At 39.3% G+C, this 72,089-nt stretch overlaps 3 protein-coding genes and 1 long non-coding RNA gene across 6 annotated transcripts in view; 1 reads left to right on the forward strand and 3 right to left on the reverse strand.

Moving 5' to 3' along the window:
- Positions 1-10,903, reverse strand: part of vstm4b (V-set and transmembrane domain containing 4b) — a 19,319-nt gene extending 8,416 nt beyond the window's left edge. The window contains exons 1-2 of the mRNA XM_044178810.1: positions 10,731-10,903; positions 7,301-7,708 (exon numbers count right to left, since the gene is read on the reverse strand). Coding sequence (XP_044034745.1) covers positions 7,301-7,708; positions 10,731-10,782 — 460 coding nt within the window. The 5' untranslated portion in view covers positions 10,783-10,903. The remainder of the gene's footprint in view (positions 1-7,300; positions 7,709-10,730) is intronic.
- A 12,071-nt stretch (positions 10,904-22,974) lies between these two features.
- On the forward strand, positions 22,975-32,518 carry LOC122867690. Of its 3 annotated transcripts, none has more exons than XM_044178807.1 (3): positions 22,975-23,144; positions 23,228-23,332; positions 24,745-32,518. In XM_044178807.1, the coding sequence occupies exon 3, from the start codon at positions 24,878-24,880 to the stop codon at positions 31,238-31,240; it is 6,363 nt and encodes a 2,120-aa protein (XP_044034742.1). In that variant the 5' UTR covers positions 22,975-23,144; positions 23,228-23,332; positions 24,745-24,877; the 3' UTR covers positions 31,241-32,518. The 3 variants fall into 3 exon arrangements, with proteins under 3 accessions (XP_044034742.1, XP_044034743.1, XP_044034744.1); XM_044178808.1 differs by having other exon boundaries at positions 23,231-23,332; XM_044178809.1 differs by lacking the exon at positions 23,228-23,332.
- A 1,407-nt stretch (positions 32,519-33,925) lies between these two features.
- LOC122867609 (bone morphogenetic protein 2-like) lies at positions 33,926-37,388 on the reverse strand. The gene is made up of 5 exons (XM_044178602.1): positions 37,024-37,388; positions 36,609-36,748; positions 36,200-36,316; positions 35,749-35,938; positions 33,926-34,484 (listed from the first exon to the last, which is right to left on the reverse strand). Exons 1-5 carry the CDS (start codon positions 37,334-37,336, stop codon positions 34,069-34,071), a joined length of 1,176 nt encoding a protein of 391 aa, XP_044034537.1. The 5' UTR covers positions 37,337-37,388; the 3' UTR covers positions 33,926-34,068.
- An 8,854-nt stretch (positions 37,389-46,242) lies between these two features.
- LOC122868038 lies at positions 46,243-48,980 on the reverse strand. The gene is made up of 4 exons (XR_006376036.1): positions 48,831-48,980; positions 48,128-48,250; positions 47,953-48,025; positions 46,243-47,748 (listed from the first exon to the last, which is right to left on the reverse strand). It is a non-coding gene; the product is annotated as an uncharacterized LOC122868038 (long non-coding RNA).
- Positions 48,981-72,089: the final 23,109 nt, after the last annotated feature.

Below are 72,089 nucleotides of genomic sequence, written 5' to 3' on the forward strand. Positions count from 1 at the left end.
TCTGCTGCGAGCTGACTGACTGACAAACTTACTATAAGCATGCTCCAGATGATTCCAAAATGTATCTACACACAGGAGCTATTACGTGGAGTGCATTGAACCTGCATTAGTACTCTAGACAATACAACTAGAGTATCGAAACCTAAAACTCTAAAATCTAAATCAAAAATCTACTGTCTTTCAACCATGTAGTAACCAAAACCTTCCTTCTGATAGCTGAAAAAAGTGTGAGACTTAATTTTTCAAATCAATTCCTTTTGATACAGAATTCCTGCAGCACCACAGAAGCAAGTGTGTACTAAAACAAATAAGACATTTTCAATCCCTCCATCTACAGGTGAATAGAAGGCGAAGAAGGTATTTTCTGCTGGTTATGGGGAAATAGATATATAAAGAAGTGGATGCACTCTGAAAGATAACGATTTCATTGAACACCCAGGACCTCCCACTCACAACTTTCATTAGAGAAAAAATTAAATTAGATTTACTGCTAGTGCTAAAGCTGTGTAGAGCAGCCTGAGCATGACTTAAACTATCAGACATCACATAAAGCAGTGGGATATTTATTGCTAAGCCTGCAGTTCTGAGAAAGCTAAGATTAAATCCTAGCAAATACTTTCTTCAAAATGCTGGATCTACAGTCAAAGTGCTCATTTTGTTATAGGATAACATTTATTAAAACTATGTTTATTTTTTGCCAAATATGTATTTTGTAAATATGAATAGGTTTGCAGTTTAAATGGCAAATGACATGGACAAAAGAAGATGAAGTGCCTTTCATTCCTTTTGAATCAGTTTTACTAGCTGGGCTATAGTTTTGTCAAATAGCTTGGTTTGTTGTAGGAGTTGACAGCAAATGTAAGCTGTATGCTTTATCAGCACAAAAAGTCTCAGATTTGTTTACATTGTTGCTGATCAAGCTACCTAGCCTAGCTAACAAGGTTGGACATTAGCATGACTATGCTGATTTGCTGGAGTTTAACTACAAAGTAACTAAAAAACTATTTACTGTATGTAAGCTTTTTTTTCTTAACACAAATCAGAAATTTTGCAAAGAATATCAAAGGCAAACTGAAACTCAGTGAACACAGTAAAGTTTATCTTATGTGTTAGCTTCCAGCAGGTGTCCATAACAATGAACTTGTGGTGTTATATAGACTCATCAGTGGTCTACATCGTGTAGTTTGGCTGTTATGTTATTTGCAAAGCTTGTTTGAAAGCCATATTTTATATGATAACAGCAATGTTGTAATGTCTTTTCTTAAAACCACCAGTGTATGTTATAGACAATAGTATCGGTGGTAAAACTACAGTAAATACATTGGTGTATGGCACAAACACTATTAGTGTAGGGTGCACAGTTTCTGGGTGAAATATCATTTAAAACAGACTTCCTTTAACTTGTTTAAAATGGCAGATGATTTAAATTTAAGACCCGTCCCTCCTTCACCGTAAATTATTCACAGCGTAAATCTCGATAACATTTATGACGTTTATGGTGTGTGTTTGCCTTGGGTTCTGTGTAGCTCTGTCGGTGCAGCAGCTGTACACGTTGGAATAATCAGAAATGGGATAAATGTGGTGTACTGTATGCCATAAAACTGGCTTCTGTCCTCAACTAGAAAAAGTCTTCTTTTTACAGCAACTTTTGAATGGCTGAAGACTGCATCGGACTACAATGGAAAAACATTGAAACAAACTACTTTTTGTTCATCAGAGCCACAGAGTTGCTTTCATTTGCTGACTGTATTTCAGATTTGTGGCTCTTTTTTGTGCCCCAACAAACCCAATACTGTAAACATCAATACACAGACATGGACTGGAGTGAATAATGATCAGTCACTGCTGTAATTTACTGTATTACAAATGACTGGAGATGAATGAAAGTACACAGCTGCATTGTGTGTCTTAACAAAGCTTTGAATAATCCACCCTTTAACTTCCTGTTGTCTCTTTGCATCTTTTCTTCTAAGAATTAGCATCTTTTTGTACATTTGCTCACTGTGTCCCTATTATGGCAATAAACATAGGCCTATATTGTTGGTTTCTTATTCATTTGTCACTTTTTATGCCACTTTTAGCTTTTTCTTAAAAGAAACAAACAAACCCAGAACTGCAGTATTTTGGATTTTCATTTTTTCTTGAAGCACCCAGTAGAATACCCAGAGTTCCGTGTTCTTATGAACCACATCCGTGTACCTCTTAGAAAACCCTTGTTAACTCGCAGTCACCCACATGTGTTATAGAAATAATAAGAGTTCAGCTTGTTTGTGCCAAGAGGAGGCTGTGTCCACACTGTGATCTGCCCTCTGTTTTTCTACCAAACCCTCTGACCTCTCTGGATGTATTTACTATAGCAGTAGTAAGTACAGTAATGAGAGTTTTCTGTGTGAGACAGACTGTGGAAACACCTGGTCACCTAATGTTATCTGAACACAGGAATTCCATCAGTTTGACGTCACAAACGCACACATTTGTGCACATAAAGTCTCAGTCATCTGCTGCTTCTCATGTGAAGTGGGGACCAGGAGTAATGGTCCCAGAGGGGTTTAAACCCCCAGATGTGTAGCTGTTGTTTATCATAGCTGTCAACCGATGGTGTGGATACTGGGCAGAAATACCACTGCCTGCTGGACCACTGGGAAGAAATAGTGCACTTTTCCAGTGTTGTTGTCCATTTCAATTACCCAACTTAGACCCTGGTGCATTTCAAAGTGTTTGGTATTAAGAACTCATAATTCAAATGGTGACAAAATTGAATAATTTAACTTTTTAGTTCATTTTTGTGTCCTTGAACTTTGTGTAGGTGTAAAGGGGCAAGTTTATAACCGCCTGCATGACAAACTGGGGGCATGTAGTTTAAAAGATGTTGGCATTTACCAGGCAGGAAGGTTCTAATAAAGGATGCTATTTAGTTATATCATGGGAAATGTAGGATCCAGATCCACACTAAGAACTTAAAGTCAGAATATCTCGGGCTGTGCTTTCATAAATCTGTCTCTCAGAAGACACCTTTAAACTGACCAAAAAGTGATTGTCCTCCCTGCTCCAACAAGACGCCATTCACCAAAGTTTATTCTTCTTAATAATTATACCCGTACAGTTTAACAGAGTCACACAGAATTCGTTTTTAAACCTTTTATGAGTGGATTTCAATGAATAGGTTGGATTAAATGTGGAAATTTTCAGAAGCAGATTCTGATGAGTCAGACTGGGATTTGGATTAAGAAATTCAGACCTGACTTTTATCAATCTCAAATATTTGTTTATTCATTTAATTGCAAAGGGATTCACATACATTAAGGGGAGTCATATGTAGCAGAAAGTATAAGCAGCAAAGTGGGGCTTGAAATAGAAAATAAACCAAAATCCATTTATAACATAATATAATATATCCAAATTACACAAGGCTGCAAAGCTGTGTTTGGAGGTAGTCTTAAGGCTGCTAAACAAGGGAGGTGTTCTGGGCCTCCTTTCATTCCTGTTGTGTAATGAAAAATAAATAGTAGTTTTATTTTCTACATGTACTGCCTTTCATGTCATAATTGCAGTATTCACCCAAAAATGCCGCTGTAGGCTTTTGTTATTAATATCTCTGAAACCACAATGGACTGGCGCTTCCTTGGATGAAAATAGCTCTCCACATCCTTGACCACGAAAGGTTAAGAGCCAGACACGAGCCAGCTGCCCACTCGACTGTCACTGCAGACAAACATTTGAACTTTACCTTCCTCAGCACAACTATCTCTTGTTCCATTTCTGCTGAATGTCTCTGGACTCTCTGTTCTACTTTTGGGAGGGAAACTCCATGTCAGGGCCAATGTCAACAGCTCTCGGTAGGGACTGCGTGTCTACCCGGGCCCAGACTTGGCTGTGGACACCCCAAAAGTCATAGCCTGTAGGAGCGCTTCCATGGAAAATGTGGTGAGCAAGGTCTAGTGTTGTTGAATACTGACAGTACTACAGCAATGTGCTTGAAAAAGATGAATTGTCTTTCGATTTTTGCAAGGATGAAACTTTGTGATGCACTCATTCTTTAGATAAACCACTCTCAAAGCAATAATTTCACATAAATGCCTCTCCAACTGCTTTCTGCTGATCTTTGATGAAACACAATACAGCCATGAAAAAAAGCACACATAAAGTGACACATTTCCAGTCTGTTACAAGTAAATAAAAGAAAATCTGGATAGTTAGCATTAGCATCACCATTAACAAAAACCCAAACTTCATTAACAAAAGCAAACACAGAAGAGGACATCTCAGTACTACCAACTCCGGTTGACTGACAAATGTAGACACAAGACAAAGCAATTGACCCTAATCCTCTCTCCTGAATTGTGATTGTTCAATCATAGTTTAGCAACCGTAACTAGGCATGGCAGGTCTGTCAAGCTCTGGATTTGTCTGCATGGGGCTTTGGCAAGAGCGATTCTTAGCATATAAAGAGCTTGGAGTGTGGTGCATTTTTGTCTGGCCTATCCAACGCCAAAAACACAAGAGCAGAAGTGTGAAGGATGGATTAAACAGTGTGTTTATCTGCTTTAACATAAGCTGCAAATGTTAGCATGTCTGGATTACTAGCCTCTACTTACAGTAGTAACTGAGCTATCATTAGTTCGTACGGTTACAGGCTACGTAAAAAAAAAAAAATACATTTTTACTTCACCACTGAGTGGAAACCAGTCCTGGATGCTATCAGAGATTAGGCTAAGGTTAGAAGTATGTAAGCTAAGAAACCAAACAGCGATATGTCAGAATTATATATCAGTCTGATCTTATTTTTATCCTTATCATACTGGCGGCTCTGACTGAGTAGATGGTTAGTCCTAGTGTCATTATACTAGGACTAAGTAGCTCTACACTGTGAGACAAGAACAATGCTGACTTTTTGCCTAGGACACATAGCTTTACCTCAATCTTTTAGCACAATATTATTTATGTGGCCATTAAGTGTTATTATCGTCTTATTATCATTGTAAATTGCATATTTTGCAAGGACAGAATGCTTGATCGGCGTAGTAACAGTAACTGGGGGGGGAGCTTAGTGAACAATCAATTAACTGAAGTTGGAGAAAAAAATCCTCTCCTCATGTCTGTTGGTGAACATGAGAATTACATTCAAAATCTGACACAAATGAAAAGTTTGGAGGAAAAAATTACAAAGCTTTGAAAAAGTGTGGTTAATGAAAGTGAAGGGATTTCTGGGCAGTATCTGGTACCAGTGGATTTGTCATCCATTCCGTTGTGTGAACGTCTCATGTGCCAGCGGTGGCACCGAAACCTCGCACTCTCTCTGCTCTTTCTCCAAGATCATCTACTCAGTCAAAGCCGCAGCTTAATGCGATGGAGAATCCTTTTATCTCCAGACTTGCTCCTAACCAATGACATTTCCCCTCCCCAAATCAAAAGCAGGAAAGTGCTTTTACTCAGTGAACCCACTTCACTGCCTCTTCAGCCAGATGAATTACATCATCCAGTTGTGGTCAGAGAAAATGCTACTACTGGAGACACAAAACTGCTCCACTAGGACAAATACTTTTTCTGCTATCTTCAGTGTACTGTTATCACAATTTAAATTTACTTGGGGCTCCTCTTTAGCTCTGTAAGCCTATGAACGTATGAACATCCACATGCCCCATTTGGAGGCATTTGACAGAATTACTGACAAAAATGTGGTGGCACAAAGAGTTGTTACACCCCTTCCCTCTCCTGCAGATCCAGTCATATTTTTGAGGCCTAAATTACTGAGAGAGAGTTAACAGGGCATTCATGCTCTTTTTCAAAAACATCCAGCGAAAGCCTCAGACAGTTTCATGTGTTCCCAGCTGGGCAATAGCAGTAACAGTTCTCTGCTGCTGGCCATGAGAGATCTCTGCAGACAAACCTGGCATCTGTGTTTTTGCGGTCTTACTATTATCAAAACAGCATTTGTCATTGCTTCTGTTGTGGTTGCAGAATTAGCTGTCAAGTCTCCGCCCTGCACCATTAAAAGCAATGATGTCATTGTGAAACTGGGCTACAGCTACTGGTTTCTCCCACCAAGAATTGGAGCAGACATTGTCAGACAGGAATGAAAGGCAGGATATTGAATGAAGAGTTATGAAAGAACATTTTAGACTACAATCACGGCTATGCTGCTTAAAAGTCTTTAAGCACAATAGGCTGACACTGACATTCATTTGAACTCACCATGTCTAAAAGGTACGGGGTGTAGACGAGAGTACGCATTGCAGCTCATCTGTCACGTCTAGCCCAGACCAGAACGTCAATTTTGTCTGTTAAATCCAGCTTCACGCAAGTGCTTGCAAAGGTGGCATTCGATTGGATGACAGGTTGGTCAGCTGTTCGACGGCAATCCGCAGAGAACCTATGACAATTGAATGGGTCAATCACCCAAACTTTTTCCTAATATGCTAGCTTAACGCGCATCGAAGAAAGAGATTTGCTTCCTTTGCTTTTTATTAACTTGAGACCCTGTTTGCATACTGAGCAACCCTATGTGGCGTTTCAACTCAAAGTTTTTGTCAAAAGTTATGTAAATGAACCAGTATCTAATGACTAGTTCAGAGATTTCTGTGAATCTGTACAAACTGATTTTCTAATGAATCATTCCTGATTAACTCTGGAGCAGCTGCTTAATGGCACATACCAATAACCAATCATAATCATTATTTATATGTATTATTTACTATTTTTGTGTTTCCTCAAGTAAAGTGGTACATCATACTGAGTTGTTAATGGCCATTTTTGTTTGACTTAGCTTAGTATTGAGTCATATTTTTCCTAAATTTGGCTAGATACACCATCGAACTGGTGAAAAGCTGTGGTTGCACCCATGTCCTGTTCTTCCATTGGTCTGAACAACTCTATCCTGGCTTAGTCATTTGGCAAAATACTGTATGAGTGTTTGGAACATACTAAGCATATATGTGAACAGTGGAAAACTGGGTTTCTTTAAAAGATTTTGTCTCACATAAAAACTTGTCGCTGTTGGAATCCATTCTAACTTTACATGAATCCAAGCTGACCATGCCCTCTGCTCTCTGTGAAGGCGCAAACTACACCAGCTTTCATGTCTAAGTGTTTCACTAAAATGACTCCATAAACACTATTTTTACATTTACAAAGGTGTGTTCGCTGTTTCCTGCATGGCTTCAGTGTTGACTCCACTAAGGTGGTCTTGGCCTAAACGGCTTCTCTGCAACTTGGTGATGCTCACAGAGCGCTTGCTTGGCAAATCTTCCAGTGATAAGGAAAGGACAGGGTAAGAAAAAAAAACAATAAGTCCAGCCCTCACCTCTGAGCTCAGTAGCGGCGGTGCAGTTTGTTGAGGCCTTCCAGCGGTCCTGGTGCTTTTTAAACTCCTGCACCCGGCACATGTAGAGCCCCCTGTCCCCTTCGGACACATTCAAGATTAGCAGGTCAAAGATCTTCCCCTGCTTTACCACCGTCAGCTTCAGTTTGGGCCACGGGAAACTCTTTGTGTAGTTGCCATAGAAACGGGCCTTCCTCATGTTGACGCGGGCGATAAGGAGTTCGTCCTCTGTCCGGTCTGTGCCTGCTGGCAGGAAGGTCCATTTCACCACTGGTAGAGCAGCGTTGCGGCGCCGCTGGGACACAACACAGGTGAGTGTGATATTTTGACCCTCCTGGGCCACCGTGAATGGGGAAGGGGTGATGGTGACGTTGATGGCCGAACACAAATCTGGAGAAGCAAGATTTATACGTTATTATCTCCGCCAGACGTAAGCGTTTGGTTGTGTGTGTGTGTGTATCTGTCCGCGGCTAATCTCTCATACTACTGGACTTTTTTGTGCACATTTATAACTGTACGCTCAAGGACCTCTCATGGTTGCGGTGATTCACAATTTTTGAAAAACCTATTTTATTGACTGCTCTGTTTTATACCGCCATTGACTGTTGACTAGTCACTCCTCTTAACCGGCCGGTAGGTAAGTATGTTAGTTACGTCAGTTAAGTTACGTACGTAAGTTAAAATAAGTCAACACTGACTTTTGGTTTCACACAATGGATGCAATATTAGAACTGGATACCGGCCCCAAAAATGGCGCCTATTCAGTCCAATAAGAATTGCTCGCCTGGCGCATACTCCAAAAAAGTTTCTCTTACTAGTTTCTTACTTCCCGGCGTATACGCACAATAGTGTTTCTCCCACTGGCCCCGCCCACGAGTTCCCGCTCAGCCCATGGACTTTACATTGTGATGATGTCACAGATTTTTAAATCGCTTTTCTCGGCTCGAGGAAAGTTTTACAGATATAAAACCTCAGAGTCATAATTCACCATGTTTGCAGTTCGTGGTGTCCTGTCAACAGTTTTACAGATGTCTCTTTTATTATGGTGGTCTATGGGGAAAATGCTTTTTTGGATAACATGCAAAATGACTTAGGACTATAAATGAAGTCATTAGTTAGTGACTAATGACTTAGTTAGTCACTAACTAATGACTGACTAAGTTATATAAACACGTTAAATGGCGTGTTATTCATACGCCATTTGGTGATACCAGGCCTGGCGGAGATCTGCACTCTTCTAGTTTTAGAATTTGTATTTGGGGCAAGATGTTTGGATGATCTATGTTATATATTATATCCCATATCTGATCATATCCAATTCCTTATAAGCTGAAAAAGATGTCAGCTGTTGGTTATGTCTTTACACAACAGGTGACTTTTAAAGCCATATCAATACCACTCCCACTATCTGCCAGATGATGACACAAACGTGTTGTTTGCCAACCAAAAGAAGAGGAAAAAGCTTTTCTATTGTTTAATTTTTTATTGTGGACAGATTTTTTCTCGAAAATGACCTGAAAACACTAGTCTGGGCTCGAGTCATTTTCACATGTAAATGGCAAATTCAGATTTTTGCACATTAGTGTGGACGTAGTCTGTCAAACGTGCATAAAGACATGTAACACGTATGGATCATGGAAAAGGGCTTTAAAGAGACTGTAAATACAAATACAATTCACATGTAGAAGTATGGTTCCTAAAATAACAGTTCCTTAACTATCTTCATTTGATGCATTTAGTGAACATTTAGCTTATTATTTTAAGCCTCAAGACTTATGGTAAGTTCTGAAATGGATTTAAATGTGATTGTTTGGATTTTTAAATTGATTCCACTGTAAAATCGAATCTAATACATGGTAAATTACAAAATAATAGTTGATTTCATTAAATTTGAAATTTTACAGAAAAAGACTAATAATAATATTTGTCTGAGGTAAATAGCAGGTTTTAGGAGTTTTCATAGCAATACTGAAATCCCTGTTTAAACAGATCAGTGATTCTTGACCTTGGATACAGCAGTTGACTAAACAATCTCCACTCACGGTCCACTTCTTCTTGCTCTGGAGCTTTTGACTGTATGACAGACTGTCTTCAACAGCAGATGATGTTTGCTCAGTTGTCATGAAACTGGAGATGTTCAAACTTGACAATGTTTTCATTATCTCACTACTTTTTTTTATGGTCAAGAAGGATCTGTTCATTGCTACAACTCTTTAGCCAACATGGACGGGAAGTCCTAAAAATGCTCAAAATAATGTCAAGTCAAAGATAGGCTGTCCTGTTACGGGATTCAGTTTGGGATTCACCACATATTCATTTAGTTCAGATCAGTTTAAAAGTTTCTGTATGGTGTCAGATCTGTTGCAAATGTGAGGGGGAAAAATGTAATTGATACACTTCAAATTTGAGTGTCTTTACAACTAATTATTTAACAATTAACAAGAATGTAAAGAAATCACAGTAAAGTTTAAAGATTAAAAGTGTCTAATGTCTGCCTGACTATGGCTGACTTGAACTTCTCTTGATCACCAAAGCAGCATGAAAGAATAACAATCAGCAAAACAAATACAGTGAATATTTGTACCACAAATGAAAGCTATACGTCATATCTGAAATCCATACAGTCCACATCTCTAGCGGGTTTCTTGTGGCTCAACAGCCTTCTTCCCAGTCACACTGACAGCCGTGTTGTTTTTGGCAACGTGACTACATACGTTGGATGAATATTGAGGAACAAACATTACTGCTGCAGGAGTTGCATGACAATGTATGTTGTATGTCTGTTTTTTTCCCTATTTCAAAATCCACACTTTCCACTGCACGCAAGCATTTTTTTGTCACACAACTCAAATGCTTTCAGCTCAGCAAGTAATTAAAATCAGTGCCATTTTTACAGTTTTGTCTTTCATTTAGTTTTGAGTGACAGAACAAAACAAGGAAAACGTAGTTGAGTGGCTGAAAAGTGTTGTTTTGGTGTTGCATGTTGATTCAAACTGTTAAAATGAATAATCCGTTTTGACAGAAGATCACTGAAATCACCATAAATTAATGTAGAAGCAAAACTGCAAACTTTCAGACCTTTCAAACACTCACAGGATAACCACCAATTTTCACTTTGGAAGTCCCTGTCATCTCTGCAAACACATGCGACTTTGATAAACATTTCTTGCCAACATACCTTGCAATCTTACTTGGAACTATATTTTTTCAGCAGAAACTGGACATATGTGTATATAGAAGTTTTAGTTAACAGATCATCATATCTACCAAAAAGATTGTTCTCCATCTCATCGCCCATCACATCCTCTCTGATTCTCAGATGTTTTCTGCAAAGCTTCTCTGAAAAATAGTGGAAAACCTTTTTTTCTCCACCACATCCACTTTAGTATGAAGCAAAATAAACTTTTCCTACCTTCAAGCAGTGCTTGAGTGAGGAGAGCGAAGACCACAGAGGAGATCTTCATTTTCCACGGCTGCAGCCTCCATAAACTTCAAGTTAAATGCCTCTGAAGAAAAGAAGCCCCAGGTTTCCCTCCTTCTCTTCTTCTACTCCTTTTTTCCCCCAGCCAAGGAGTGTAATATGAAACATTGGACGCTCTGTTTCTACCCAGAACCTCCCTCTGCCCCTCCCCCCTTCTCTCACACACAGTGAAAACACATTTGGCAGGCTCACGTGCCCACACACAAACATATGCACATGCACGGAGAGCAGACAGATACAGACAGGTGAGCATGTGCGAGGACACACACACACACACACACACACACAAACACACACCTCTGCTTCTGGCAAGTGAGTGGGAAATATAATTTCCTGTGCAGGATGGAGGGGTGTGTTGTTGAGATTGACGCCGAGCAAATCACACATCCAGCTGTAGAGGACAGCGGGCGCAGACCAAAGTCAGGGCTTTTATTTTGGAACACACACACATGCTGACAAAGACGGGTGGGGGGGTTGCAGTCTGTGGGCATCTCTGTGGCCCACATTTTTAGCAGATGAATTTTGCATTTTTTATCCCAGAGTTTCCTCTAGTGGTTGGTCATCCTGCTTTCAGAATTGGTCCTCAAACCCCATATTAGTTCAATCGTTGTGTGTGTGTGTGTGTAGGTCTGTGTGTGTGTCTACATCTATCTCGCCACATCTCATGTAACAGGATCCCACAGTGAATCTTTGTACAACAGTCTGTCAGCTCAGGCTTTTTGGGACACTTTGCTGGCTTTTATCAAACCTCAGAGAGCAGTGCTGTGAAGATCTGGGACACTTCTGATTTACAGATAATAAAGGAGACGGCCTGCGGGGCCTCATAAGTGCTTCTAGTCTGGCGACAGTTTGACAAACATGGCTGTTTCCTTGACAAAGAAGTCCCCATTTTACCAAAGCTCTATAACCTTCAGCTTTTAGTACAAAATGTGGTGTGGGATTCACCAAATGAGGGCTCTAAACACAGTGTACGTGTCCTTGCTCATGCATTTTTCCTGCTTATTATCAATTCTACACACAGCTCTTTCCTTAATGTTGTACATCAGAAAGAAATACAATTTTGCAGCACAAAACTCAGCTAGACCACTCCACTTGCTGGAAAGTGGGTAAAATATATGTAAATTGAATCTTAAAGCTGCATTAACTGATTTTTCTGATGGAAGAGAAACTCCACGACATGCTAAAAACATCACACCGCATGACCGGTTGGTGGCAGACACATTGTTGTGTTTCTGGCCACCTGAGGAATGTAAGTCCAATATTTATTCTCCTTTTAGCTCTGTTTTGGTCTCCACCAACTCCTGAGGAAAATATCTGGCTAGCTTGCTAGAGGTTCGAATTTCTTCACCAGCCAGATGCTAACTTTGTCTGCCGTTTGGTGCTGGGCAGGTAGTGCATTGTTTTATCAGAGCTTTTTAGCTAAAAACAGAGTTTGTGGGCTGTAAAACCAAAACAATGAGTTAAGAGAGGCTAAAAGGCTAAATAGAGCTGAGGGTCGAACAACCTTTCATTTGATCCAATATCAATATAAAAAGCAGTAGCAATTAATTTTTTGGCTAGGAACAACTGAAAACACAACATTGACATATATCACCTTATGAGGATGTTGTGGTGAATGTGTTAACAAACAGCTGCGTAATTATAAATCCGGCAGAAAGGAAACAACATAAGGACAAATTTGGAGTTGTGTTTCTGTCCACCTAATGAATGTACATCCAATATTCACTCTCCTTTAGCTCTGTTTTTGTCTTCACCAACTCCTGAGGGAAATATTTGGCTCTTTTCTGGAAACAGCTGTGTGCTGCAGCTGGAAACAAAGGTTAATAAGAGCGGTGAGGCTGAACCAACACAGTAAAGTTGGGGGGGGGTATAAAACCAAAACAATGAGCTGAAAGACACTAAAATGCCCAGTAGAGCTGAGAGAAACTGCAGTCGGTTGATAATAGCCTATAGGTTCATCACTACACGCAACCCCTTTTGCTTTATACATAGTCATTTGATCCATTGTTAATGTAAAAAGATTGATATGTAGCATTAGCTTAGCAAGCTGGCAGTAAACAGGACTTCTACAGCTGTAGCTTTACAGTGATGAATAAATAGGTGAAGTAACAGCTCGAGTCAGCCACATTCTTACAGCGTTTTTATGTGCAATGTCTTATAGCTACAAATAGATTTTTCGATAGTTTTCATCTGGAGGAAAGTGCAGCAGTAGTTCATCGACTGTGCAGTAAACAGAAAGACTTCAACAATTACTACATCTGTTAGTTATTATTCTGTGTTTGCATATAGGGTTACCGGGATATTAGAAAGGGTTTTTTTATTGGTTCGTCTTCATCCATCTCTGAGCTGAGGGAGGCAGTCTCACAAAGTTGGCAGTAGACTCAGAATCCAGATTAGGATGATATAGATCATATGGTACTGAGTTGAAACAGTGCCAAAACACTGTATCTATAGCCTGAGCACTGAACATGCTTGCAGTAAGTGCAACAGTACAATGAGTTTCAATTTCTAGATGAACAACATTACAAGACACCAACTGTCTTGTGAGACATTTTGAGATTGAAAAATTAGTTTATAAAGATATATACATTTATATTAATATATATTTATATTAAACTTATATTAAAACAGTTGAGCTTGTTTCCAAAGGTTGAACCTCAGTTTTTAAGCCAACATGGACAAGACGTCCTTTGAGTGCTGGAAATTGGAAATTTGATATGATTGAAAGCTCCAGAACAGCTACTAAATTGACCTTGTGGTGAGATTGTTTTCTCAACTGTTCATATAGTGTTTTTATATGAATAAATCCCCTTGGCTCTCATCCCATTTTCAAAATGAGTTGTTTTACGTACGAAATGTGTTTTAGCTCCACCAGCAAAGTTAGCATATTAGCAATACATCTCAAAAAGTTATCGAAAAATTTGGTGGATGGGTTGTCCTTGGTCGAAGCTTGGTCAGCTGCTGCACAGTTCACCTGATATTTTGTTGGGGAAACAAAATGGGAAGCCAAATGAGGAACTTAAAATGTTATTGAAGTGTGAGGATTCTTCAGGTTTGCGCTCTCCTATGTACTTTCTACTTTTTAAGTGCATTATAAAGAAGTCTAAAGCTGATTCTAATAGGTTTTTGTATGTGTTCACTTCCTCCTGTAGTGTATGTATCCATGAAATGCTTGGAGGAAAGAAACACAACACTGTCAGACACCCACAGTGCCATGCTACAGTGACAAGCAATTTCTTTGAAAAACACTGCATGTGGGAAAAGGGCTATAAAAAGAAATAAGAGCTGAGATTAAGGTACAGTAGAAAGGATTTTTTTTAATAATTTTTTTATTTATCAATAAATGGGACTTGCTTCATGAAAGGAAACTGGGACACATTGTCATTATCCAGATGTGATTAAATGTCACATAAGTAATTTTTTGTTAATGTTCTGATGTAAATACAAGTAATCAAAGTACAAAGAATTGTTTACAAGTCTCCTCTGGTGCCCAGGTGTGAAACTGGACTTCAGTTAGTTTACGGTTGTTTTTTTCTTGGAGGTAAATATTGCCCCCTTGTGGAAAATGAATTAAATGCTTATTAGTCCAGACACTTTCTGCTGAGTGTGTTAAATAATCTCTGTGCAGTATGTGTGTCAGTAGAACAACTGGGTTTTCCAAGGAAAGAGTGAAACAAAACACAAATGCACCCACATATTCAGGCTCTTAAGTGGTGGAAACCTGGTTAATTAAGCTTTTCAAACAACACAAGTCTCCACAGCCAAATGAAAATGCATTATTATAAATTCTCTTTAAACATTTATTATGAAAACCATAATGATACATGTTATTGAGGAACAATATTGATGTTTGTGCGAAAAAACATTAGGGGACAACAGGCCGCCTGGTTGACCTTCCACCAAGATACCACTTTTGCAGGGTTCACGTCATCCTGCAAATCACTCTGCCTGACACTGCATGTCATTGGACACCGCTGCCATGGGACGTTCTGATTGGCTGAGATGAGGCTGTGGTTGAGAGTAAATAAAGGTTATGGGAACCTGTACCTTTTGATACAAACGTTTAGTTGGATTGTATTATAATTATTGTCAGTATTATAATTATGGACCAGTCTTCAAAGGTAATATCTTACCTCTGAAGTTCTCCTCATTCTACCAACAGTTTGAGTTTAAGTAAAAATTATGTTTATATTTCATACAAAGCACAGTGTCATTTTCCCCCTCTAACTTTCATGTGATTTAGATATGAGAAATAGAAATTTAGAAGAATCGAAAAAGACAAATGTAAGAGGAAGAATTTAGAAATGTTGTGGTGTTGTGTATTGTTCAATAGCAAATGGCTGTAAAATGATCTCACCTGTGCTGTTATTGTCACGGACATGCTTCCTGATGATGCAGACCTTGATAATAATGAATCCAGCAGCTAAGAACAGGCCGATCCCAGTTCCGATCAAAACATACTTAATTTCTGGAAGGAAAACAACCAGCAGACATCATGTGGCCATTAACAAACAAGATGCAATGTAATATCCGTGACAGAACAGAACATCAGTTTGGGGAATGCCTTCTCATGTTCGGCCCTCCTGTCACGCTGAACATGAAAGGGCGGGGGACGTTTGATTTCACAACTTGTTTACTCTGTGGATGATAAACATCTCAGTCATGGTATCATGCTCCTTTCCGCAAATTTATTAATTGCGTCACCTGTGTTTGCAATTTGAATCCTGGACGTCTAGAAATCATTGAGGGGGTTACTGCTGGTCAATGTGAGCCAACACCCTCATGAGATTTTGACTTCTTCAGCAAAACACTGGCAGTCAATTATACAAATATCGCCATTGTAGAAGTTCTGCTTATGAAGCATTTTCACTTTACAAACAAGAGTGATTGGAAAATTCAGGCCTAACAAGCACAAAAATGTCATGATATTATGTATTATGGTGCAGTAATCATTCACAGTAAAATAGTATTGATAAGCGTTCTGATATTAGAACTTCATGAAAATTCTCTCCGTACCAAATAATGCAAATAAATGGTATCATCTACTCCAGTGGTTTGCAATGTTTTTGACCCGTTAAAATGAAGCAGTGTCAACACGCGAGCCCTCATCAATGGTTGTGACCACCGAGACTTACAACAATTCTTTGATTCACGAAAAAAAAATCCAGTTGTTTACCAAAAAGAGCAAAGAGTAGAGGAAAGTCTGAAACAAAGAGTATAACTTTGAGCAACAGATTTTTTTTTTTTTCTGAATGAAAATGCTTCTACAGAAGCTGCCACTGTATTATATGGGTCATGTTGTCGGTTTTACAACATCGCCCGTACTCGCTGACTCATTGGAAGGGACCTCAAATCTACCTTAAAATTGTTGTAAGTTCAGTTGTAACCTGTTGACCCACCTAGTTTTTCTTCAGCGTGTGCTTCGTCTCCTCTCACACTCGTCAGCAGACACTCTGAAACACATTGTTTTCACTTAATTCTTTTCAGGCCACAAAAAACAGGCTGTTCAGACAGACAGGAAGGACGTAACACCGCAGTGTTGTTGTTTAGATCAGATAAGACCGAGCTCAGTGTCAGCTGCAAAAACAGTTGCACAATACTCGGTGATCCTGAAGTGCTTTCATGCTACTGCAGTATTCTGCAGTACTTTTTAAACATTGCTGGGGCAGAAGGAAAGGAAATGTCTTGCTCAAGGACTCCTTGGCAGTAGTCATTGTTCCCAGTAAGATGTGAGCCATTCTGTAACAGAGCGGTTAGAGAGGTTAACCTCTGACCTCTGGCTCCTGCCTCAGATAACATACAGAAAATATCTCATGTGTGCAGTTAGAGGCTTTATATCAGAGCACACCCAGATTGTTATCAATACACTCTAAATATTAAGTAATTAAATAACAAGTGCGGACTCAATTTACAAAATGAACAACAATAAATAAAGACAGATGCAGATGTGCATCCTCACACAAATACACACACAAACACGCACTAATAGCTACACACATACAGTTCACATGCTAGCTTGACATGTGCATGTAGGCATGTTGCCAGCGTGCCTTACCTTTTTTTAAACAAAACACAAAAAACATTTCAAATTCTACGTTATTTTAATATTCCTAGCAAGGTAAGAAGCAAGTCACAGGACATTATAGAGACAGAAAAAAATCTACACAATAGCAGAAAGACAGATATTGACTAAATACTGTATATCAAAAATGACCAAATTGATCGAGTGTATTTGAAATGGGATCTTACTTTAGAGAAATACAAATAACTACACTAACCACGATTCGACTGAATAGATGGGTCTTGAATGTGGACTAAATTTTGGGATGGTAGACAATGATCCAAACAGCTAAAGCACAATGTTAAATAAATGTTAAAGGAATGTTCTAGAGTCTTACTTTGGTAGTTTTGGCTCATCATTTCTATCACTTATGGTGTTACCACCAGCCTGGTGAAGAGACCCCTCCACAGGGCATTGAAAACATGAGATTTCAAAAGTTCCCAGTTTAATTCAGTCTAAAGCACTCATTGTATGAGGGCACATGAACGAAAGTGAACATTTAAATGTGTGAGTGTAAATCCTTTATGTGTCAGCTTATAGTGAGCAAGCGTGGCAATTATGTATTTAGATTCAAGGTCATGAAATGCCACTTTGAAAAAGAACGGGTTACAATCAGACATGCTGAATGGTTTTAGATGGTTCATGTTTTCTCCTTGGCTTGGTGCACACAAGCTCCATATGATCATGATTAGACCTTGATAGTCAATCTTGCTGAACTTTTATGGCAATCGTGTGGCTGAAATTTTATTTATCCAAATTTGTTAACAAGGTAAAGACGACCAGAATAAGCCTGGGATTACAGCTCATCTTTGGTCAGTACTTGGAGGTGCATTTAGCTGTTGCAATTAGCTGCTGTACGTTGTGTTAGATTCACCTGCATGTGTCAGGCATTACAAATGCAAAAAAACAACATGCATCATGTTTGCTTCTGCATCACACGATTTAGCGGCTAGAATGGGATTTTAAATTGAAGACATACAAGGAAAAATATAGCTATTGCTAAAATACCCTTGAGCCAGGCCACTCAGTGCTCAGCTGCTCCTGTTCAGAGGCCAAAAGACAGTGGCGTGGTACTGTGGGCGGTGAGGTATGACTGTAACTGAGAGTGGAGCAGGGTGTTGCTGAAACAGAGCATACATGCTCAGCAAGTGGCTATCTTACATTTTAAAACCACCAGTCGCATTCCTCTGGCAGCTCTGGAACCTGGCCTGTTGTTACTGTATGTGCAGCTGACATCCTAAATGAGAACTAAAGTAAATGAAGCTTCAGCAGAAATCAGATTATTAATAAACAAGAATATTGCAGGTAGCATATTGCAGGATTTAATTTTATGTATGTTTTCTTGTAGGGGCAGAAACATGCATTTCCCCTCAGGGATCAGTGCAAGAAAAGGTTAAGTACCTTAGTGGAGGTCACACGCTGGAGTTAAAAGTGTTGGCTGTTGCAGGGATTGAACCTGGTCTATGTGTTATGTATCAGTCTATGATAATTTCAGTTTAGCGCGTTCTGAGTGTTGGGAGAGATAAAGTTTCCAGTGACCAGAGTGTGACCTCTTACATAATGTGTCATGTCCAGCAAGCAGAGCATGGACAGTCTGACAGCTCACTGTAGCTTCAACTCATAACCCAAGTCACGATACAAAAACAAGTCTTGCAGATAGACAATAACAGTATCGCATTAACATTGTTGTGCTTTGGTACAAAACCTGCAACTTTTCAATAAACTATACTTCCCTACAAAGGCAGAGAGTGAGAGAAGCAGTGAAAAAAATGGCTTTTAGACTGGCCGACAAACAGTGCAACAGAGAGAAAGGATTCATATTATGCCTTTTAGACTTATTTTACCCCCCAAAAATCATGGCACTGAACATAAATAATACCTAAAAATGCAGACATCGCAGCTGCCTGCAGGGAATATAAGGGGAAAACGCAGTACACAACAACACGTGTTCTTTCAGCTTTCTTTTCCATTTAGCTACTTTGTTTAAGAAAATAAATTATTAATAGCTAATAGGATTTAAATGTATCTCTGTTTTGTTGTGTGTCTGTCTGTTCTTCTAGTATTAAAATTTATGCTGAAATTAATATCATAGATTAATTTACAATTTAATACATTTAAATATGTAATTTAAAGGTATAGCTAGCTACCTTTAGCAGGAGTTTAGCTAGGTTTTTTCCCCATCATGATTTGTTTTAGCTAATGCTTCATTTAGTTATTTGAAGTGATTAACTGAATTACCAAGATGTCAAGTCTTTAAAAATGGCTATTTTGTAAGACAACACCTGGGGGGAAATCAATCAATTTGACTTTGGTCTTTAGCTAAGGCTAGCCTTGGCTACCTCACTAGCTAGTTTGTTTTAGCTGTCTAGCTGGCTGTCCCTCTGTGGCAGTGAGTGCAGTAAGTGCAACAGTGGCTTCTAGAGCCCACAGTTTATATAACCTAGTGTAGTTACTAAAGTTTGTTTTTTAGCTCTGTTTTAAGGTTAGCCTACTGCAAATATATATATAATATTCTTTTATATGGTAAAACAGTTATGAAAAAGCCAAATTTAGGTCTTAACATTTTTTATGTAGTACTAAGGTATCATAGAGCAGTTTACCTTATTATTAACAACTGTCCAGATGACCTTGCTGACATCTAATAGTCTTTACCATCATCACTGTAAATAATCAAAAAGCTCACAGGTCACTTTTAAACTCCTGCTTATAACACTACGCAGCAAGCTGTGCTAACCCTATCCACTTCATCACCACAGCATGTTATCACATTATCACATCTGGTTGAGAAATATCATTGACTATTTACTACAACATACAGATGTCCATTGTACTCACCAGTGATGAGGACAGCCCTGATAACAGCTGATAAACACCCACATGTCTGAAATGCTCCCATCTCGCGTGGTGTTCCTGGACTCATTACTGACTTTCTGAAGAGCTGTGAGTCTTTTCTCATATATAATGATGAGCAATTTCCTGAGCTTGTGGGTTTCAAAGCTTTGCTGATTAAAAGATTACACATCTATGTGACCTTTCTTGAATGTCCTCTAAGCTGCTATAATGCAAAGCCCCTCACATTTCTTGGGGTGAGTTTTAGCCACAGTTTTAGCATTGGCTATTTACTATTATTTAGTTTATTATATTCATATTTTTCAGATACATTTTTGCATTGGTTTGGTAATTACAACAGTGGTTTGCCCCATATCCTCTTCATGAAAGCCTTTAGGCTACTTTGCTTGCTGAATCGTCTGTCTTTCATGGTTCAGTGGTGTGTTTCATGGTTCTTAAACTTACTTCAACGTCAACTATTGCAATAAGTTTAAGATTTTTGTTGCTTTTTGTTTGTATCGCTTATACATTTATATTTTCAATCATAGCACTTCACAAATCTAAGCAAATTTTATGGTTCATGCCATTTAAGTTTTGAGGTATTTTTCCACGTAGCATTTTCCACAAGCAGCATTAAGCTGTTGGCACTGATACTTTTTGACATAGATTGTTAGATGCAGGTTACTTATGTTGTTGTTTTTCAACCATGTTTAACATATTCATGCGATGATCATATTCAGCGTGTTAATGGTCTCTTCTGATTGGTCAGCCTTCCGTATGCAGTCCTGTCATCACTCCCCTCACACAAGGCAAATGACATCTGACTGTGTGATAAACTTATGATATGTTGGAGCTGCAGGCTGCAGTCTAGGCTGTCTTTAGTTTTTATATCTATGAATTCAGAGAAATATGTTTCTTCCAGACAGATCAAAAAACATTTACTGCATGTGCATCATTGCTGAAAATAAAATCTGTGGGGAAACACCTTTATTATCTTTAAAAAACAACGTAACATCTGTGTTTGATTTCTACAGTGACCTATTTGACACTTTCATTTCACCACGCACAGGAAACGAAAATTAAATGTGAAATTTGTTAGGAGTTTTTGCTGCCATGTGAAAAAGTAACAGAGGTGCTCTATAACACAAAAGATCTCAAAAGTTAGCTCACTATCGTAACACGTAGCCTTTGTGTAGACTAGACAGCCCACTATTTAGGATGCACTGACATGAGATTTTTATAGAAACTAAATTTGTGTGGTAAGTTACAATGTTTCTCTGTCACTGGATCGTCGTATCTTCCACTGTATATGAGCTGCCTCAGCTGTCCTAAAGTTACCATACTTGGGTTTACTAGCCTAGTCAGTCCTGAAGGCCAGTTACCCCTTCTGCCTGTCTGTCCCAGGTCTCAGAGGGCATGAAGGAGCACGAGACAGGCTGCTTGCTAGCTCCCTGCAGTTTCACAGCCAACCAGAACACATGTGGGTGTCAGTCATAATGGCGCAAACAAAGACTGAATCCTGACTCTGGCTGACTGGAGTTCATTATTGGGTGTCTGTTGTCCGATTCACCTTTCTGTTTGCTGTTTTCTGTTGTCTTTGCATCACAGGTACACTGTATATGAGCCAAAACAATCAGAAGTGTTGGTCAAATCTTTTAAGAATGTAATAGACTACACAATATGCTCTACATTGTTTATATTCAACAGAAGGAGACGTGTGCCCAGCTTCACCCTTGCACCAAGCTAACATCATCAGTCTCTCCACTGAATATCTTCCCATCCAACTTCTGGTAAGACAAGACAGCAAACAAACGAACCCCCCGAAAAGTCGAAGTGACGGAGCATGATTAGTAAATGATTTATTGAATTTTAAACTGTAAGGCATGGGTTAGCTTTTTGGCTAGGACATGGAGAATAACTGGGCTGCTGGCATAAGCACTGGGTGGTCTATTGCTGTCGGAGGGTTGGAGACAAACAGAGAAAGGTGAGAAATAGGCGGGGAAGGAGGGGGCAGGCCCGTGTGAGGCCATATTCTAGGCAAGACATGAGTGGAAACAATAAAGGAGAAATGCTTTCACATACAGTGTCTCTGCTCACAACATGATAGTCCCACACTGCTCAGCGAGTAAGTCTATCTCCCCAAAACAATGCAGGGACTTTTCTCTGTTAAATATGAACACACAACATTATCTGCAAGTGCAATAATTATAAGCTAAAAAAACAAGCAAAAAACTAATGAAATACGATTCGTATAAACGTTTATATCCATTGCATATCAAGGGAGAACAGAACTTTGACTGAGATATTTATTGTGCAAGTTTACAGTATCTGTCCATTCAACATACATTTGTCTAATGAGAAGACATTTTTTGCAGAAAATAGCATGTGTTATTGCCTATAGCTAGTCAAGTAACATGTGCAAGGTTAGCATTTGACTGTTTAACTGTGGAAGGTCGGCAAAGAGGCAGGCCATTACCTTATGAAATACAACATGACATAAATAGACAGGCTTAAATATGGCACCTTGATGGAGCCCTGCGGATGCTGGGGGAGTCATGGAGCTGTTGTTGGGGCCAAGGAAGGCTCAACAGAAGTTGTGATTTCTATTGAAACAAATGCAACAGATGATGGTATAAAACTATGTTGAGCCACACAGTATTTCTTAAATACTCCACTTTCTCCATTTAGGGAACGCACAGGGGTCAACCTTGACATGTGACCTCCTCCGTTGCCTTTGACATTGACAAGTCAACAAAATGTCCCCTCCATTTCAGCTTAATCTCACAGCAACAACAGCTGCATTGGTCCTAAAACTAGACTACTCAGTCACACACCTTCTTGTCCACAGCACAGCCTTGTAAACAGAGCATGAACAACAAGAATTAGCCCAGCCCTGCTGTAGTCATGTCAGTCAGCAGACATCTGCCTCCAGCTACCAATCTCCACTTCAGGGACTGTCACGCTAATTTGGAGTTGTGTGATGCAATGGGCTATATCAGAAAGCTTGTTTCCCTATGTGACAGAGGCAAAATGAGTTACAAGCTAAACGTTAACCAATGGTGTTGGCAACCAGGTAAGTACACCCCACCCCTCTGTATTGTCTCAACCAACACTCAAATGATTGATGCCTCTTCTTCATTGACATGAAGGTCCTGTCATCTTTTCAAAGAGGTGCCTAACAATAAAGAGAGGGTCCATGTGGGAGCCTATCAGCCCTCACTGCTTAGTTACAAAAATAACCAATGACAGTGTCCATTTCATCCTGCTGGCCTGTCTTGCCCTGCCACTCGACACCCACTGGTTATACCAATGTGAGCTAGCTAGCTGCGTCCTGTGTTGCTGCTCAGTTTGGCCACACGACTTGTGCATCTATTTTGGTATCTTCTGAGCTCGCTATCAGTACCCTGGCCACACCAGTGCATTTGAACATGGATCTGAGGGCTTGACTCACCTTGGTGAGTTTTTTTTGTTTCTTCAACTTCAAGAGAAAAACTTTGTATACCATGAATGACAACCGCTAACTAGAATTTATTATCAGCAGGTGATTCTGCACTGGATTCTTGGATTCTACATTGAGGATTTGTGTTTGATACCACAGTCTAGATTGGATGGTTACACTCAGCATGAAAGACCCATCACCAAGGTGAGGGAGCAGTGTGATTATATGGATGCTTACAAAGACATGAAAAATACTGAGGGCCAGCACACAGAATATCATATAGTTTAAGTTTTAGATTTGGGTTAAACATTAATGTCCAAAAACACCTATACAGCATAAGGCCCCCCCGGCATGTTTGCATTTTACTTCTATAAAATCACTGCACATACAGTCATATCATTTACACTAATATTTACACATCTGTAAGGAAAATATAAAATGATATTCCAATGGCTGCGCCTTTATACAGTATAGTTAACTGGGCTACCACATTCCTTGGGTATAAATACACAAGCAGATGCTGGGAAAGTACCGCGGTTGCTAACTGATCTCTGGTTATGAGAGCTGGAAGACTGTTGGCGACCAAAGTCTCCTGGAAAGCCAAAACATTCTATAAGTCAGACTTAAGATACACTATAGGGTGAGTTCTAGCAATTTTACCTGATTGTTTGGTTCGAATAACAACAACAACAATAATATTAATAATAATGATTTGTCTTATTGGCTGTTGTATACTCTTCAAATCATCCTTGACTGTGAACATAAATGGGTCTTATCAACTGAGATTACTTTCAAACTATACAGTTTTAATGTACAGATACAATCAAACACATCACTGAATCATTGAATGTCTGTGTTTATATTTGTCTCAATCCTCATCTGCTTATAAGGAGAGTCATGGTTTCGCAGATAGTTGAAGAGTTGAGTTATATGCCAGTGGCTATGCTCCCAGGTCAGGACATATAAATGGGTTAATGAGCTATTCTAAGACCTCACCCAGATAGCTAAAGTAAGCTACAGTAGAGCAGCTGCTGCTGAGGCGCTCTGTGATTGGTGTGATGATTTACTTGCCTGCGCTGTGTGGTGTAAACTTGCTGGCAAGAATATTGTTCTAGAGCTTTGCAGAGGTATTGCCTATATATTAATCCAACAAATTCATGAAATAAGAAAAAGATGTGATTGCATTTGAAAGGGACAAATGTGAAGTGTGAGTCTTTCCTTTGAAATGCACACACATGAACAACAGAAATGTTCATCTTTTCTAACAACGTTCCCATAAATGGACTAGGAGATGTTCTCACAGCCACCAACAGTATGTTTAGTACTCACAGCTTAAGGCACCATACAGTGCTTAAAATAGCCAAGTGCATGGTATGAAGTGTTTGTCTGCTGCCTCCATAGTGATAGCATGGCCAAAGCCGGCACATGTTGTGTACATAAATGTCATCAGTGCAACTACAGTGTTCAAAACCTTTTATAGTAATCATATTAATCAAACAACATTTTTGTTAGATTTTTAACTGCACAAATGCTGAAATGATAACTGCTTACACTGTGTGAGTAAGTAGATTGGTTTACTTTTAAACACTGACTCTGATTTCACTGTCTTTTTTAAGGAGGTTTACATATACCACCACTTCCCTAATGTCCACCTGAGCTGGAAGAAAACCAAAGGATCTGCAGAGCTGCAGCAGCTGTAGAGGAGGCAAGACAGGTGATGCACGAGACAGAAAGAAAGTTGTTGACATCATGAGCTGTGTGGAAAAGCGACACATGAGCCATCGGGTGGGGAGCATGCTCCACCATCGCTTCCCCAACGGCTTTACCGACTTGTTCATGGACGAAACTGATCGCGAAGTCAGCACTCTCACCGATCGAGCCTTCCGAAGTCTCTGCGTTGGAGATGACGCAGTTTACAATGATGAGTTCTTGTATGGATACTCCCCTTTCAGCTGCCACAAACCTTTGGTGGGGGAGCCTCTTAAAAAAACTCATCAGAAGGAATCGAAAAAGCAAGGGCATAACAAAAATGACAAAAATTATGCCCAGCCATGGAAACAGCAGCAACAGAATATATCCCACATGTCATCTTTCCTCAAGGCATTAAGTGCAACAGAGGAAAGCTGTGAGGGCATGTTAATCAAAAATGGAGGTATGACAGACTCTAAGGGGGAATCATGGGATAAGTCTGCACTTCGCAGCATCCAAAGAGAACTTTCGGAATTCTCCTCGGATTATCACACCAATCTCACAGATGGACATTACAAGAACCATCATCGACATCACTCTGGTGATGGTTCATCAAACAAAACAGGCAAAGATGTTGCCCTTCCCTCAGGGAAATCCTCAAAGATCAAAAATGGGAAATCCACTGTCAAACTAAGGAAACTTAACATCAAAAACTTTTTCCTCCACAGTGAGTTTAGCCCTTTCCAAACATGGAGAGATTTTAACCAGTTCTCTTTTGGCCAAGAGGACACAGTTCTCCCCACAGATAATATCCCTAAATGGTACGACTTGCCTTTTTACAAGGAGCTGACAGAGGCACACAGAAAAAAGACTCTGGATACAGAGGAGGCGCAGTTGTGCCAGAAAGCGATAGTTCAGCCCCCTCCTCCGACTGCTCCTAAACCCATCCCTCCTCCTCCTCCTCCGCCAAAGGTCCTGCCAAAGCCCTCAGCTACTCCGGCTGAGAAGAGGTGCTCATCAGATGGAGGGGATGGGAGTGCTGCTCCCTGGCGGCGGAACAGGTCCAGGGCAAAAAGTGTGATTCCAGTCAATCAGCCTGGGATACCACCTCAGGAAAATAGTTCAAAAACAGTGGATGAAAGTCTTTTGTTGGTCAAAAAGGAAGCCAGATCTGTGGAGGTGAAAGAAGTTGAGGAAATCAGCTCTTTGGCGTCTACTCCATTCAGCATCTGCCAGCTGATGACTCCCCTCATTCCCTCCAGACAACCAACAGAAACATCCGAAATCCTTCAGGCTGTCCTCTCGCCCTATGCCCTTGACCTTCCACTAAGACCGCACTCTGAAGCCAAACTGATCCCTGAACCTCCAGTTAAGCGGGACAGCTACAAATCACTTGCCTCTAGCATCCTCTTCAACCTCAAAGACAACAGGAAAAGGGTGAAAAGCCGTTACAGCCCGCCTAAATTCAAAACTTTAGAAGTTCCTGAGGGTGGCACCCTTTCTCCACAATCAGATTATCTGAAACATCCACAAGCTGGCTCTGAGGGCAGTGCGTCTGGCTTCAGCACTCCTGCCATTTTAAAAGACGGACAGACTGTTTGCAGTCCTGTTTTGGAATCTAACAGCACCCCAACTGTTGGTCTTACTAAGCATGGTACTGACGGACCTCTTTCAGATGATTATTTGTTATCAAATCTACTACAAACCAAAAGGGAGGCTACAGGAAACAGTAGTCTTGGTGAGGAGATCTCCCCCTTTATACACTCAAAAAAGACCAAGGGTCCCAAGGCTAAAAAGCAAAACTACCCTTCTCTGAATTTGTACAAGAAAGCCAGCCCTGTTGACAGTGATATGAAATATCTTCAAGTCCCTCTGAGCACTGGTGCTCCTATACACATAGACCAACCAACTGAGACAAATGAAATTTCACCACTCATGCTAAACAAAGAACTCTCTCCAAAAGCACTGCCAACAAACACAGGGCTTTCACCAAATACTTTAAATGTCAACAAAGATCGGTCACCCACAATTTCACCCCGTGCACTTGAGAAAGAGGGGTTGTCATCAGATGTATCAGTAAGGAAAAGACCACCAAATGTAGCAGACAAAGCAAAACGACCTGTGAAACACATAAAAGAAAAAGACTTTGGAGCGCAGCCTGTTAGTTCTAAGGGAAAAGATACTAGTGGCCAACCCATGAGTACAATGGATGTGGTCAGAGCAGCAAGGGAAGCAATTAATGCAGCCAAAAATAAAGCTCTATCTGCAGCTCAGTCAGAGAGCATCAATAATCCCATATCTGACATAGAAGAACTAAGGGAGAAAGAAATAGATAAGAAGGTTGCCTATTCAAAAGAAATGTTTGACAGCAAGAGTTCTGTACCAGACAACAACAATGTTTCATCACAAAGTAGAAATGAAGCAACTGGTGCAACACTGGTTGGCAAAAAAGATAATGTCAAGAAAGAGCCCCCACCAGTTCCTAAGAGAAATTTTGCTAAATCTGATATTCAACTCTCTCTTGACAAGCAGCAAATGCATAATGTTGACAGACTCACTAATGGTGATTCGGGGGATGCGAAACTAGAGCCACCAAAAGAAAATGAATCTGTCCAGAAACAGAGTAAACTCAAACATGTATTCTCAGCCAGACAGAACAATTATATAAAATGTCAGAGATATGTAGTGACGGACGATGAACAAGGAGAGGAGTTTGAGGAAGGTGATCTGAAAGTGAACACAAGAATGGAGGCCAATGAGGAGATTATGCCACTCAGGGAAATGAGAGACAGTGAGCATATAATTAATGATTTGCATGCTTTGAAAGAGCTAGAGAGAGCAAGACTTGGCGATCGTATTCTCGAGAACGCAAAGAACAAATTAGGTGTTATTAACATAGATGAGGAGGCGAGGGCTAAGAATGATTTGATATCAAGGGAGCTAAGGAATATTAAGAAGGGTATGCTGTCTATGAGAGGGAACACATCAGCTAAGAGAGAACTATTTGCAAATAAAAAGAAGGAGAAGAGCAAGCAGGAGGCTTTCACAAACATTGACAGTAATGTCATAGTGAACAAAGCACTTATAAATGACAATTATGACAAAGCCAAAATGGCACTTGAGGAGATCATCTCAGAAAGGCAGATGAGAAAGAATAAATTCACAGAGCAGGATGCAAATCCAATATTTGATGAGAATGCTAGTGATGAAAGTTATGTAACAAGGGTACAGCAATGTGAAAAGGCTATGAAAGATTCTATGACAGAGACCAAGGAAAAACAAAATGGCAGCATTCTTACACTAAAAGAGAAAGATTTGAAAGAGAGGTTAGGTGATCTGAGAGACCACAATCACTTGAGGCAGATTCTGTCGCAAACAGAACCTCAACTTGGTGAGACTTACAGATCAGGTGAAAGGATAGCGCTACCTAGCATGGATAAGACTGGCAATGAGCTAAACACGCTCCTAAAAACTAAAGCTAAACATGTTAATGATAAACTAACTGATAATCTTAGCTATGAATCAGAAGAGGTGAATTTGAGACATATTGTGAGACAGATATCTGAGGAAAGCGGAGAAAATCTGATGAACCAAAATGAAGGCAAAATGGGAGATGCTCCTCCTGTTCCTCCTAGGAGCAAAAAGGGAGGGAATAGAGGAGATGGAAGTGTTACTAAGGAGATAAATAGTTTGAAAGATGTAGTAGAAGAGGATATCAGGAGTACAGGCTCAGAAAAACAAGAAGCAGATAGTGGCCTGTCCGTAAAAGAGGTGTCCGGTCAAAGTGAAACCAGTTCTGATAAAGAGAGGTGGGATATGGTACACAATGCAAATTTAAAATATATTACTGTAACCGATGCAGTTATATGTGAGTCCCTTTTACCTTTAAAATACCCACAATATGAAAATCCATTGTGTTTATCACCAGAGTTTAGAGGAAATGAAAATAAGGCAAATAACTTGCAAGCAGATACGAGCCCCACAAGGGAAGTCACATTTGAAAATAACAATGCCAAGGCACAGGAAACGTACAAGGTAAAGCGGAAGGCTCCTTTAAAACCAGACCATTTAAAAACACCAAATGACAATGTAATTAACAGTTTAGTGGCAGAAGAACCTGACAAAATAAATAGAGCTAATGAGGAAATAAATGTGGATGCAGAGGCTCTAAGTGAAATCCCCAGGAATATAATTTCACCCTTACTATTGGTAAACGGTATTAGCGTCAATCAGAGCCCACCTGATCAAGCCAGCTTGTCCTCAAAATCCTCCTACTTCTCTGTAGAGAGTGCACTGCACAGAAATACTGAGACTGAGTCAAATGTTTACCACTCTCTGGAGAACTTGATTGGAGAGGTGGAAGAGGTTGATGAGGTGACGTGGAATATTTCAGAAAACACAAAACAGGATTCGGACAGGATGGAAATGGAATATTATTCTTTAAGTGATCATGAAAACGAGCCAGAAGTTGTAAAGCGACCGTTAAAATCACCTCAAAAAGAGAGAGAAGTACCATACAAGGACAGCAAAGAAAGAAAAAATACCACTACAGATCAAAGCTTAATTTATGATGAAAATAATCAGACACCAATGTCACCCTCCAACACTTTCTCACCAACTTTGGGGATCCCTGCCTTATTTAAGGTCAAAGACAACACTTTCAGTAATAAGTTGAAAAAGACTGTACAACCCTGGTCACCAAGAAGGAGTCTGAGTGGTTCAGAGAGGGGGGAGGAGGAGTTACATCACGTAAAGGAAAATCCAGAGCTCCCTTCAGCTAATGAACCAGCCACCAGTGGTAGCACACCAATCCCAGATGAAATCTTCAAACCTAAAGAGATTTCATCAAACAGTTCCCCTCCCCTGCAGCTGTCTCCTTCAAATCTGCAAAGTGAAAACCCAGAGAAACCACAAGTTGCAGGGTTCCTCACTGTCCCACAGGAGGAAGACAGATTTTCTGGGGTGAGTCCATCATCTGAAGGCATGGAGAGCTTAACAACCAGCACAGCTGACACAGCTGATGAAATGGGAATGAACGCTGGAGTGCTGGTAGTGCATGAAGTGTCAAAGGTTCCCAGTGAACATTCTGGGTCCACCTGCAGTGGTAATGAAAGCCAAACAGGGCTGCCCAAACCACCAGCTGTCTTACCCAAATCTGAAAAGGCTGTCCTCAAAGCCATTAAGCTGGCAAATAGAAGGATGAAGAAGGAGGAGGCCCAGAAGTCCTCCCTCAAGTCGTCTCAAAGCAACAGCAAACACAGAGTGGATAGACACAAGAGTGACAAATCTGAGCACAAAAGCAGCAGCAGCAGCAGTAGAAATAGCAAGAGCAGTGAGAAAAAACACAGAGAAAAGATTGAAGATGGTCATCGTAAAAGTGAAAGTCACCATGGCAAAAACAGCGATGACAGGAGTGAGCAACTACTCTATGAAAGAAGAGGCCACAACAGTGAAAACCACCTTCACGACAGAACAGACATGAGCCACAAGACTCGGAGACAGAGCCACGATTCATTGGAAAGCAATAACCAGAACAATGAAACACTACCAAGTATTGCAACAGAAAGGCAAGGCCGCAGCAGCAACAGACACATTCGAGATAAGCCACAGCAAAGACACTACAGTAGTGATAGGGTCATCAGTAATGTACCTGTGTACAAAGCTCATGTCAGCGAGAGACCCACATCGGACAGGCCGATCCATCGATCACAAAGCATTGATAGGTACTTAGGAGATAAAGTGGAGCGCAGGCTCAGCGCCGATATGTCAGTCACCGAGAAGTTTGATCCAAGAACCCAGCGCATTGAGAAATCCATTATGGATGAGCTTCAGCAGAGAGGCCGAGCCAGAGACAAGGCGAGTCGAGACAACCCATTGAGAAGGAGTCACAGTATTGATGCGTACAGCACCGAAGTACCTCACCCTTCGACCCTGTCCCGTCAGTCAAGCCACACCAGCCAGCTTTCTCGCCAGTCTAGTATTGAGCACGCCATTGTTACCCAGTCCTTTCCTATGACCCAACGTAAGCTCCTCCAGGATCCAGAATCCGGGCAGTACTTCTTTGTAGACATGCCCGTACAAGTCAAAACGAAAACTTTCTTTGATCCTCAAACAGGAAGTTATGTGCAGTTGCCAGTCCAGCCGCCAGAGGGTGCTGTTCCTCAGGCATCCCCCTTGGAGGTTTTGACCCCACCTCTGGTTGTTTACCACAGCTTCGTCCCGGTGCCTCTGTCTCCCATGGCTCAGAAAGCTACCATCCAAGCCCCTCATATGGCGCCAGAGGAGTTTGAGCAGAGACACCTGGAAAGGTCGGGGCAAACGCATTGTGAGGAGAGGCATCCATATTTAGAGCCTGTCTATGGTAAACACGACCACATGTTAGGGGAGTTTCTAGGCACTGAGGAGCTGGACTGTCCGAGCTGATAGGCCTTGAGGTTTGAAATGAAAAATCCCCCCTCTGCTTATGCTGTTTTGTTTCATCAAATTGTGGTGTTCATTGCATTCCAGGGATTATTTTGTGATCAAGTGTTGTAAGTTGTTTTGGTGCTCCCACCTTCGCAGACTTGCTGCGTAGTCTACTTTTACTCTAGTCAGTGATTTCCTACATTTGCCAAGGATTTTAAGCAAGCAACATTTCATTGATGAATTCTCCGTGTTGGACTGCTGAATGCTGGTATAAGATGGCAACTCTAGAAAGAAGCCCTTGAACATCTGCTGTTTAACACCATTGTAGCTGCGATGGCGATATTTCAAAGTGATGTTTGGCCTGTTATATACAGAAAAAGAAAAATACACCATAAGCAACAAAATTGATCCAAAAATGCAAAGTACATCGCCAATACCCGTTTAATTTTGAACAGTGTTTCAGGGTGGATTTTTCCTTCAAGGTTAAGTGTCTGATCCTTGTATTGCTTTACTTGCCCTAACTTACATGAGACACAGAAGCTGTGTAGGCTTTGCAAAGCTTCCGAGGCCTCGAGCTGTTTTGTAAAGAGGATTGAGTTTGACTTGAGTGTAAACTAACAGGAGATATTGAATTTGTTAATGAATGATAGTTGTCGTCGAATGCTGTTGTTTGAATGTGGGTTAATGGATTTGTGTAAGATAATGTGCAATTTTTGAGAAAAATAAGTGGCATGGACGATCCATGTACATAATGTATTTAAGTGTAAACAGAGAGGGTAAGCTTGAATGTAAATGTGGAATATTTATTGTAAATGCTGAGAGTTTGTGATATACAACTACAGTGATATTGGGGTCTCCACTACTTTTCAGGTATTGAGGCTTTTTGTTTTATTACCTGCAAAGTTTGTTGCCTTTCTTTTTTCACCAGACAGTTTGCAGTCATTTAAGTTATCATTAGAGATACTTGAAACAATACAACAAACAAACAGAATTCATTCAAAATTGTTTTGTATGTTATTGATTTCAGCTGATCATGTCCACACAAATACATTTTTAAAACATTTTGCATGCTAAAGTTGAAATTGCAGTTACACCTGTTGAACGTGTTTGACACAACACAAATTTCATTTATACTGTCTAAAAGCTTCAAAGCTTGAAATGTTTTTTAATATGCAGAGGACATGAAGGAGAATTGGTTTTGCAAGTTTGTTGCATTGGATTTTTTCTAAACTAGAATAAAGCAGGGCTGTATTGTGTCTGTGATCCATTCCAATAAAAAACAACTGTTGTAACAGACTTTTAGTGTTATTAATTTGTGTTATTTGTCATCTAAAGCATATGTCTAAACAATATAAACAATTATATTCAAAACTACTGAACCTCTTTTAAAAACACTATGATTAGAACTGTTGTGATTAGTGATTCAATTATCATTCAATTACAGATAACAGTGACATTTTTTGTATAATGCTCTCAGCAAGCAATGAAACCCCACATGTTCATAAATGTTTATTACATTGGGGTAATTAACTCCTGATTAACAAAAAATTACAAATTTATTTATGAGTGAACAATTATTCTACAAGGATGTTTTTAATTTGGAACAGGTTTAAAGTTGTTCTATAATTGGCCTTGCTTAAGATTTTGTGTATTTTGAGGCAGCTTTTCAAAATGTTATTAAAATCTGATCCAGATGCTGCAGAATTACATTATGGAGTAGGTGTGTAGTCTTCAACTAGACCTCTATCTCGCCATCTGTTGGTTAGTTACTGTAGTGACAGGAGTGAACTAGATGAGAAAAAGATGAGAAACAGCCTTTATGTTGCTTTTATGTACTAATCGGCAACTATACAAATAAGAACTTGAAGACAAAATGCAGAGTCTGTTTGGACGATTCTTTCAGTCTGGATGAAACTTTCAATTTCCTTACTAACTGTTTTGAATGATAGAGGTTTACAAGGGCCCGATTCTAATTCAATATCCAGCTGCCTATCCTGCTCTGGTTTTGATGGTTTGTATAGCCTAGTAAAATCTGAACATTTAATACTGTTTCTAACCTATGTTAGAAATGTATAGGCTGTGAAGTTTTTACTATGACTATTTACATTTCAATTTATTTCACGTCTTTTTAATTTTGCCTTTCACCACCTTTTTGACTTGTGACAACACAACTTCTAACTAACACAACTAATTTGTGCTTTTGTGTTTTAAAATTGTAGAAACCACATTCAAATTTGAATGTGGGACGGGGTTACCCAATCCAAATCCCTGTTTGGGAGGTCTAAACAACAGTTTAACAGCACATAATGCTCAGATGTAATCAAATCCAAGTACTGACATCCTAGCTAGTTAATAACATAGTCCGAGAGAAGAAGTTGTGGTAGGTTATTAGATATTTTATGAACACCTTACCATGGGCTGGCTTCAGAAGACCTCAGGGTTGGTCCACGGGGTCCCCCAGTAAAATATGTTATAATTCAACTTCAGTTTGAACTTAAGTAACTCCCCCTACTAACCAGCAGCAATCTGTGCATTACTAACCCATGACTAAGTACTAAAACTAATCTCAACTAAGGATTGTTAAAACTGTACATTTTCAACTCCGGTATTCAGGTCTATTGTAAATCTATTTGGGCATCCTTTCATGAAAAGTTTTGGAATTCCAGGACTAAGCTAGACAAAGGATCACTGATTAATAGTTGAGGAATAGTTGTTTTATTTCTCAAATAATACAATATTTAAACATATGAACGAAAATACAATGTTTTAATCAACTCAAGCAAACCAAATCATCTCCCCATCCCTCATTGTCCCAGTGTTAAAGAGTGCAGGAGATGCACAGCCAGTCAGTGACAGCCGCAGCTTAATGCCACCATGTCGTCATACTGCTTCAAAACCACGTTCTCCTCATCATCAAAATATAACAAACTAATGGACTGGAGTCTGTCGGGGACACAGCAGGGTGCTCCCACCTCATCACTAGAGAGCTTGAGTGCATGCATGATGGAGCGCACTGTGGCGTGGTTGGTCGCTCTCAGGTTTCCCCCCAGGGGGAACGGGCAGGAGCCCTTGCAGTGGTAGGCGTTGTATCCCCGAGGAGAGATGATCCAGCCAGACCAGCCAATCTCCTCAAAGTCAACGAAGAGGGGAACCCGCTGGCAGGACTGGGAGCGGCCGTGGGGCAAGAAACCTGGAGATGCGCGTCTTCTCCTGCTGCGGTGGTCATGGAGTTCAGGTGCTGCTGCTGCAGGTTGGACTTGTCCTATGGAAAGAGGAAGATGAATCACATTGGATTAGAATAGCATCATAAAAAAAAGTAATTCATTTTTGGGCTTTTTTGGCATCTGCACTATTCATAGCACAGACAGATGAATTTGCTAAATTCAAACAAAATGTCAACTTTTAAAGCCATTTGACAGCAATGACCTAAACTTCAGAGTCTTAAGTTGATTGTACTACAAGACAAACAATATGCATGTATGTGACATGATACTGATTTATGTAATAAGAACACACATTTGATGGATGTACACAGTAAAAAATGTAACCTTGATGCTGCTCTGATTCACATAAATTCAGTAGAATCTACAGGTTTTAATCCAAGCCCATCACTAAAACATATAATTGATTTCACAGACTGCTTCCCCCTCTTCTCCTAAATTATAAGAAAAGACTGGCAACACTTTACTTTAAGTCCCCCTATTTAGCAGAGCAAGTAGTATATAAACATTTAGTAAGTGTTTTATAACACACTATAATGTAGTTGGAAGCAGATATACGTGTTTATTAATGTATTTGCCAACAACTTTAACTCCTCCAGTGGGCTGGTGTATAAACATATAATGAATGGCAATATAGTCATAATAATATAAAATATATCTTTATAGGAGATGTTATAGCTGACAAATGCTGTGCATTAATAAACACTTAACAATGTCCTTATTGCTGCCTACAACTACATTATAATGTGTTATAAACCATTTATTAAATATTTGTATAGCAGTTGTTGAGCTTGCTAGCTTAATAGAAGCAGGGGGTATGAGATTGGCTGAAGGGTGAAAGGGCAGTGACAGTAAAAGAAAGTGAAAGTGACATCATGAAATAAAAAGTGGCATTGTGGAATAAAACTTGACATGAAATGTGTTATCGGGAAAATGGCATGAAATAAGAACAGACTTTTGAAAAAGGGCATTTTGAAATAAAATGTCATGAAATCAAAATTATATCCAATAAAATTCTGCTATTATGAAATAACACTTCATATTCATATTAATGAGTTGAGTTTTAAGAATTTCTTCAATTATTTCACAAATTGTTGGTTCAGTATATATATTTTACACAATTTATTCATATGATCATTTATTTCATAATGTCTTTTTAAAATGTATTTAATATTGAGCAATTTGGGGTTCCATGCGAAATGTCTATGCTACTAAAAAGCAAAATAAATACAGATAAAACATACTCTAATGCCCATGCTCAGTACCTTCCACCCTAACACACCCATACGACTACCATCACCTTACCCAGGTATGACTGGTTTGATGCTCCTGTCCTCCCGTCATCTGAGAATATGACCAGGTAGGCATTCGTGTCTGTCAGCTCGCCATTCTGCTTAGAGGAGGACACCACTGACTCCATCCAGTTACCAGAAGGAAGTGTGGTCACCACAAGGATGCCGTTATTCTCCTGGCTGTTGCGGATCCACTTTGACACCTGACATTCAGAACATGATTGAACAGGTTAAACACATAAACAAAGAAATACTTAATACACTTCTCAGTAACAAATGATGTCTCACTCTAATCAAACACAGATCTTAATACATTTAGTTATGCATTAAGTCATGCAAATGAACATAAAACTTGTAAGAATTCAGTAAATATTTGAACAATGATGGGGATTTTTCTTTTTTTTATCATAAGGCCAGAAAATAAAATATACAACAAAGTAAACAAAAATTAGGGAGGGTGTTACCGTTTGAGTGACATTGAAGACTTCCCATCCCTGTGTGTAAAGGGGCACCAGTCTGGAGGTGATGAGGTTTCCTCTCCACGGCTTCACTCGGCTGTCCAGCACCTCATATAGATCCACCTGGACGGTCACAACACAAAGCTGTTAGTTCGCTAAACAGTGTCCATAAAGGGCCATTTTCTCATCAAAACTTCCTAACCTCAGTTTACTAAATGAAAGACAATAAAACAAGATAACTGTTCTTATTTGGTCAGTGTGGTAAAGTACACAAAATACTGCTCAGAATAATAAACGTATGTGTCATATAACTCTCTGGTGATGTTTGCACTTTGCACAAGTTATGACTTACTCGAAAAATTAAATATCTACGAGAGAACACATTAAAGATAATGTCACACAAAAGGCATTTTACCTTATAGAAATGAGGCCCATATGACTTTCCGTGGTAAAACTTCTGTTTCTTTCTGAACCAACGGAGCTCCGCTTTGATCATTCTCTCCTTTCTGCCGAAAGACGACAGGTTGAAGAAGTGAAACCTCTCTCCAGCATGACCTGCAGGCCGAGAAAGATATTAAATAAGATTAAAATAATCTTCTGATAAAAAATGCAACAAAGTCTTAAAAATTTGCTGTTTAACAGGCACAATAGCCGCGCGTAATCGTGCGTAATTGCACGTTTAACAACAATTGCGCACTCCAGTCCATAATATTCAGTGCTGCTGTATGGCCAAATGTTGACTAAAATCAAATAAATATCTTTTCCAATATACATTCTCACAAAACAATTGTAATTCGTACGTAAATGTCAGTTTGATTGGTTTTACTCACCTTTATCCTCGAAACTCCGCACTATGTTTCCTTCAAGAATATCCTTCTGGCTTTTCGGGGTCCCATCGGAGACTGACACCGCGTTAAAAAGATCCAACATAAACTGAGGCGCCTTCTTGTGATGAGCCACCGCTGGACCTCGAGGTAAATCCTTCAGATGGACCAACGCGTCCAGTTTCTTGCTCGCCGTCTTCGTTGCATCCAACCCTTCCTGGCGCCCTGCTGTCCCTCTGTCCTGCAGGATAGCGAGCAGGGTGACGCATCTCAGCTGGAGAGCGAGGACGAGCCACAGGCGCAGAGCTCCTGCTGTCATTTTAGCGAGAGTGGACTGAGGTCTACACCTGTGGGACGGCGGGTGATAAGGGCGACCCGCTGCCTTTGATGACAGGCGGCCCCTGTATTCAACTAACACCAGGAGATGATTGGGCCGTGATTGATGGTGGTGCAAAAAAACAAACAAAACAAAACACACACAAAGGAAAGGTGAAAATGACCCGAGAGTCAGCTATAAAAATAAAAATAAATAAATGACACTTGGCCTTCATTTGTATGTCCAGAAGGCCATTTGGCTTATTTGACGTGTTCAGCAGACTTTTATCAGAAAGCAGACATGTTTGTAGAGATATAGACGGTTTTCTAAGTCATCAATGCAGGCTGTTAAAAGGCCATTAAATAGTATATAAATTATATAAATATAATAGTAATAATAATACATCCTTCTGATAAGAGTCACCCTAGAAACTACTAGCCTATAAAATATTGTGTCGAAATAACCCGTTTGACCTCACAACACATTATTACTGAATATGGATGGTGTCTGCATTACTGAATAGATGAAAAAAAGATAAGAGACAGTGAATAAATGCATCAATAACATGCTGTATGCAAATATGTGGGAATAATAGCTTATATGTTTCATTTAATTAATTTAATATTAAATATGAAGGATTAAACCTCATTATGCATAGGAAACGTGTTTTTTTATTACACTGCTGCATTACAGTTGTTTTATAATAGGGACCAATTAGCGGGCCAACCAAATAAAGTTATCCCATTACGATGTTTTGTCGCCGGTGCTCCTCATCATGTGTTTCTCGGCCCAGTTGTCTGTTATCAGTATGAGGCCAGTTGCGAGAGAGCAAACGAACAGCCGAGCCGTGACGCAAATGAAGCGCGTTTTCAAAAGCTGCTTGTTAATGCGCACATTTCCACCAAACGCAGCCGGTCATCGTGTCCCCCTTCCCCCCTCCCTCCCTTCCCTCCTCCGTTACTGTTTGGACAATGACTCAGAGTTAACACCGAAATCAACACGACATGTTTATTCCTCCGTTAAGATGAATCCGAGATGATCTCCAATCAATCAGGTCGAACAAAAGGGATCAAATTCCCAAGATCATCATGCTGATCAATAGCCCGGTCTCTCCCCTATTGTTAATCAAAGTCATGGGGATTACGCAGGAATGATGATCCCCTCATTTAGGGGCCATTACTCACGTTTAAGGCCCCATTGTGAATGGGCCTTTTTCTGATTTCTCTTGTATCACCCAGTAGCCACGCTGTCAGATAAACCACAGGACAGATTATAGCTATAAACACTGTAAACTACAAGATACCAGGAGATCAGATGATGATTGGATTTGCTAAAACAGGACTCTTTCTCCATTTCACTGTATAATATCCTTTTTAAATAAAAAGTGAAGGTCACACTCTCAACTTTGTTATCCGGGGAAAAAAGTTAGACAAAGTATTATATGTGATTAATCAAATGCTAATGACAAACTTAAGGTATATATCAGGAAGAAAAGAACTGCTTTTAGGGTGGCATACCTTTCTTTAAATTGAAATTTCCTGCTAAACTAAGGAAATTAGATGCTGAGGAAGCCATTACTTAAGGTGCAGTGAAAAGCAGCAGAGGCCATGCGTCTTCCTGTGATGTATGGGATTGTGTTCCTCTGTACATGTGTACTGTATGTGACATCTGGCACGTGAACGTATATGAGACAGCTGGTGGGTGTGGGATGTCCTCAAATGTTTACACTGACCATGTGCTGATCACAGATAGACTTAAAGGGAAGCCCTCTGACGTAGATTTATATGTAGACAGTGTACTGTGCATATGGCTGAATTTACAGATATACAGCAACCTCTACAATTTAGCAGGGAGCTATAGATAGGAGATTTTGTTAGATTTTTAGAGAAAGATATGAAAGGTATCATGTTATTTTTTTAATTAAAGGAATAGGTTGACATTTTGGGAAATATGTTTATTTGCTTTCTTAGATGCAATGATTGATACCACTCTTATATTTATCAGTTAAACATGAAGCTACAGCTAAGAGACAGTTAGCTTAGCTTAGCATAAAGACTGGTGGCAGGAGGATACAGCTAGCCTGGTTAGTCGTGTCATGGAACATACCTTGGCTGGGAGCAGTGACTTCCTCTCTGCTGGTTGCCTGCGCAACCTTGCGGTGAGGACGAGACTCCAGGAAGTCACTGCTCCCGGCCAAACAAAACAGTTGGCACATAACACCTTGTAGAACCTCAACTTGACGTCTTTACACTGCGAAACAAACAACATATGACATGTTATATATATGCCAGGTGGATTTTGTAACCTTTGGACAGAGCCAAGCTAGCTGTTTTCTCCCTGCTTCCAGTCTTTATGCTAAGCTACGCTAACATGGCTGCTGGCTGTAGCTTCATATTTAACAGATATAAGAGTGGTATGCATCTTCACATCACATCTTAACTCTTTTCAGAATGTAAGTCAGCTGTCAAAAATGAATAACCAGGACAGAAGTCTAATAAAAATATAAATAATCAATATTAAGGTGTGATCACTTGGGTAAGCACTAAAACAAAGTGTAAGCAGGATGCACGACTCTTGTGGATCATCTAACTAGAGTAGTGAATCGGTTCCACCCCTGCGACATCAGTCATGAGTAACGGACAGGAAATGCGGGCACTACAAATCGAAGCAACAACAATATACAGGTGAGTTGCCAAACTGAAGAGTTTGATTTGGCTCTTATCATATGACCTATGAATGTTTAAGGCCAGCTTGAGCTCTGCGTGAAAAAACTCAGCCCTCTTATTGATTTGAATGGAGCCAGCGGGGGCCGCCAATGGCTCCAGCAAAAAAGTTGAACGTGGCTCAACTTTTGCTGCAACGTGACGTCATCCAGCAAGGCACTGCATTGGCCTATCAAATACATGCAAGTGCACATTCCTGGTTATGTTGATCATGCTGTATTTCTACTGTTACCCCACGGTTGTCATGGTGAAAGATAAAACAATTCCTGCCGTGATAACTTCACAGAGTTGCAAACTCCTGTCCGTGAGTATTATGCAGTGTTTAGGTGTCAAGTCTTTAAACACATCAATCTGTTACTCCAACTGGACTTCCTGCATCGTATTTTTTTTGTCTCACCGGTACCTTAAACAACCCGCCCCCACCAACGCAACCCCTGAGTTGTTTTAACAATGGGCTGTTTCCGGTCTGAATGCCTGCTAAGAGTCACCAGCAGCCCCCAGAGGCTATGCTTTTCCTTTTACCCACCTGGACCAAAGTGCATTAAAAAGACCAACTGACGTAACTATGCATGGCATTTACTGCTGTTTTCATAGTACATCACCCAGCTAGCTAATGTGATAAATCAGTCAACTAGACTAAACTATAACTAAGATATTAAGATAGTTAGGCTAGATGGACTAGTGTGACTAGATTGCATTTTTCTTTCCAGTCAGAAGCAACAGTGCTAATCTTCATGCTATTAGCCTCCTCGTCTCCTCTTTTTAGTCAAAGGGCTGGAAGCAGAAAAACTTACAACCAACCAATGTTCCAACGCTGTTTAAGCCACTGTTACTTACTTACTGTGAACTCACATACATATTTCACAAGCTTTAGCTTGTTTATCATATTAACTCGGTAACTTGGAGCCTGAATCTGAAGTGTTGGTGGTTCAGGATTTACTTTTCCCTCATCCAGACTCAGCAGATAAATGTAAAAAAAACTAAATGTATAGGATGTGATGTAAATATCCCTTGTGTAATTTGGGGTTAGTGTCCATGTAGTGACCTGGTTTAGGATGTAACAGAATGTACTGTAACTGTCTGGTTAAATTAGATTTAGTGCTTTAAGCCTTTTTCACAGGAGACATTTTGACTTCTTGTCTGAAAAGCACAGGTGTTACTTATAACATTAGCGATGGCTCTGATCTGTTCACGTGTCCCAGGAAGCCATGACAGTGTGACAGTGAGCCAGCATGCACGATACCAGGACCCTGGACCAAGCAGCTAAATGGAATTCAGCCATTATTCATTTTATTATTTACACCTGTGTCTGTGACATGTCAAAATGTGTTCTGTGAAAAGGACCACTTCCACTCAGTCTCCAACACTGATCACATCTGTGCTTGGCTACACATCCACACTACCTGACATTTCAGCTATACTTACGTTTACACCAAAATCTCAGCATTACTTTGCAAGTGCTTTAGCAGACACGAGACTAATGTCTTCTGCTTCTTATTAACTGTACATCACTAACTTTTGGATGCAGTGCTGTCAATTGAACAGCAGATGGTGTTATTGACTTAGGCATGGTGAAAATAAGAAGGCGCTGGCTCCTCAATTTCATATGTATGATGCATTTCTTCACATAGTTTTAAAATGATATGACTATCACTCTTTCCATATAAAAACCCCATAAATGCAATTTCTGTGGTTTTCTTGTTTTTTAATTTCAATTGAAGGATTTGGTATTCTCAGACCACATGGTGTCTTGAATAAAGTTTCGTTGGATAAACTCATAAATACATGTTGCTCAAGCTAAACAGCAAGGTTTCGCTTGAAAGCGGCATCTAAGGTAACATAATTTAAAGGAAATTCAAATCCTGAATGGCAAGTTATTTATATGTAAATTGAGTCATATTTTTGTATAGTTGAATATTTGTCCTCCAAATCCACTGATCTGCTGTTAAGTCCCCAGATGTTGAGCTGTTACAGGATTTTACAATTGCTAAGTAACATTTCTCTAGTTCACTTTTTCAAAACATTTCACACAGTTCTCTTTAATCTCACATCCATGATTTATATATCACAGAAATGAATCAGATATGTTGCAATATTCTTCATTGGGCTTTTTTTGGTGCCATTTTTGCATAGAGTAATTCCAAGTGCACAAAATGAAACTAAAGTAATTCCAGTAATGCGATACAAAACTATACATATTCACTATACATACTTGTATAGGAGAGCTACAGATATACAATAATACATCAGTACTAGTCAACCCTGTCTTTTGCATTTCACAGCCACATCACACCTTCTGTCCTCTCTTGCAATCCACCTGGGAAAGGATCCTTTTGCATGCCTGATCCATCCCCGACAGTCTTCTGCAGATATGTGCAGACACTCAGCATTCATTGTGTCCAGGAGAGACATCTGATCATGTGGCTGGTGGTCATAAACTTTCCACCTCCATGCAGAAAAGAATTCCTCTGTGGGGTTGAGGAATGGAGAGTAAGGTGGAAGGAAACGTGACATCATCCTGCGATGGGCTGTAAACCACTCTGTGACTGGAAGAGACGGTAAAACGCCACATCGTCCCATACAATTATAAAACGTTCTGGATTCTGCCTCACTTGCCACCTTTGATCACCTGGCACAAGTCTTTTATAGAGGTCATCAAGGGAAGAAAATATGCGCACAGTGTCCCAGTTAGGAGTTTATGCATTTTTATTTTTTTTATTTCTTTTTAGTTATGTTGTAGAACGTAAATTTAACAGTTTTGACAACAATATGTAAGTTTGGTGGTTGAGTTGAAATGTGACTTAGCAGTTATAAAAAACTGTAAGACTTTTACAGACTGGCTTGTCTGTAATCTCTGTAATTACATTTTAGTTAATGTTGAATTTAAGGTATTTTTGCCTGAGAAAAGATGCACAGCATGTTGGCGAGGAACCCCTCAGATCTATCAGGCAGAGTGGATGTTGCATTAGCTTTAGTGTGCTGTTGTCTACTCTCTCACCCAGGGCTGCCTGGCTCCACATCTGACAGTGTGTCCATGTGTTAATGACTTCACCTTGTGTTAAATACCTCTACTGAGGCAATTAGAGACACATGGAAGGCATTTGCTACAAGTGCTGGCCACTGCTGCAACTCTGTTTGAATGAATAATGAAGAGGAATACAATCACAGCAAAAGTGGAAACATATGACACGGGTGTCGAAGTCAGCCACAATGTAATGTGATTAAAAAAAAAAGCATCTCTAATGCGTCCAACCACAAACAAGCAGGGTCAGCTGTCATTTTCAGTGTCTGAAATGTCCATTTTAACCACGAGGGTCTGTCATCTCTCTCTGTTGTTGCTGAGGTTACAGGGCCCCCACTATAACTAATACTGTCATTGATAGATGGTTGGTGACCAGTCAGAAGTGCAACAACATCTGCCTCATGTTATCTCATCATATACAATACATTATTACTTCATGGCTAAAGGAATAGATCGACATTTTGGGAACGATAGATGAGAAGTTAGATGAGAAGATCAATAGGCTGCCACACTTTTGTTGTTCACTTCATGTTTGTATGCTAAATATGAAGCGAGAGCAAGCAAGCGGTTAGCTTAGCATAAAGACTGGAAACAGAAGGAAGCAGCTAAGCTGGCTCTGTCCAAAGGTAAAAAAAAATCCCTCTGCTTACTAATTAACAGAAGGTAACTGTGCCTAGCCAAGAAATAGTTCCAGCACGTAACCCCTCATAAAATCACAAACTGTCATCTAATTACGTTTCAGTTTTTGTACAGATTCAACAAAGCTCATTAGTGAGCTTCAGAGGCAGCTGACAGAGCCAGACTAGCTGTTTCCCCCATTTCTAGTCTTTATGCTAAGCTAAGCTAACTGCTTGCTGGCGCTTGCTTCGTATTTGTCAGATTCAGAATCAGAAATACTTTATTGATCCCTGAGGGGAAACTCTTTTGTTACAGCAGCTCACTATCACGTCAGTGCACACAGGAATAGAAGTACTAAGCAAAAAATATAATACACTATAATACAGGTCAGAAAATAAATTAAGTACCAAGTGGGTATAAGTATAAAGTTAAAATAAGTGTGAAGTACAAAGTGGGTTTACCGGTTGATAATAATAATGCGGTATAAAGTACGGTATAAAGTAATAGTAAATAGTGAACTGTTAAGTGTAGCTTATTAAGATTATAATGAGACGGAGGATATTGTGATTATCACACAGACATACGAGTGGTATTGATCTTCTCATTTAACTTTTGGCGAGAAAGTGAATAGGTCTATTCCTTAGATTTTGCCACTTCAGAATTGAAACCCTTCTAAAAATTTAAATCACAGTCTGGCTGTTGGAGCAGAATTAGCTTGTTAGTGCGACGCAACAAACTCCCCCACAGGGGCAGGAATGCTAGCAACAGCTAACTCTGCTGTGTTGAGGGCAGACAGCTTTAAATGCTCTTTGAGGCAAAGGCATTTCACATTTGCTGTTCCAAACACCAGCTCTCGAGGCTGCTGCGTCTAGCAATAATTCGCTTTTAATGTCAGCGTTTTTTCACACTCAGATCCTTGGTCCTGAGTGATAAATGTTTGCTAAATGAATGCTTAGTTTTGGACCAAAGCCTGAAGTGAAAGTGAAAGGACAGTTTGTACAGGTTGGGTATGACTGTATAACTAAGCAAGAACCCAAAAATGACACCGTCCTGTCTTTGTCAGGTTAATTACAGCATACAAGGTCAGAAGATTAACGATAATAATAACTATTTGTATAGCACCTATCTTGCACAGATGCAGCCCAAAGTGCTTTACAAAACAGGATTAAAAACAATATTAGGCAGAAAACAAAATTAAAATAAACAATATCAATCAATAAAACATTTGATAACAATACAATACAACATAAAAACAATACCAGTAAAACCAACAGGAAAAAACAGAAAAAAAAAACAGAAATCGACCTCACCAGATTTCTTGTGGGAAACATTAGGAACTTCTAAAAGAAAGGCAGCGGAGGGTCTGAGAGTTCTGGTTGGAACATAAGCTCAAAGGCAGTCTCTGACATAGATAGGAAGGTGCTAGGTTATGTAAGGCTTTCTAAACAAGTAAAAAGACTTTTAAATCAATTCTATTATTTTCTGTTCTCTTTTTTTGGTAGCCTGGTAAAAAGGGAGTTGTAGTAATTAAAGTAACTTGTCTAAAGTCTAAAACCACTCCCAGATCCATAACTTGTTTCTTAATCTGTTTGGACAGACAACCAAACATTGACTGCAGTCACGTTCTTTGTACTTACGATCCTACAAGTAGAATCTCAAGTACAGCGTAGAAAAAACACGAAACAGAGATATACAATTGTATTTCATCTGCATAACAGCAATATTTGATATTATTCTGACTAATAATGTTTCCTAGAGGGAGCATAAAGAAAATGCCTTATTGCCTTATCGAGGAGCTCCATAATCAATATCAAATGTCTGTGACACAACAGGTCAACAGGTCATTTACTACCTTTAATAAAGCAAAACTAAATTCCTCCTTTATTCCTTTATCCATCATAAACAGAAAAACAGATATTTGCACTCGGTAGCTAAATCAAATAAGCAATAGTGTTTATTTGAATATACAGTATGTGTAATGTGACATTTCATCAATGAATGATTTTCTATAACTTCTGCATACTATTATCATTACATTATTAACTATGCTATTGACGGTAAGGCTAACTACTTCATTTCAATTCAAGATACCAAGTTTGTAAATGTAGCTTCTGCGGTCTGGCTTCAGCCATGACAGTCCTTCCCAGCTCACTAGCTACTCTGAGTATTTTCCAAGTAGGATAAGGATCACATGAATTTTGGTATATCCCATTAATGCGTTGCTCTTTAAAAGCAAAATGTCACACCTGTGGTTTCAGATGTTCCCATATATAATGCATCAACTGCACAAAGATACTGTAGCTTGCAGTGGTGTTATAAATGCAATAAATGGATTGAACCCATTTTACACACTGATGGCTAACTGCTCCTATTACACATTCTTGAAAGACCTTGTAAGTATTGTTCCATTGCTCTGGGTGTGACGTCCTTGTGTGTAATGATGTGTTACGAATAATCAGCTGACTCCGCAGGTTTTCGACTACTGCATCAATGCCCATGACAGCTATTATATATATATTCAGCAAACAAAACGTCATGAAACAATAGTAAGTAAAAATAAGTGAAACTTTATTTATATAGCACTTTATAGACTCTATTGCTCCAAATATATACAGTAAATTGTGTGTCCTTAAATTCATCTATGAAGTCCAACTAATAGTCCAACTGCAAATAAATAGCATCTTTTTTGGTCTGCTATAGCATACATATCTGCTCTGTAAACCACATGTCCCGTGTTCTCCTTTGAAAACAAAAAAAATCAAAACCAAAAGGGAGACATTTATATTTTATATCTTTTGGTTTCATGATGTTACCAACCAATTTTTGCATTCTGAGACTCTGAACAACAACCACATTAGCTTTCCTGCTGAAGTCTCTTTTTTTTCTAACTTACAAACATGAACACACGTCCTGCACCTTAGCTTGTTGAACAAGCGACCAAACATTCAGCGGGGAAAAGTGCACTGCTAAAGTCAGTTTTCAGGCTAGGTAGCTAATTAGGTGATCAGCGCCAACACATTAAACAGGATGTAAACGTACCCACAAATGCCACTTGGGTCCGATTAGATGCTGGCGATAAACTGCGCTGCTGATGTACACATTAGTCCTTTATTTAAATGTTGCACATTCCCCTTCTGTTTACATTTCTTCAAAGTCCTTGAGCATATTCCTCATCTTTGCAAACTCAGTAGCAGTTATCGCACACTGGAAGGCTGAACTGGTGATGCAGTTTCTTAACTCTGCATCCTCCTCAGGGATTGGAATGATATTGATAATGGAGTTTAACAGTTCCCTCACTCCCCACTGTATGGTCAGAGTCACATCCATAACTTCCTTGCTCCTTTTTGCCAGTTCAGCTGCTTGCCTAAGAAGCAGCTGAAGTTGTTGTGTTTTCATCAGAATTGTTTTTGCCTGTGCTCCCGTTGTTGTCATTAATGAGGATGATTTTTCATGCAACGCCTCAGACACCATGTTAATTTCATCCAGGACATTCTTTTGTAGTTCAACTAATGTCATGAATTCTTTTACCAACTGTTCCACAGTTGTTATTCTTATTTTCTCTGTCAGTGCCGCGATTACACGTACTGTGATAATAGCTGCACCTCCACCAAATGCTATAGCCATTCCAAGTGCTGCCATATTTGCTGCTCCTTCACCGCCTAATAACCCATGTCCTAACAAAACTGCAGCTACTACCACAATTCCAAGTCCTCCAAAAACTGCGCAGATCTTTATAGTTTTGTTTGTGTCTTCCTGCATCTCTTTCACTTCTCCAGCTATCTCGCCAAGCTCACCTACAATGGCTTGCATTCTTTTTCCCTTAACATCATACAGGTTAATAAATAATCTCCCGGTTTCACTTAGTCTGTATAGTAGATACGACAAATGTGGTTGTAATTGTCTGGCCATTTTGAGAAAGACCCCAATCAATTAAATCTGTGTAAAAATGAGTGCAAAGTCTGAAAAGCTCAGCTTAGTGACCTACAGGTGAAAGAGGCCAGTGTTTCAGTCCACTGGGTGTTCTGTATTGGTTGTCGCTCCACTGTACTTGCCTGTAATTTGAAAAGAGGTCCGTTAGTTAGACTTTCACCAAGGTACAACCACCGGATATAGCGTTTTATCATTTTGCACAAACACAAACAAACAAATTCAAACACCTTTTAATACAATACAATTCAACAGCAACACAACGAACAGACAACGAAACTTGCATAACTGATAATGTGCGTTAACTGCTTGCATAATGCCAGACTTACACAAAAATAGTTACGTTGCATCAGATATTTACACTGCGGCTTCAGATGTTCTTTTTTCTGCAACCTTAAAACACTGAAAGATAAGAGACAGATCAGACAGTATCAATATTTCCACCAAAAATGTTGTGGCAAGGGCAAAGTGCAAAGTACAGGAAACGTTAACAGTAAGTTTTACCTTGTTGCTTTCACATTCAAATTGTTTTATTGTAATGATTTTCTCTCAGGAAGACAAGGAAGCAGTTAAAAATGTGTCATCGGTGCAGTGGTCAGTCATCCTTGATGCAGAAATCTGGATGACCTGAGGAGATACAGTAAATATGCCACACAGCTGTTAACTGGATGTCAAACATGACAAAAATGACATGCTCCAGGTACACCAAGATTAATAGACTGCACCAACTTTCACCTGGATAGTCTCATTTATTTTTTTAAAAACCAAAAACAAAGGCCATCAGCATAATTGGAAAGATTCTAATATCTCATACCATTTTTACACATAGTGGCTTTCAAAACGGGTTTTCTTTACTTCACACTTCAGGAAAACTCGCTTCTTCTCACAGATGTGGACAGCAGGAAATAGTCTCTAAATAAATAGGTTCCTTTAACTCCTCTGCATTTTTTGGTTCTTTGCTCTCGAAATGAAGACAGTAGAAAAATGGCATCTATGAACAAGCTACTCTTTATAAAGACATGGCATATCAAGTTTAGCTGGATAGGAGAAACAGAAACAAACACTGATAATGTTTGCATCTTTCATCAACAGGAAACATTTTAAACAGCAAGTACTCACTAACTAAGTAAATCAAATTGGGCAAGTTAGCCAATAATTAAGGTCAGGACATAAAAATAATCATGTAAATTGAATTAAAATGGCTTACATGACACTTGATCCTTTCCGTTGTTTGTGCCTTTTCACAAAATACACTGACAAGGATCTCTGTCTCTCAGCAGTCCACGTCTTCAGTCACATGCCTCTGTTGTGACACATGCCAACATTCATCCACCCAACCCACTGTCAGTATAAAACAGAAAGTAAAAAAGCAAGCGCTTATAGTTTCATCTGGCAGCGAGGTGTGTTCGCTGATAGGAACACGAAACCTAAAAAACCCAACTCAACGTGTCCAAAGATTTTTAAGCTAGAAATGTGCAAACAATGGCGACAACAGATAGCATGAGAGGGGGAAAAGTGTTGAAAGCTAATACACGCCACCATCTATTGGCTCAAGGATGCTTATGAAATACCCACCCAGCACTGAGACAAGTTTGACCCAATATTCCAAATTTTCCATTATCATTATATTGTCCTTTTTTTGTTTTTCCAAATTTAAATCAAAATAAAACAGATTTATACATTTAAAACTAAGCGAAATAAGTAAAATAACATGAGACACATAATAGATTAATAACCATAAATTAGCATATCAGAATTAAACAATACAGAGAAATCAACATGAACATAGGAAATGTTTTAATTTCCAGTCTTAGACCCTTAAAAGTTTGGAGGGTATAGATACTAATTCTCTTCTTCTTCAGGGTTTAATGTACTAAATGCTGTGCATCTACATTTAGACACTGGGTGTTTGACCTGCTTGAAATGCACAGCCTCTGTGCTACATTGGATAAAGCTTCGCTTGTAGTGATCACTGAGTCTTCCCCAACATGTACATAAGCTAGGCCACATGGGCACTTGACTAATTAAATATTGGTCAAGCTAGAAATTATTTTTCTAGTTATGGAGAGGGTAAGGGGGGTGCAATTGTGAGTACAATTACAAAAAAAAAAGACACACCAAAGAATTTGTTGAGGAAGACCATGAAGAAATGTTTTTCTTTTCAAAACCAGGAACAACAGCTCACAATAATTCTCATGACATGTTTTAAAGCCTGTGATGCAAACTGCCCAAACCAGAAAAGCCAGTGTGGTAACAGCATGAGAGATCATTGTTCTGACTGTTGTGTAAATAGCTCTGTGTTGAGGTGCAGTAACAGCTGTTGCTGTGACATGGCCATAGTGTCCGTAATGTTCCTCCGCTTTTATAGTAAATGTTATTGCTCAGTCTCTAATCTATTCATAGACACACGCACACACCCAAGAAAACAGCTGCACACCGCACTCGTGTTGTGTTCGAGCACTGCACATGTCAGCACATTGCTTAAAGACGCCACTGTCTCACTGGTTTTGACATCCTTAAAATATCTTTGTCAGTCCTTAAAAACACAGATGCAACAATTTTCAGCATATGATTTTGAGTTATTATAAGCTATGTTTAATATTTAACATGACTTGAGTCTGGAGTCTGGGATTAGAAGCTCCGGCAATAGTGGACCAACCATTCAGAGAGCGCAGTCACAGGATTCATGTGTCCCACACACCTATAACCTGAAGACTCATATCTTTTGAAACAACAACATCACCATTTTTTCTTGATGGAAATATCTGAAATGTCTATAAAGTTTTTAAAACAACCCTTACTGTTGAATAAAATTAAATAGTGGCAAGTACAATTACAGTTAGCAATACCCCTGCATTCACAAATAACCAGTTTATAGAAGAATAGAAACCAAAGAGGACACCTTGGACATGTCCTGTAACCTTCCCACTTGTAGTTGCCAATGGCCCAAACATTGCAACCTTTAGTGAGCCACTTGGGCAGACAAACATTACCTGAATGTGGACAAATTTTTCTGTTTCTCTTTTGAGTTTTCCCAAACAAGTCTTGAGGACGGAGCAAAACTGTACTCCTTTAGCAAGTGAGCAGCACTTCAGGACGCCCACAGCATTGATTGTATGAACACCAATGTGCTGTAAGACTTATGCTGTTACTCCTTTTAAGGTCAATCTCGACACTTCTCCTAAATCACTGCCTCATAAAAACGTAAAAAAAATAGTTTAAGTACATTTTGCAGTAAGTTGAGCTGAAAATGAGAGTTTTTAGAGAAAGACACACCGGAAAAGGACTAATGAGAGAAATGACAGACATCGATAGGGAATGACAGAAAAGAGAGACTGAGACAGAGAGAAAAGACAGAGCGAGACACAGAAAACTGAAGATTTAGACTAAAGCAGCCAGGTTTCTGTAAGCCTCCATCACCATACTTGAGACAGGAGTATTAGATTAATACTCACTGGAGCCATTAGGATGACTAGAGGATATCCTCCTCAGCTCCAACAGAGTTGATGAGAGTAGGAGTGTATGTACTGGTCAGATAGAGACTAGAGGACTTCCTGCTTCATCTTTCCATAAATGAAGAATTGGCTCGCCTTTAAATATATCATTTTCATGATGGAAGAATGCCAAAAAGTTAGAACTGTGTGCAAATATGCAGTTGGTGTGCAAGCAGGCTTGAGTACATGTATCTGTAGACTTCAAGATTATCATCATAAAATATGGGAAAAAAACAACACTAAGAGAAAAAAAGAATGAGTGGCTTTATCTTCCAGCAACTCAACAGCTCACTAATTAACACCTCATATCTTGTTTGTTTATACATATGCAAACAGAAATGTAAAATGAAGAACTTAAGAGAAAACCAGGCTAGCTGTTTTCCACTGTTTCCAGTCTTTATGCTAGGCTAAGCTAATTGTCCCTTGGGTCTAGCTCCATATTCAGTGTACAGACATGGGCTGGTATCTATATTCTCATGTAACTCTGGCAAGAAAGTGTAGTGAAAAAAAATCCTGATATGTCAAATTACAATACATTGACGATGTTGTTGAAGAAGAGGAGGCTAAAGATGATAGTGACTAACATCTCACTCTCTCTTCATTCCTTTTTCTACACTTTTTAGCCTTCTGTTCTCAATTCTTTGCTTATCCAGTGTCTGAATTCAATCTTTCATCTCATTCAAATTGCAGCTTTAATTTGGAGAAACAGAAAGAACATTTAGTTTTGGCTCAAGCTCCAGAGGCAGTGGTATTGTATGTGGCTGTGGACCAGTTATGTTTTTTCTTTTTTTACTCCTACATCCCATTTCCCTCCTGCTCGGCGTGGCGACCTCACCTTTCTGTCATTAAGTCAGCCAGACACTACTTCATCTAGCAAATTGTTGCGGTTTAGATGATATTCCTGATCGCTGAAACATACTTGTTTCCTTCATTGCTCTGTGTTCATTTGTGCAGTATTTACAGTAGAAAGTGCCTCATAACATTCACCTGTTCCTAATTATGCTGTTTGTTATCATGGTCAGCCACCTGCATGGTCTGCATATGTGTGTGTGTGAGAGTTTGCTCGTAGGAATACATTCATATTTGATTACATATGTGTGTGTCTGCCTCTGTGACTGTGTTAGGAATGCGTGAGTACATGCTTGTTAAAGTGGCAGTCCTGGAGTTCTTTATGTTTTTTATTTAGTCTCCATTTTTGTTGCTAAGCTCTGATTGCTATAGTTTTTGCACTGCAGGATTCCCTTTTGGTAAAACAGTGTAGGTGGCAGTTCAAAGTTTCAGTAGGCATCGCTCATGTTAGCTCCTCATCTTCCTGTGTTTACAAAGTGGAAATGCAATTCTTCCTGTTCGTCAGAGGATTCCCCACCAAAAAACAGAGCGTTGACAACAGCAAATAATCCAGTGCCAATGTGTTCAGCCAGTTTGGTGCCAGTGATGGAGGAATGGAGGCCAACAATGAGTAAATTGGTGGCAGAAGGATGAAAGGAGGGAGCGAGGGAGTTACTTAAAGGCAGAATGGCGTGGTGGTTAAAGCCTGGCCGGACCATCAGTGTCCAAACGTGAAGAGTCTGCAGATTTTTAATCAAAACAGAAACTGATTCTACGCATGTAGCCAGAAAAGAAATGAATCACTGGTGTGCCAACGAAATGCTTAGTCTGTGTTTTCAACATTAAGAACAAAAAGCAAATGACAAAAGACAGTAAATGTAGAATGATAAGGTACAAGGTCATTTATGTATCATTATACAACACAAGGTTGTACAATGAAATTAAGTTAGTAGTCCCTTCATGCTACACACATATAATATATATATCCTACAGTTATTTACATATATACCTACACGTATACACTCAGAAAATAATTCAGTGCATTTTTTGAATTTGCGTCTGGGGGAATGCAAGGCAGCAGCAACAAGATAGTGAAGATAATAATATGGTTATTATCTTCACATAAAATGTTCGACATCTGGAAACAGTGTCCATCCAGCAGCTGGCTGGGTGGATCGTCTCAATGCCCGCTGCTCTTTAATCCAAACCCCGGCTTCTTTTTTCCGATGGATAGGTAACACGTGTTTCAGCGATAAAGCCGGAAAAAAATAAGATGACATAAATAAGATGATATAAAAACAAAAATGTAGCGGAGTTTGAAAGAGCTAGCCTGCAGGCTGCAGCATCTACATGTGCAGCCGTTGCTGTAGTCAAAATCTCCTTGTCCAGTCTATTTGAACAATTTTGGCTTAGCCCTTTAAATCATATCCAATCAGACATCATTCAATGATGTTTCAGCAATCAAGTCGAAAAAAAAGACTATTTAAAACAAAAATGTAGCAAGTTCGAAGCAGCTACCAGCCGCTGCATCTACATGTGCAGCCATTGCCATAGCTATAGCTAAAGTAAGCATATATAATTGGGGTTAGAGCTTTGAGGGTTACAATTAATAGATTTAGCTAATTTCATTATAAAGTGAGATCAGGCAAATATTTTAGCCTGTCGCCTGCAGCTCTACATGTAACAGCTCACTGTGGCTGCTCCTTCTTGTTCCATTACTCCCTGCAATATTTCAAACTGAGCCGCAGTCAAAAAATGCCAAAAATGACCGTTGTCTTGTATTTTTGATGAAAGACAGCAGTCAGTGTCAAGCTCACTGACAAACACATTGCATTTCCTGTGACTAACCATAATAACTTTGCAGTTCCCCTCAGGCCTACAAAATTTTAAGTCTCTTTTAGCTCATTGTTTTGGTTTTCGGGCCAGCAAACTCCGCTCTCATCAATCTAGTTTTCAAGCATTAGGCATTTTTTTTCAGCAAAAAAGCTCTGATAAACCTACTGCACACTACCTGTCCAGCACCAAACGGCAGACAGACAAAGGTAGCGACTAGCTGGTGAACATAGTGGAGCATCTAGCTAGCTAGAGAGCCAAAACAGACTAAAACAAAGCTCTGAGAATCAATATTAGACTTACATTTCTGAAGTGGCTTGAAAGATGACTCTAAATGAATGCTAATGTTGCTACATGTCTGCTAAATGTGTAAATAGGCAACAGTTTGCGTTCACCATAACAGCTTTATAAGATGACATTATCTCAATGTCGTGTTTTCAGCTATTCCCGCTGCCTTGATGTGCCCAAAGAGTGCATTAATGCAGCTTTAAATGTGAATAGAGTCATCATTTTTCTCAGTGAGACAGATGAAGAAGTTACATGTAAAACAAATGGAGGAATTTGATGTGTTGAAGGGACGGTTAGCAGGAGGGAAATTTCTGCACTTCTCTCTCTGTCTTTTTCATTGAGTGCCAACGTCCTTTGGCTCCTGCAGCTCGACTGATGTAGATTAAGGTGGACTGGCCAAATAGACTGAAGTAGCCCAGTTGTTGTAGCTATGGCTCCAGTGGCTCCAGGGAACCAGGCACGTGGAGTCCAGATGTACCACCATATTATGTGTATGCATGTGTGTATATGCATGTGTGTGTGTGTGTGTGTCAAGTTTCCAGATGAAGTGAGGGTTTATGTTATTTAAATTGGCTCATACATCATGCTACCAGCCCATTATTACGGAGGTCTGCTATCTGAATCACACATCTCCTGCCTTCTTTTTGTGTTATTTATTTGCATAAACTGGTCACTAGCTTGAAAAAAGTTGATCACAAATGGTGCGAGGAAAAACTGGAGCTTTGCCTATCTGCTTCAATTTGTCCTTTCCATTTTCTTTACCGCAATACTGCAGTATCTGAGACTTTAGGACAAACACAGGAAAATTCTTTCAGCAGTCTTATTGCTACAGCCCAAAAGCTGACCAAACCCACACCAGATCAAACCCTCGGGCTGGGATATACTGTAGATTACAAGACCTATAGCACAGTACAGTCACAGTAGAGAGCTGGGGCTTTCAGTCATACTACAAATCTAGAGCCAAGTGACTCGTACCTTCATGCAGGGCCACTGCAGAGGCAGCTTACAGACACAAAAAGAAAAAAATACCTATATCATCTTTATATGAGGTAACATGAATTTGCATTTTTGCATAGTTGGCACACTCTTTACCTTTCACATATCTGGTAGTCTCAGTCAGCCAGCGTGGAGGGCTGGGATAAACTTCTCACAAACCTTTTCTGTGACAGAGAGCTTGACATGTCATATAGCAGGAAAAGCATTAATAATTAGCAATTAGTAATTAATTACATTAATTAACGATGGCTGTATTCCATTTAGGTGTTCCAGGTCCCAGGACTCTGCTGTTGTGCATGCTGACATGGCTTACGGAGATACTTTAAGGAAGTGCAGCCATAGTTAATGTTGTTAGTCACGTCTAAATGTCTGCTGTGGAAAAGGTACACATTCCAGCTTTCAAACTTTTGATGAAAAACTTTAACAAACACTTGAACTGTGATCTAGGGTAGATTGCTTGGTATGCTTGTTTGTTCCAAATATTCAAGCATGCTCAAACGCACAGGTTTGCTGAGTTAGGGCAAGAGTTATAACTAGAGGTGTGTACTTCAAACAAGAAGTGCATAAAGAAGGACCAAATGGCTACTAGTGTACATTAAAGTAGTTAGGATGAGCTACTCTCTTAAATAGTTTTCATCTGTCTTTGAAACAAGAGATAAAGTTGAGGAATATTGTGCTCAGGTGATTAAACACAAGTGAAGTGATCACATTTCTTTGTATTTGATAAAGCTGGACGTGCTGCTCATCAGCCTGGGGTGATATGGCCTAGTGGCTTGAGCAAGAGTTCGGTGCAGTAATGCTCTTTGTATGTCATCTTGAATAAAAAATATAAACTCTATGCAAAAATGGAATACATAAAATCTTGATGGCAGAGGATAAAGAAACACTAGATGCTGATTTGTGGTCAGTTTTCCTGCTTTCTCGCTGATGGTCTAGGATTGGGATTTGGGACGGGGAACCTGATCCAGGCCTGTTGCTCCCGTCTGAGAGGAGAGCGGCATATGGAACGCATCCACCACATACACCCATTTTTCATTATCACCCTCCTCTCCTTTCTCCATTGTTGTGCTGAGTTCCTAATGAGATTCCGGTTGACCGGTGGGCCATTTAAACACCAAACGCTCTGCACTCTTTCATGCTCATGACTCCAGGAATGGCTCTTGTCTTCTAAAGTGTCTTTAAACTACACAAGGCTGTAGCATTAAGAGGTAAGTCCTGGTAAAGTCAAACTTCAATACCTAGAAATTTTGTAAGGTGATGTCAGTTAACTGGCTCATAAAGTTGTTTACTTAATCCTTAGGTGCATATGTCTGTTTTTTATTTTTGTGACAAAAAAATTTCAGCATTTCATATTCCAGGTATCATACCCCCCATAGGATTTTTTCATTTACCTCTTTTACTTTAAAAAGGTTTTTGTATCATTACCCCAACTTTTTTGACCAACTTTCATTTGTGGAAAAATGCAAAAATGACCCGTATGCATTTCCTATGTAAATATATAGAAACCATTAATCCTTATATGTTATTTCTGTCAAGTATATGCACTATTAATTGTGAACTACAACTCATCTGTCCTTAGAATCACCACTCAGCTACATAATTTTACACAGCAAGACAATTTCACATTTGATATAAGTAAGTATTATCTTTATTTTTTTATATCACAAAATTGCTATCACTAAAGCTATCACTGAATTGATAGCTGTCTTATAGAACATTTACACACTGAGAACAATTATGTGAAAGGGTTTTTGCTAAGTATAATCATGCTAGCCTACTTAGAAGCTAGCTAGCATTACTGTAGTTGTGGATGTATTGTCGGCAGTAGGTGATTTGTTAATTTCTAACAATTAAAAAAAAAATCAAGTGAGAAAAAAAAATTATGAGCATTCAAGGGCACTTTTGGTCCAAGCTCCATTGTTGAGAATATCTTAAATTTTGACGGAGCATTTCTATTTTAACCGGCGCAGCTTTTCTAGTCTTTATGGCACTGGTTTAGCGGCCTGCGAGTCGAGTCAGTGAGTGAGGTACACACACACAGGGAGAGTAGAGACGAGCTTACAATCAAGAATTGACAGACTCTTACATGTTCAGTCGTCCCACAGGCAGTTCAAAACCAGTATGTCTCATATGTTCCGAGATCGTGGCAATTATTAAAAGCGGCAATGTGAAGCGCCACTATGAGACAAAGCTCAGAGCATCTTTTGAGCAGGTTAACAAGGGGGACAGTTTTTGGTTATTTTGCTAACAAGGGTTGGCATCCCCCCTCAAATCGCCTACTGATTGTTGTCATAACTAAGTAGCTTCGTAGTTTAGCTACTTAGCTTATTAGCTAAGTGCTGTATCTCCCAGTTAGAGATGGACTCTTACTTTGATAATTTGATGATAGGCATACCTGCAGAGTAAGGATTTCTGACACAACTTACTACTACTACTACTACTACTACTACAGCCTACTTCCAAGGAGCAAGGAGAAGAGAAAAAGTCTGAAGAGGTCAAAACTCCAGTAACACTTGTAGTATAAAGTCATCATCATGACCAGACCAGAAGCCAAAATTTGTTGGTCTCATAATATAGTTGTTCTTTATACTACAGTGTTGCTGGAGTTTTTATACCTTTTATACACCTGTTTTTTGGTTGGAAGATGACATACTATTCATAGTTTTACAATTGTATGCATGTACAGTTTATATTGCTGCATAGTGATTGACTGATGAGCCATTTAAAACATTCTTAATATGTAGTGTAGTGATGACATGGCTGCTAAATATACAGTTAAATTGTCTCGTGAGTGATCAATCAGTGATGGGTTTAGACTTAGAATCAGATGTCTCATAATAAGACAACCCAGGCTGTCACTAAATCATCATAGCATTTACTAAAGGAGTTTACTACGGAACTTGTCACACCACACATGAGGAAGTGACTAGAAGGCTGCCCTGAGTCAATCTTCAATTCTTGTGTGAAATTCAAATAATTATTTCGTGCAAATTTATGAAGGTAGCATATTAACAAAAACACTGAATCGAATGCGGGTGGTTTTTGAGTTATTTTTGGAATAAGGTAAAGTTAAAGTAGCACTGCAGAAAAATATTTCATTAGAAGTAAAAATGTGTGGATTCAAAAGAGTGAAAAGGTGCATTCAAGAATTGTCAGAAAAAGCAAAGTTAAATACCTAAAGTAAAGGTAGTTATTTTGAACCATGGTTCAACATTCAACATTAAATTGCTGACAGTATTTACCTGTGGGGATGCATAAAGTTTATTGGTTTATTTTTCCAAACTTTACTGTAGAGGAGTCAGCCGGTTAAAATGTTCGAATGAACATGTGAAACTAAATAATTCTTTTAGTTTTTTGTTCTTCAGACAAAGGCTGAAAAAAAAGAAAGAAAAAAGAAAAATCGTGGCTGAGGCTCTTTACCTCTTTTTCGCTTTAGGCAGATTGTGGTTTTGTTGCAAAGCCTCCATGAACAATCTGAGAAAGGCCTCATTTATAAATAAGTGCCTCGATTGCTTGGAACTAGAAGATACTGTATATGTGTGTGTGTGTGTGTGTGTGTGTGTAGACACTCATAGTTGGAAGGATTTATAAAGTGTTTATATAAAGTGTGAGTGGGACAGCCAAGGCCAAATGTAGCAAAGGATCTTGAGTTTCAACCAAAATGCTAGTTTGAGGAGAAGCTGATAACAGTTCGGTTTGACTGCAGTTACATTTAATTAATGACCAAAAAGTCTTTTGCCACTGCCAACCCCTATTTTATATAGAAACACACACACATGCACATGCGTAGACATACATGAGCCGGGGCGAGGTGTGAGGTCGGGCTTGGGAACAGCTACTGCTATTTGACTTCTTCTTTAATGGATAATTACATTGTAGGAATGTTTATCACCACTCAGATTGCTGAGCTATGTAGATCAAGTTCCCCCTCTGTTGAAACTCCAGTGAGTGACGATCATTGCGCTTATTTAAACAAGAGAAAATGTGCTCAAACTTAGAGTAAGGTCTGCATGATAGTTTAATCTTCACAATTGCTTTACTGACTAACAATGGCTAAAAAAATGACCCTGGCTGCTCAGATCGAAATTTTTAGACTTTTTTCAAATGACATCACAGCCAAGTTTGAGTAAAGAGAGGCAAGAGAGGAGGAAGCTCAATGCCAAAAATCAACAAAGAACGCACTTTCTTATTTACCCTCGTTTTAATGTTTAATTTAAATAAATAAAATTAATAATTGCATTATTAATAAGGCAACAATTTGAAAATTGTAAGCTTCAACATCGAGAAATCCTAAAATGTGACAGTGAAAAACAAAACTTGCTGATGTCTTCTGACCCGCCCGTCTGTCATGCTTTATACCAAGTGGTAAACCATCGCAGCTGAGTGTCAAAGCCAATATTGAATGCGCTTATAGATAGAATATATTGAGGTAAATGCGGTAAAACAAATTATCATACGAGTTTAGTTTCAGTCTGTACAATTATTTTAATGTCAAGTTCAAATTTAAGTTTATCACAACACAAACCACAACTCCCTGCCATCTGTTTGCTTTTACTATCAGACTGAGGACATTTAATATTATTTTTTCTCCAATTCTTTCTAAGAATCGGTTTTTAGTTTATTTTTTATTCGTTTAGTTATTTGTTGGTCTCTAGATAAATGTGTGGTGCACTCACTGTTGATATTCCTGCACCTGAAAAACTGTCACATTCTGCACAATCAGACTTGGATTTCTCCAAGTGGAATAATCTTGTAATCAGTACACCTGGCCTGAGATCAGTTGTGTAGTTTGTGCACCCTCACGTCTACGTGACAACAGTCTGGGACAAGAAATGTCTTGTGGTGTGAGCAGCAACTCAGAGGTTTTCAAAGTATTGCAGTCTGCATGTGGCTTTAATCTAACGTAATGATGATAGTTATGACTAATAGTTAGGGAGTGGTGGCGTTGATGGATTTCATTTGAACTCAGCGTCAGCTCATTCCACCCTCTTTATATCCACCTAGGCCTCTTTATATGAACCTAAATACAGAGTTTTTTGTTAAACAATTTATCTGCCACTATGTCCATCATTATGACATGCACTGATGAAAATACAGAGAGGCTCAAGAACGCACCTTCTTATTCACCCTTGTTTTAATGTTTAATTTAAATAAATAAATTAATGATTGCATTATTAATAAGGCGACAATTTGAAAATTGTAAGCTTCAACATCGAGAAATCCTAAAATGTGACAGTGAAAAACAAAACTTGCTGATGTCTTCTGACCCGGCCCGTCTGTCATGCTTTATACCAAGCAAACAACACCAAACTTCAACAACACCCAATTTACATAAGTGCCTACATTTTCTCATTTAATGGTAGTTTTTCTGAATAAAGCATGGTGCAGTATGGTGTCCCAGGGAAGTTGCTTAGGACCTTTGCTTTTGTCTATATTCATTAATGATAAATTAATGAAGAGTTTCCCCTCTGGGATCAATAAAGTATTTCTGATGCCACTTGTGTTTAGATAAAGCCAATTAAACAATATTTGCTGATGATACCACTGTGTATACATAGTCAACTAATGTTGATGAGTTAAATAATAAACTGAAGCATTAACTAAATTAGATTTTAAATTGGGTAGACAAAAACTATTTAGTTACAAATGTGGTTTTGGCTTGCTACGCACTATGGAGAGAGAATAAATTATGTCTCTCAATCAAGGGCACCTCGATAGAGCAAGTCAGCGAGGCTAAACGTCAGTGAGGCTAAACTCTTGGTGGTCATGATGAGCAATTATCCTGGGGAAGTTACATAAACAAAATAGCTGCAAAAATGGGAAGAGGTATATCTATTATAAGAAGGTGCTCCCTGTGTCTTAGTCCAAGTTGCACCTTGCAGGTAATGCAAGCCATAGTATTGTCTCATCTGGATTACTGCTCAGTCCAAAAAGTGCAGAATAGAGCAGCACGATTAGCACTCCACTGTTCAGTAAGAGCAAGAAATAAGATTGTTTGTATTTGAAAATATTACTTTCTGGAAATACACACAGTTATCAAGGTGAGGAGGGACTACGTAACGCTACCCCAACCAATGACAAATGCTATGAAAAAAAAGTAATGCATAGAGCCATATCTCACCAGAATGGTTTGCCATATATCAAGAATGTACAACAACAGGTTTTAAGAAGCAGCTAAAGAGATTCTTGAAGACAGGCCTGAAACGTGTTCAGATGAACTGAGATTATTATTGTTGTTTTGTTTCTTTCTACCAGTCAATTGATTTAAATTGTTCTACTTGTTTTAATGGTTTGTATATGCATGGTTTTGATGTAATTTTATTGTTGGATGCAATTGTAATGTTGCAACTTTACTGTATGAAGTGTTAGTGCAAACAATGTTGACTATATGTATTTTATTTGAATATGGAGCCCAGGAAGAGTAGTTGCTGCCAAGGCAACAACTAATGGGGATATAAACAACAGCTAATAAACAATAGCTACTCTGCTGGGGCTTGATCCTGCCAAATCAGCAGCATTCAGAGTATGCAAGTCAGGAGCCTGTAGTCAACACTGTCAGCCAGTGTAACACTAAGGTCAAGTCTGTTGTTAGTACTACTTATCAGATGAGATAATTTATTTAATTGAAGTGTGGCTGGTTTGTTCCAAGTTGGCGGCACACCAGCAAAAAAGTGAATAATGGTCTGCTGCCTCATAGCGAACTGTTATTTTAGAGATAATGAACTTAAAAGTAATACCATACACTATATTTCTCACCACCTTTAAGATGGTGAAGTGCAGAACTGTAGTGGTTTATACTGGTCGTTCATCTGTGTTTCATTTTTCAAACAAAATAGCATGGGAATGTATTGAAACCATTGAGCAACCAAGCTGGTAGTCCCAGATGTTGGACTCCCACCAGCAGATAGCATTATACTTACAACCAGATAATGGAAGTCATATGATCGACATATGATTTCATCGTCAAACTAAAAGGGACCTGTCTGCTGACGTTCAGCCAAATCACGTTGATAAGAGGTCCGAAAATGACACCTACTTCATCATTTACACATACAAAAGGCAGAAAATGAGAATGGTACACAGAAGTGCCATCGCCAAATCAAAGCTGAAAAGTCCCCCAAAAAGACAGTTTGATTTGATTACCGAACGGTTCCCGCTCTCATCTCATTCTCACTGCGTCCCACGAGCAACCCACACTGAGCCCCAGGGGGAGAGAATCTTATTCCATGCTCCAACCAAAAAATGGATTAAAGATGGGATGACTTGGTGTTTTCTCCTTGGGAATCTGAGGTTCAAAGGAGGATAAACGACAACTCCTTTGATGATGGAAGGGACAGAGTGAGAGACCAAAGGAGAGTCATGGTGAGGGAGACAAATGGACAGAAGGTGAGAGTCTGTACGACGAATATCTGTTGAATTTCTTTCCCTGACAGCACTGTCTATAATTGATGCCAAAAGTGAATACTGAGGCTGACTTCTGAGTTACATCATTGTTTTATCGATTTAACAGACCTCACTGCTGTCTGACTATTGGATTGCCTGGAAAATATGTTTTTTAATGAAAATATTAAGTAGAGTTCCTGTTTACTAATGAAGCATTTGGTACAACTGACAACAAAATTAATTCTGTGTTTTCTGCATTTTAAAATCATGCTGACAAGACATGAGTAGATAACAAGAGTGGCTTCCATGCAAAATTAAATGCTTTTCATTTAGTTTTGTGCTTCACAAATTTCACAAATCTTTCCTGACTCTAAAGCCGCTTTCAGACATGCACCACGTTGCATGAATGGGTTGGCAATTTTCCATCAGTCTCATGACTGAATATGCACCCAAGTCATTTTAATGTAAAGGTTATGCTGGTAATCTTACTACGTTGGATCTAGTAACTTTTCCATAACTTCCAACATGGAACAAGTCTGGACTGAATGTCATCAGGTTAACGTGAAGGCCACAGCTGCCAGCCGGGTTTAACCAGCAGCCAGTCTACAGTTTAGAGGTATTACTGACCATCAACAGCTAGCTTAGCCCCGGTGACTTGTCCCGTCCTCACAGTGAAGCTGCAGGGTTCACACACCCTTCAACTCTGAACAAAGCTGAAATGTGACCTTACAAATGGCTAACAATAGCATGCTAGCTAAGAACAAAGCATGTCAATTATATTGCATTAATAATTGAATTTCTTCTCTTTTGGTAGAGGCTAACCGCCTTCATCTAACACCTCCAGCGCCTGCTCCAAACTAACATGTCCCAGACCAGTCTGTCCACAGGATGCAGAGGGACAAGTTTGATATTAACCCTCCATCAAACTCCCGGTAACACAGTAAATGGTCAACCCGTGAATGTCAAAGTGACAGAGGTTACTGGGTTTAGTAACTGTAATGTTATTACTGAATTCCAAAAAGTAATCCCTCATGCTACTCATTACTGAAAAAGGTAATAAATCTTATTAGTGTAACGCGCTCATGAGTAATGCATTACTTCCCACTACTGATTGATTGAGATCTCTTGTGCACACAGGAAGAAGCATATTTCTTTAATAAATGATGAAACTGATGAGAACATTTGTGAGAGGAGTCGCTCCTGCTCACAATGATCATTAATTAAGGATTCAACAGCAAAATAAGATTTTTCCATGATACATATCATCATATCTGTGGACCAGATGACAAATATTGCACAATGTTTGTGGATCTTTTCCCGTTATGGTCATGTCATGTCTGATTAAAGCTGTAAAGAGCATTTATGTAACAGACACCTCTGTCAGAATGACAACTTTAACAGATACTGTAGATGAAGCCAACAATGTTACGTATTCCATGTCTGAAAAGGGCTTGAGCAAGATGATACTTGTTGGTAAAACCTGAAGTTCAGAGTAACAGCTGAGGTGTTGAGATCTCTTGGATTGTAGCATGGTGCGAAAGTCAAAGAAAATGACGGTATGTATGAAAAGACTGAGACAAATGGTTGTAAGGTAACGTAAGAGGTGAAGCAAAGGAGAAGGATGAGAAAATGAAATATCTCAGATCTGTGCGAGCCAAGACAAACTAAACACAGAACCTTCCAAATGGACTCTCATTGTGCTGTCCTTCATCCACACAGCAGAGGTGATAATGAACAACATGTCATCCCTCTTTCCCAAAAGACACTTAGCTCTGTCCATCTCTATTTAAAAATTAATCTACTTTTAATATTTTTTTAATTTTCATTATGTCCTTGAAACTCCTTTTAGCTTCCAAAACTTCAATAACCTTACTGCCTTTAATTATAGTGATACACAGACATTAGTCAGGTATTATATTGTAGTTTAGGACCAATTGTGCGAGAAGTTAGCACACACACAAACACATGGACATGCACACACACACACACACACACACACACACACACACACACACACACACACACACACACACACACATCACATCATTAACTGTAGAATTCACTGGGGTCATCTGTGTGTTGCTGTAGCTGGTCCAAGACAAACAGAGGGCCCGGGGCCCTGCTGCGTGGACGTCAGGTAGCGGGACAGCAGTCTTGTTATTTTAACGTCTGCTTCCCTCGTGTCTCTGGCTGTAATTCTGTATTTATGGTATGGAGCTCTGCTTATGTTGGTACCTTGGAGTGCTGGTCGATCCAGTGGTACACAATGGTTGCAGCTTCTGTTATTTGTTCCCAAAATGCAGCCAGTTTTCATCACTAGTCCTGTGTGTTCTTGCAAATATTCTACTCTAGCACGGTCCTGCCAAATCAGTGGGTTTTTGGGGAGTCCAAAAAAATCTGCATCCAGCTCCACAAGTCAGCCAACTGTATGCAAGTCAATTAGGGTTTGCAGCCTTACTGATTTAAGACACATAAACATTTACACAGGATCACATGTACATATTTGAGCTAGACATTAAAACTAATCAGTCTTTATTTTAACGATTGATCAAAGGCACAGTGACTCGTGACAAAGTCAGTGAATTATCACCCAAGTCTGCAGTTCCCCTATCCTTTTAGTCTCTTTCAGCTCATTGTTTTGGTTTCCTGACTCCATTCTCATCAACCTTGTTTCCGGCAGCGGCAGGCAGTTGTTTTCAGTGAAAAAGTCCACTGTACGCTACCTGCTCAGCACCAGACAGCAGACAGACAAAGTTAGCAACTAGCTGGGAAACACAGTGATAGCACCACCGTAACATTTGACGGATGTATCATACATGATCAGACCATATTGTGCTTCAATTATATTCCCCTCAGTAACTGTGTTTACATTCTTTCATTTACTTTGTGATATAGAGTAACGGTGGGCGACAAACGTACTTATAGAACTTGAGTTACATCCAGGTAACTGTTTGTCTTATTACTAAATAGGCGGCTACAGCTGTTGTGTTTACATCCTTTCATTCACTCTGATAAAGTAGTGATTGGTGAATGGCAGTGGAGATGGCTTTGCTCGATGTGCGTTACTTAAAAGAAGCAGTTAACGGAGCCTTTCTTCAGCTTAATGTTGTCTTGACAAACATTGCCACAGACATCGGAAACTTGTAGGTGAAAACACAAGCAGCTCAAGCTGACCAATCACTTAGCAGTCTCCAGGTGGTATCTCAGTTGCTGCCAAAGCGCCAAGGTATGGTTACATGTTTGAGGGGGTGCATGTCAGTAAGTGACTCACTTTCAAATTTCACTGACAGGTTTTTTGAATACATTTATTAACACTAAACTAAATATATTTAATATTTTGGCTGCATTATATTTACATCAGCAATCTTTATCAACACAAATAAAACAGGCCTATATTATCAATTAGGTTCAGCGGAAGAAGCAGATTTTCCATCAAATAATGAAACTCTTCAGTATGTGATGAAAAACGTACTGATTGGGGCTTTAAACACCCAAACAGTGCATTTTCAACAACTCCCTCCAACCTACCAAGATCACTTGATAATCATCATAAAGAATGAAGAGCAAAGAGAAAAGTCAAATATAATCAGCTGATTTTACCTTTCACCATATAATGTGGGAAATGAGAGGAACAGCTTGTGTGTGTGTGGGTGTGTGTGTGTCAGAGACTTGGGGAGGATTCATTCCCCTTAAAACAGCCGACATTTGATTTTTGTCCATTGGTTCAAAATGCCAGGATTTATCCAAATGGTATCCTATTACGCTGTTGGCTTTAACATCCAAGCTTGGCTGGGAGTACAGAGTGCCTGCCCACTGCTTATTCTTGGTTTTGTTAAAAGGCAAAAAGAGCCAAGAACAATATAAACAAACTGTACAAGTTTCTTCAATTCATTTTTAAAATCACGTAGCTCAGGAACAGTTTCAGAGCATGTGTGCTCTTTTTTCCACCAAAACTGCCCCAAAATCACACAGTTGCATGTATAAGTCATATGTTCTAATCATTATCAAAATGACCACTGTCTAGGTGCATTCCACTGTAGCAGTATAATTTTTTTATTTTAAGTAATGCTGCATAAACGTAATCATTAAAGAAATCATTTATTTCTCATCCACCATCAGTTAAAAGGAATAATAAATTATTGAGATGCCCTTAAGTTTTGTTCACAAATGGTTAATGCCATTCCCAAAATGAGAGCATTAATAGGGTGTGTGCAATTGCTACTAGTGTAATGCCAAGTTCACATTGGAATTACCGTAAATATATGCTCCATCTGGGAAAAATGTTCATGTCAGTTTTTTGGTGATAAATCTAAGCAGAACATGAAGGAGTGATTTTTGTGGGCTTTAAATTGCAGAGGTGAGTCAAAATACATGTCAAATATGAAATCCTCCAGTGTCAATCGAAGTTTCTCTCTCTACCCAACCGGTCGAGGCAGATGGCCACCCACCCAGAGTCTGGTTCTGCTCGAGGTTTCTTCCTGTTAGAAGGGAGTTTTTCCTTGCCACTGTCGCCAAGTGCTTGCTCATGGTGGGAATTGTTGGGTCTCTGGAAATAAGATCATAAAGAGTAATTATTTGAAAGGTGCCCTGAGATAACTTCTGTTATGATTTGGCACTATATAAATAAAATAAAACAGAAAAAAAAGGACCACACCGTACCTACAGCGGCTATATGCGCAGGCTCTGATGGAGATACCAAGTGGTCACTGCAAGAACTGTGATTGGCTGCTAGTGTTTTTCCTTACATGTTTTTGAAATGGTTTGTTGAGAGTAAAGACAACATTATGAAAGAAAGACTCTCAGTAGTCTTCTCCTTTTCAGTACACAATCATCTAACAAAGCAGTTACACTGCAAACCTTCTGCTCACTGTAACCGCTGCTCTGTATGAATAAATGAATGTAAATACGGCAGTACTCTCCTATTCAATAACGAGACACAGCAAAATAATGTTATAAGTTATCTGAATACTGTTACTCCAGTTCTATAAATCTATGTCTGTCTATAGCTCTATCCAGGTGTGTTGTGCCCATGACTTTTTGAATATTTTATCCTTGATACCTGTCAGGCTTTGTATTCAACAGATCAGGTTACAAAATAAAATAATGTTTGTCACATGTGAATCTATTGTGTGATGAACTTGACATCATTATCTTAGCTGGTAGCTCCATTATGTGTCTCCTCAGTGGCTTCTGGGTTACATCAGGTCCTAGCCAGTGCTAACAGCACCTCTTGTGCATGACAACATCAGACTTAACTCCACTCTTGTTGGTGAGTTTCTATCATATAATTTTCTCTCTCTATCTCCCTCTCTGTTTCTCTTTTCTGGCATCTCTTGTCTTCTGTCTGAAATTCCCTGAAGGTTTGGCAGAATTCGTGAAATGTCTCCCATCAGACATCTGCTCCGGCTTTCCTCTGCAGTTTCATCTGGCAGGACATTTGAGAATTGTTGTTGCTTTGTTCCAATGACTGGGAGAGAAAACTCAGTTTTCTGATTGCTCTTATCCAGAACAATTTACAATGAGTGTAATGGCACAAAACACTTCAATTTATTTTTGGAGCACTGTTCCATGTGAAACAGTTGTACCAGGCTCATGTGTGGAGTGAAAAGCACAAGTAACTTTTTCATCCCCTGATATTACAAATCCAATTAATTATGTTTCAGCTTCAATTCAGAGTGCAAGAGATACAGTTACAGAGCCACATCATATTTATATTAGAGTGAATTATTGGTAGGACATGGCAGAGGTGGATTTGATTCAAAGAGGTGAAGTTGCTGTTTGGTATATGTTGAAGAGTGTCTGCTATTTCCTAGAATAGCAGTGGAAAACTCCTGAATAATTAAGGGTCTAATGAGGCTTCATGTTCGCAGTCATGAATCAGAATTATGCAAAATGTCTGACGTTAGTTTTCATTTAGATTTTAATATACTATTTTTGATTGTGAAGGTTGTGAATGAAGGTAATACCACTGAAAACTTCAACCTCAACATCAAGTCTTAAAAAAAAAAAAGAAACATGTATCGCTTGTCTGTTTGTTTGGAATAAACAGGAGAAGAAATTTGTGTGAGCTTTTGCAGTCTTTCTAAAGATGAACAGAAGTCCTTTTACAACTTACAGGATGTTTGGGGTGTGCTATAAACAGGCAGTAAATCACTCCAAAATGAATTGGATTTTGGGCACTGATTAGCTTACTGACTCAGTGGTCACTGAGTGGTACACTGATGAGTAAGTCACATAGTACCGATGTAGGCCAACATCAACAACTAAGTAATGGTATAAAAACAAATGAAGTAGGAATAATCTCTGCAAATATACACTTTGTAGCCGTAACAATACTTCGATTTTTAAGTGACGTTTGGTCTGTGATGACGTTGACATACACACTCATTTTGAATATACAATGCAGTGGAACAATGCCAGATTTTCAGGGCAGTTCAGTACCTATTGAACTATAATGTAAAACCCACTATTTTCTGGTGTAGACCCCTAAGAGGATGGCCTACCACAGGATAAATGTAGAACATGTAAACATTGCTAACTATGCTTCAGCAAGGCTGCACTTTTGTGGGAATGTGACAAACTTTGCACCATTGTAAATATTAAAATAAAATATTATTTTATTTGACTAAACTGTATATGAATAATCACATATACAATCAATCAAAATTAAAAAAGAGCTCTGGCATGACATTGAGTAAATCTGCTTTACCAGCTGAGCTAATTTCAAAATTAAACACCTCTGAGCCTGAATCTTTGCACCATGACTGAGCTAAAATTCCTTTTTATTATTAGGAGGCCTTTATTGCCACATAGTTGCCACATTTGTTTACAGAGCTACACTCAATCAAGGAGGACTCTGATCACCAGTAACCTGCAGCACTCAGTCCGGACACACATGCACATAGACACATTTTGTAAACACATGAGCACACAGAGAGACACAGAGTCCAATTAGTACACTGAAAGTAATCATAAAAGGACCAGAATGTAATTAAATGAAAGCTTGTATGTTTGTGGATATGTTGGCAGCAGTGCATGAAATACAGCACAGCAACCATTTCAGCTACTAATACTGTGAATTTGAGCATTGTTAAGCCCAATGGGGTATGTTTGGTTTCAGAAGTCAAGGGGGCACAGTGAAGTCAGAGGTGAATGCACTTTCATGCATTTATGTATTTTTATGCATTATATTCACATGTATATGTTGAATTTGGTTATCATGCTTTTCATAATAACGGCAGTATAGCTCAACAGGATTTTTGAGGCCAATACTGATATCGATATTTGGGAGTTTAAAAAATCCAATAACGATATAGCTGCTATAGAATTTATTTTTACATGAACACACACAACATAATAAGAAACCCTTAGATTTGTTTTTTTTAAGAATTGTGACCAAGATACATACTAAGTGGGACATTTTATAGTGTAATAATCAACCTGTCTTGAAGTAGCATTAACTATGATTAAGAATATAGAATATTTGCTTTTTCAGTACTGATTACTCTACGGCCCCAACAACCTCCACCACTAAGGCAGTGCAGTTTATGTAACCTGGGAGGCAAAACACAGGGCAAAAAAAGATAGCAAAAAAGGGGATTTTGAACATGTCTCTGTTCCCAGTGGAAATTAGGCCCTTGGTTAAGCTCCAGTTTTAACTCCAATGTAAGAACTTTAAACAGGGAATCATTTTGCCTTGTCTCTTTTCTACTGCACAGCCTCATCAGTTTGTTCCCTGTCATCCTGATTCTTGGTGGTTAGTCAATATTTCTACTATAACTCTGATCTGTGGTCAAACTGTGGTAATTACTGCAGGCTGGTATAGGTTTTACAGCTTAGGTTTTCTTGATTGAATACAACTGATCTGTATAGGAAGGTGAGGATGATGAATGAATCCCCTCTTAAATTCCAAGAGAAATAAGTAAAGGTAAAGGTGATTGATGGCCATTCTTCTGGTGATTGTAGGTTTCCCAACACAAGCTACTAGGGAGGAACACACCAGAATATAATAAAACTGTATTTTCAAACTTTCCAAAATCAATTAAATAATTCCTAAAAAGAATCCCACACTGTCTGGTGGTGACTTACTGCGACTGTATAGTACTTCAGACAATTACTTAATATAAAAGTCACATTTCAATGTCAAATGTCAGTTTTTTTTTAAACTGTTCCTAATCTGACCTGATGGAGGTAGTAAAGGACCATGTAAAAGCCAAGCTGACTGCTCAGCAAGAAGAGATGTGTGCTTCAGCACGTCTGCTACAGGAAGGAGATAATTAGAGGCAATAAATATAAAAGTTATTGACACTATATGCTCTCTTTTTCTCTACTGCTCTTTTTCTCAGCTTTACACCTTTAGCAGAAGCTTGTGTCCTCGTGTGCAACAGGTACAGGTGTTCACTGCCTTGCAGGAATACACGGCCTATGAGGGAACTGAACCCTGCAGCAGCTGCCAAATACCCTTTCCCTTCTCTGAAACTCTCTTTTTCACATTCACTGTTGGATGGATTGTTTTTGCTTTTTTTATCAGCTCATCATGTAGCTCAGTTTGCCCCGAAGAACTGACAAGCACGGGGAAGTAAGGAAAGATAATGTGTGTGTGTGTGTGTGTGTGCGTGTGTGTGTAGATAAGACAGACTATCCCACTCACCACATGCACATAAACACATATGTGCCATTTGAGTGGGAAGCGTGTTTTGAAATGACCGCCATAGTGTTCTGAGGAGAAACAGAGCTTCCATCCAACAGAGCAGAGCTTCCATATGTTCAGACACTATATAGGTGGTAAAAAACCACACTTTTTAAAACTTTTTACAAGAAAGAACTTTATAATGAAGTTGTGAACTGTTCTCTATGAAGAAAACAGATGTGAGTACCTTAAAAGGGTTAGGCTTAGGGTCATGATGCCCAAATGGAGAGGTAGTTGAAGGAATTAGCTCCAGAAAGTTCAAACAAGTTTTTCTGTAGAAAATTTGATCTCTTGCCATGCCAGTATGTTGGCTTTATATGACAGTAGCATATTCACTGACATCATAGCTGCTAGACTCCATGTTACTGTTCTGTTTGTAGTGAAAGCTCCTTTTAGCCTGTCTTAGAAAAATTACTATAACGTGACATTGCACAAATCAGTTTAGACACACCGCTGCCATTGTCCTATCATTTTCCACCAGCTCTGTGCAGTTACGTCAATTATGATGCTGTTTAGACATGATGTGTCATTCTTTCAGTCTGTCATGGAGCAGACTGAAAGAATGACATATCTAAGGTCAGATGCACAAAAGCGCAGATTGAGAAAGGGATGCTGTTTGCTATTAGCACGGTTCTTCTGTTTGTTAGTGGCATGTTTACCAGTGCGTAGCAGTGTGGCTCTAGGGATGGCAGTATTGGTCAGTCCACCACTTTCGTCCCAACTTAAGTATCTCAACAATGACTGGATGTATTGCGATGATATATGGTTCATGTCCCACAGGATGAATTGTAATAACTCCTTTAACTTTTTCAAAACTTTTTCCATCATCAGCTCATCAGTCATCAGTGTTTGGACTAAATACTTGCAAAGCTAATAACATGTTCATCAGCTAGCCCCAGTGGTACTTTGTGTAGTGCCAATTAGCAAAAGATAGCATGCCAATTGTTTTGGTGAA

Source organism: Siniperca chuatsi, linkage group LG20 (genome assembly GCF_020085105.1).
Source record: "Siniperca chuatsi isolate FFG_IHB_CAS linkage group LG20, ASM2008510v1, whole genome shotgun sequence".
In the NCBI taxonomy this organism is placed as follows: domain Eukaryota; kingdom Metazoa; phylum Chordata; class Actinopteri; order Centrarchiformes; family Sinipercidae; genus Siniperca; species Siniperca chuatsi.

Coding starts and splice junctions, on each gene's coding strand:
- LOC122867690 (XM_044178807.1), top strand. CDS start 24,878: ATGAGCTGTGTGGAAAAGCGACACATGAGCCATCGGGTGGGGAGCATG.
- LOC122867609 (XM_044178602.1), bottom strand. CDS start 37,336: ATGACAGCAGGAGCTCTGCGCCTGTGGCTCGTCCTCGCTCTCCAGCTG. Junction 36,749..37,023: donor GCGGAGTTTCGAGGATAAAG/GTGAGTAAAACC, acceptor CTCGGCCTGCAG/GTCATGCTGGAGAGAGGTTT. Junction 35,939..36,199: donor TCTTCAATGTCACTCAAACG/GTAACACCCTCC, acceptor TCTGAATGTCAG/GTGTCAAAGTGGATCCGCAA.